General features: G+C 43.5%; 2 protein-coding genes across 2 annotated transcripts; both read right to left on the bottom strand.

Annotated features, from left to right (window-relative positions):
* Positions 1-31,309: 31,309 nt before the first annotated feature.
* Positions 31,310-51,816, bottom strand: LOC120030683 (protein MB21D2-like). Its single transcript, XM_038976126.1, has 6 exons — positions 51,701-51,816; positions 50,698-50,912; positions 36,734-36,918; positions 36,325-36,519; positions 35,776-36,159; positions 31,310-35,098 (listed from the first exon to the last, which is right to left on the bottom strand). The coding sequence occupies exons 2-6, from the start codon at positions 50,897-50,899 to the stop codon at positions 34,493-34,495; spliced, it is 1,572 nt and encodes a 523-aa protein (XP_038832054.1). The 5' UTR covers positions 50,900-50,912; positions 51,701-51,816; the 3' UTR covers positions 31,310-34,492.
* Positions 51,817-59,444: 7,628 nt separating this feature from the next.
* On the bottom strand, positions 59,445-62,967 carry LOC120030424 (transmembrane protein 256-like). The gene is made up of 4 exons (XM_038975823.1): positions 62,820-62,967; positions 62,380-62,417; positions 61,591-61,671; positions 59,445-59,936 (listed from the first exon to the last, which is right to left on the bottom strand). Exons 1-4 carry the CDS (start codon positions 62,899-62,901, stop codon positions 59,793-59,795), a joined length of 345 nt encoding a protein of 114 aa, XP_038831751.1. The 5' UTR covers positions 62,902-62,967; the 3' UTR covers positions 59,445-59,792.
* Positions 62,968-72,089: the final 9,122 nt, after the last annotated feature.

The raw sequence follows: 72,089 nt of genomic DNA on the forward strand, positions 1-72,089 counted from the left end.
ATTGTGGGATTTAGAGTCCAGAGAGACCAACCTGGCCTCAGAGCATTGAGTATTATTCTGTACATCAATCCGACACACTCCATTTAGTATGATTTGTGTGACAAGTGTATGACAAGTGTTTTGTATGTATGTATTCATTTGTGAATGTCCATCACCTATTTCGTATATGTTACAAATTACAATTCATATTATACATTACGAATTAGCAAAATGAACTATATTCTCCAATTTTAAAAATATATGATATGTTACGAATTCTAGCTAGGTAGCTAGCATTAGCTAGCTGGCTAACTTTAGCTAGGCTAGGGGTTAAGGTTAAGTTTAGTAGTTAGGTTAAAGGGTTAAGGTTAGGGGAAGGGTTAGCTAAAAGGGTTAAGTTTAGTAGTTAGGTTAAAGGGTTAAGGTTAGGGTTAAGGGAAGGGTTAGCTAACATGCTAAGTAGTTGAAAAGTTACTTAAATGCTAAAGTTGTCCGTGATGAGATTCAAACTCGCAACCGTTGGGTTGCTTGACAGTTGCGTTTATATACACGCACGCACGCACGCGCACAGACACACAGACACACACACAGGATCATCTTCTCTCAGACAAAACATCCTTTGATAGTTACGTGTAAGTGTGCCTTTGGTTCAGAGTAGGTCAAATAGTTAAATCTAGTTTCCTACTTGTACTTGAAAAGCAGGGAAGTGGACTACTGTTGATGTTTGACATAAACTGTTAATCTCAGAACCCTTCCAATGTGATATGGGTCCCCTCCCATCTCTCCCCTCTTCCTCATCATCCTCCTCAACCCCATAGAATTAGAACACTAAAATGGACATGAACCTTCTTAAGACTGTCTGAAGGTCAGACATTTTGGTCAGGAAGTTGGTTTGCCAGTGCTGTGATAAGATATTGTAAATGCAACAATTAGGCCAATCGATAGTATCTCATATAATACTGCCCTACCAATCAAAAAGGCAGTAACTGTTCATTGTGTGGAACTGAGAAAAAATGCTTTTATTTACCTTGGTTTCACGGTAACTTTATGCAGTTACTGCTAACATGACCCCCATTTTCTCCAAAACACAATACAATAGAGGCAGGATCCTTGTCCACATGATTAAGCATGTATTTAATGTAGCAAAAATAACATTAACTCATTGTCAACCAAATGAGCAGTTACTGCCTTTTTTCTTGGGAGGGCAGAATAGCACTTACAGCTTTCCAAGAAAACAAAATAGGAGACATTAATGGTCTGTTTACATATATTTTAGAAGCTATTTATACAGAAAATGTGTATAAACTCCATAGTAACTGGATTTATAATTGACAGTATTGTAGATTGAGAATAATTATTTTACACAATTTCTGATAAAATGACGTTACTTTTTTTTCCATTTATTTGCCATTCATTCCAATTTGACTGGTTTAGATTTCTCCCTGACCAATATGGCTGCCATTTTTGCCCCATTCAGGAACTGAGGGTATGACATAACCCCTCTAGTAATTTAATACGATCTCTATGCTCCACCCTTTGTCCCCACACAACCCCATCATTTTCCTGAGCCCTCCCGATTCTAATCTTTTCTTGGAGCGGAATGGGATGGAGAAGAGGCAAAGAGGATGGGGAAGGAGGGGAAAGATTAGCATAGCATTTAATCTGTACAGATCTTAAGGAACAAGTGGCCAAAACCTTCTCAGCCCTGAGAGAGAGAGAGAGAGAGAGAGATACAGAGAGAGAGAGAGATACAGAGAGAGAAAGAGATACAGAGAGAGAGATGAGAGGGATATACAAATAGAGAGATGAGAGGGATATACAAATAGAGAGATGAGAGGGATATACAAATAGAGAGATGAGAGGGATATACAAATAGAGAGATGAGAGAGATACAAATAGGGAGAGAGAGATACAAATAGGGAGAGAGAGATACAAATAGGGAGAGAGAGATACAAATAGGGAGAGAGAGATACAAATAGGGAGAGAGAGCGACAAAGAGAGAGAGATGAGAGAGAGCGAGCGAGAGAGAGAGAGACAGCATGGGAGAAACACAGAGAGAGGCTGAAGGCTACCACAACATATTTTATAAATGGAGAGAGGAAGGAGAGGAGAAGACAGAGGGGTGTAGAGGGAGGGAAAGGGGGAAGGGAAGATTGAGTAGGGATCACAGAGAATGGCTAGAGGGGAAAGGGAAGGAAGGAAAGAGGGAGAGAGTAGAGATGAAAGTGTGCCTGTAAAATGCCAGCTTCCACTATAATCCTTAGGAAACAGTGTCAAGCCAACATACTGCAGTAACACGTGAAGACAATGGTTGCATCCCAAATAGCACCCTATTCCCTATATAATGCATTGCTTTTGACCAGGGCCAATTCAAACTACTGCACTATAGTAAACAGTGTGCCATTTGGAACGCAAATATGGTTCCGTATAGTGAAACCCACACATTCACATACTGTAGATGTAGAATAGCATTACACAGCTTTAGTTTATCATCCAAACACATTGGCACACATGTATATAAAGTAGTCCCTTATGGAGACTGCTACTTATGAATGTGCTACTGTGTATAGACTACAATTATTTTCCTTTTATAATGTATTCTACACCGTGTCGAGAGTCACATATAAATATAACCAATAAAAATAAAATATACACAATCCCTGGGCAATGAAAACACAAATGCAGAAATGTGATAAAAGCTAGATGCTAGATGGGAGTATATGCCTATAGTGTGTGTGTGAGTGCCTGCGTTTGTGTGTCTGTGTATGTGAGTGCCTGCTTCCGTGTGTCTGTGTGTGTGAGTGCCTGCGTTTGTGTGTCTGTCTGTGTGTGTGTGTGTGTGCGTGCGTATTTTTATGTGTGTGTGTGTGTGTGTGAGTGTTTGCTCATGCATGGTTGTGTGTGCGGTGCTGCCGTGGCTAGAGATATCGGGAAAGGAAAGGGCCCTACTACTACTATAAATCCACAGATACACCCTTTGATAAGGCCTGGGTATATTCCAACCCTTTGCTAGAGTCAAACAACACTATAATACAGGAGCGCCTGTACCAGTCAGTGCATTTTAGCCTGCTGTCACTCCGAGATGAATAACCCCAAACAAGGATTGATATTGAAAAGCGCCCTACAGGGAATGTTTAATAATCATGTAATTCAGCAGACGAAGCGCTCTCTCTCTAAGACATCAGCTGAACCCGTGTGTCTCGTGCGCTTCTGTTTGTCACTATGTAAAAGATCGTCCATCTTTTCGGCTTATCGGTGAAAGCAAACAGATATCAATCGCTCTGCCGGTGCCAGATTTAGATAACTTGGCCTTCATTGATATTTTATTGTACTTACGCCTATTTATGATTAGTGTGCAACCTCATAGGCCTATTATTTTATATCGTAGACTAAGAAAATGTATTATAGTTTTTTCTCACGTTTATTGATTGGCTACAAACAAACATGTTGCTGTTGCTATTGTTGCTATTGTCTAACCTTGAATCTCACAGTGTGGAGGATGCATTGAGGGCCCGATGTCTCTTAGATGTGGAGAACTTTGAGTGTTTTTCCCATGCTGCGTTTTGGGAGACGCCATACCTTTGCCCTTCTATAGAGCTGGAGAATTCTACACTTTTTTCCCATTCGACATGGGAGAAACCGCACGATTGCATTTACATGTTGTAAGGCTCGACGCTGGAGACGAGAAGCAAGTACAGGGAGTGAACATTTACTGGAAAACGGACATCAAACCAAAACCAGAACAGCGTCTAGACAGGGGGAACAAAACGACATAACGACAATAATGCTGACACAGGGAACCAACTGAGGAACAGACAGATATAGAAGGCCAATCAACAAAGTAATGGAGTCCAGGTGAGTCCAATATTGTGCAGCTGCGCGTAATGATGGTGACAGGCGTGTGTAATGAAGGGCAGACTGGCGCACTCAAGTGCCAGAGAGGGGGAGCAGGAGCAGGCGTGACACATGTCTGGATTGTTCTTTCGGTACTTAACCATGTCTATGGACTGTACGCACCTTTTGAAATGCGTTGTGTTAAAGACTGGTTCCTCTGGACTATGGTTCTAGTAGTGTCTGTGAATCCAAATGCTGTAAAATCTGATCTCTGTAAAATCTTGCCATTATTCTTGCTGCTTTTACTTATCAGGAAATGTGCAATCTAACCAGGTCCTGACTTTTCTACCCCATCTGAATTATAAAGTCAAAACGGTCTGTAAGTTTCTGCACATACATTTAAGAAGTCTTCTTCTGAAACTGAAATATTTTGATATAAAACACAGACACAGATGTATTTATGCTTTCTGAAACCTTACTCGAAAAAATGGTGGTGGTGTTGCTATACATAAAAGACAAGTTCTCGGTCGACTTCTGTTACCAAGTATAAGCAATTTGAATATCTGTCTCTGAACATAAATATCTGCGCATCCTTGAATCTGGTTGTCTCCTGTTGTTATAGACCACAATCTGCTATTACTGGCTCTCTCGATTGTGTTTTTTGGAATTATTATCACATAATGTCAAATCTGAATTTGTGTTTATGGGTGACCTGAACCTAGACTTGTTGACATCCAACTCTGACCAACTCAAGAATCTATGTAACACCTATAATCTTACTCAGATTATCAACAGTGTAACAAGGTTGAATGCAAAGTGTCCTCTAAAATCCTTCTTGATTGATCTTATTTTAACCAACACTCCTCATCGTTTTAATTCTTCTGGTGTTTTCGCAAATGATATAAGGGATCTCTGGGCTGTTGCCTGTGTAAGAGATGGTACAATTCCTAATTCACCTCCACGCATCATCATGAAAAGAAACAGGAAGCAGTTTGATATTTTTTACATGATGTTTTTAATGGAGTTGAAATCATCCCTGATGTTGAATTAGCCTTTTCTTACTTCCACAAAGCACCCCAGGATGTATGCAACAAGCATGCCCCTTTCAACCAATACAGAATTAAGGTCAGAGACAACCAACCCATGGTTCTCAGATGAACAAGCTGAAATCATAAGGAAACGGAATGATGTGTGGGCTAAAGCAAGAAGTTCTGATTCGGGTGATGATTGGATGGCTCAGAATCAGGGTGTGGCTATGACCCGAGAGTTGAAAGCAGACCACTACTTCCAAATTGTGAAAGGTTTAGAGTGCAAGAAAAGATGAACAGCTTCCTAAACAACTGCTGGTTGACTCCCAGGTGATGTAAAAAACATGAGCTGGCGCACACCCAGAGAAAATTATTTTATGTAGAGGTGCTGACTAACGGCGAATAAACTATAAGCTATAAAAATAAAGAGAGTCTTACACTCCATATATAAACTCCCAGTAATATATTGGGTAAAATCACCAACGTTTCTGCATCACTGTGCCTTCTTCAGGGTGATAACTGAGAAAACCTCTATTCTGAACTCTTTTAATCAGCATTTTCTTGACGCAGGCAGGTTAAAGGTCAGAATGAGCCCCACTGTGAAATGATCTGATACACCCATCCACTCCTTCTCCAGGTTCTCTTTCTCGCCCTTCTCTGCCTCAGTGGTGCGTAGAGCCATGAAAACAATTTATGTAAAAACAAATCCCTGTGCCCTGATGATCTAGACCCCCGCCTATTTAACCTCACCATAGAAGGTAATGAAATTCACATGTTCACATGTTGTGGAAATCAGCATTTTCCCTACCTCTTATGAAAGGAGGTGATCCCACTCTACTGAATAACTATTAGGCCCATATCTAAATCCCTAGAGAATAAGCAGCTAAAGGTGTACCTCCAGGAAAACAATATTTGGAGTGGTATGCAATCAGGTTTCGGGTCAAACCACAGCAACATTGAAGGTTTTGGATGATATTCACTGTGCTCTGGATAAGAAGTTGCATTGTATATCTGTGTTCATAGATTTGTCAAAGGTATTTGACACTGTGGACCATACTGTATTGGTGCAGAGACTGAAGTGTATTGGGATTACTGGTCATGCTCTAGAGTGGTATGTGAACTGTCAAATATAACCCAGTGTGTTAAGGCAGATGGTTAAGGCAGGTGTGCCTCAAGGATCAATTTTAGGTCCACTGTTTCTTATTATCTATATAAACAACATTGGGAGACATATTGAGACGGCTGATGTGCTGCTTTTATGCGGATTATACTGTTCTCTATTCTTGTTCTGAATTCGTCTCAAACAAAATGAATGGTATTTTCCAATATTAAACACTATGAAAGCCATGTCATTACTACCTTGAAGGAAATTCCATAGAGCAAGTCAAGATGTACAAATATCAGGAAGTTTGGGTAGATGAGAAGGTGATCTTCACTAATCATGATGAAAACGTGGTGAAGAAGATCAAGCTGAGAAGAGGTTTTTATTACTGACATAAGGCTTGTTTTTCTTTGGAGGCCAGAAAAGAGCTGGTACGGTGTACATTCCTGTCTGTCTTGAACTACAGGGATGTAATTTATATGCAGACCTCAAGCACTAGCCTGAAGGCCACTTGATTTTGTGTATCATGCAGCTCTTAGGTTTATTACCAACCAAAAGCATCTGATACACCACTGTGATCTCTATAGTACTGTTGGCTGGTCTTGGTTGACTCTGCGTAGGCTTTAACATTAGATTATTATGATCTGTAAGGCCATTTTGGGAAAACTGACACATTATCTCTGTTCTCCTTTGATAAGGTCCAAAATAAATACCAGTATAGGTCTAACTCCTAATTACTTTTAACAGTTCCTAACATCATAAGGGACCACGGCAAAACGTGTTCTAGCTACTCAGCTCCGTGGTCTTGGAATCCTCTCCAGACCAGCTTGAAACCCCAGGATCTTGTTTCCTTGGAGGAGTTTAAAAGTTTGGTTGACTCACATTTTACTGAGGAATGTGATTGTCATTAGGACTTGTATTTACAATGCTTGAATGTTTCTGTAATTGAAATGTATGTGTCAAAACATATATATTCAAAACATCTATATTTTTTAATGGTGTGTCTGTCTGTGAGTTGTTGCAGTATGTCTGATATTTGTCTCAAACATTGTTCCCCCCCTGCTGTTGTCTTGGTTGGATCACGTCTCTCTTGAAATATAGATTTTATCTCACTGAAACTAACCTGGATAAATAAAGGTTAAATAAAAAGTCTCTCCCTTCCTCTTTCTCTCTTAAACTCTCTCTATCTTCCCAGAATCAAACGCATAAACCTCAGGCGATAGAGCCACTGCTCTGAGACAAGTCTTTGTTAGACTGTCTTTACCCAGGGTGCTTTGGGTACAGATAGTTTGTCCTCAAAATCATAAACATTCCATAAAATAACTTTTGACTATTCCAAACAGTGTTTGAGCTCCTGTCTCCCTACCTGAGTGTTCTGGTATGGTAATGTATTATATCGGTGGTGGTCCAGCTAGTAGCTGTCTGACTGTGTGTCTGGAGCTGAGTAGATGTATGATAGAGTGAGTCTCCAGCGCCCAGCGGTGGCCTGTGTTCCCTGGCTCCTATTCAGCTGTGATACATGTGGCCATCAGCTTGCAGTTACCTCATATCCTGCCAGCGGGGTACTGATGAAACACACACACATTATACCGGACTCTATACACACACATCTTATACCAGGACTCTCCAAACCTGTTCCTGGAGAACTACCTTTCTGTAGGTTTTCACTCCAACTCCAGTTGTAACCAACCTGATTTTGCTTATCCGCCAGCTAATTATTAGAATCAGGTGAGGCAGGATTAGGGTTGGAGCGAAAACCTACAAGACAGTAGCCCTCCAATAACAGGGGAGCTACTGTTCATACACTGATGTTCGTACACACGAGCACACTGTACAGCGTGCAATACACGTAAGAGGTTGTATCTGTACTCTGTGGATATTTAGTAGCTGTGTACTAAAGTATGTGTACTCACTTCAGGGAAGTTGACAGTTTACGTACACTACATCCTGTGAGGCGGGGTAAAGGAAGCACCCACACACACACACACACACACACACACACACACACACACACACACACACACACACACACACACACACAAAAGCACAGACAAACGCCCTGTATTACTTGCATTACAAGAGAGTGTTGATGTTGAAGTATGTGTCCACACAAAGACACTTGACACTTGCAACATGTTTTTCTCCAACACAGTCATCATCTGTGGACCGTAAACCCTGTTGTCTCTGCTCCATCATCTCACAATACACACAACCCAGACCCAATCTACAGAGCAGTACATGAATGATTCAATAGAACTAAAACATATTCTATCTAACAACAACACCCAGAGAGCTGGGTCTGCTACTGTAGTCTGGAACCAGGACGACTGGGGTGAAACGTGTCCAAATGCTGACAGAATATAGTTTAAGGGAGGAGAGGAAGAGGAGGAACAGGGGTGGGAGGAGGAGCAGGAGGAGGTAGGGAAGAGGAGCAGGAGGAGGTAGGGAGGAGGAGCAGGAGGAGGTAGGGAGGAGGAGGGGGAACGAACTACCCACTGAGCTTCAGCTGAGTGTTGTGCAGAGACAGATAGGAGACACCACAAACAGTCCAACTACAGCCGTGAACAGATCTGTGTGTGGTGTAAGCCTCTCTAGAGATCTATATATGGAGTCAGTCCAACCACTCTCCAATACTCTCCCTCTGTCAAACAAACCAGTCAACAACTAGGCATGGGGGAATCCTCAACAGAGCCACCCTGCCATTCTCAGTACATCAGGGGTGTGTCCAAAATAGCCCCCTATTCCCTATGTACCAGGGATCTGGTGAAAAGTAATGCACTACATAGGGAATAGGGTACCATTTCATATGCAATCCAGACACCCAATAGACACACAGCCAGACATGTAACACTAATCAAATCAAAGTTTATTTGTCACGTGCGCCGAATACATCAGGTGTAGACTGTCCCTAGAGCTGAGGGACAGCGATATCACATAGCCACCAGGTCCCTTCACAGTACAGACAGACAGTGTAAAGGCTAGAGAGAGTGTGCTACTGCCTCAGTATGTCTCTGAAGGGTTTGAGTGCTGTTGGGATTTAGTGACGCATGTCCAGAATTCTCCAAACGCCAGCCAGGCAAGCCAACCAAAGACAATAGGCAGCTTAGCCTCCCTCCAACCCATCTAGCCTCCCTCCAACCCATCTAGCCTCCCTCCAACCCATCTAGCCTCTCTGCAACCCATCTAGCCTCCCTACAATCCATCTAGCTCCCCTGCAACCCGTCTAGCTCCCCTGCAACCCGTCTAGCTCCCCTGCAACCCGTCTAGCTCCCCTGCAACCCATCTAGCTCCCCTGCAACCCATCTAGCTCCCCGGCAACCCATCTAGCTCCCCTGCAACCCATCTAGCTCCCCGGCAACCCATCTAGCTCCCCTGCGACCCATCACCACTTCTCTACCCTCTTCAGACAACTAGAGAAGAGTACTTGTGTAAGAGAGGTTCTCTGGCAACACTGGAACAATGCACCTATCAAGGAGTAGCCCTCTCTTCTCTTCGCTGTGTGTCTAAGTGTGGCGGACAAAAGAGAGGAAATGAAATGAGAGGAAAGGAAAGGAAAGGAAATGAGAGGAAAGGAAAGGAAATGAGAGGAAAGGAAAGGAAATGAGAGGAAAGAGGAACAGACAGGAGAGAGGAAAGAGGAAAGGAAAGGGGAAATAGGAAAGGACAGGAGAGAGGAAAGAGGAAAGGAAAGGAAAGAGGAAAAGACAGCAGAGAGGAAAAAGAAAAGGAAAGAGGAAAGGACAGGAGTGAGCCGGGAAGTGGATCAGATTTGAAAAGGTAGGAAATAATGACTAGATGAAGGAAAAAGAGAGGAGAGAAAAGTGAGAAGAGAGCAGAAAAGAGGAAGACAACTGAATGTGAATATGAAGACGGGTAGAAATTAGAAATATGATGATAGAGAGGAAAGGAGAGAAGGAGAGGAGGAGAGGAAGCGGGCGAGTCGACTAGGGACACATTAGCCCCACTGAAAACAGACTGAGGAGAAGAGGATGAGCGGAGGAGGAGAGAAGTGAATAGGCTGGCTGGCGGCTTTAAATACTTAAAGAGCCATGGCAGAGAGAGAGAGAAAGAGAGAGAGGGAGAGAGTTCACTTTTTATTGTTTATTTCACTTTTGTTTAACCATTTCACTTGCTTTGACAATGCAAACATATGTTTCCCATGCCAATAAAGCCCGTTGAATTGAATTGAGAGAGCGAGAGAAAGAGAGAGAGAGAGAGACAGAGAGAGAGAGAGAGAGAGAGAGAGAGATGGAAAAGAGGAGAGGGTGAGAGAGATGCAGTGCCATTGTCTTTAAAATACAATCCACTATCCACCGTGCACACTCTCTCATCTCAGTGGAAGTGTCAAAGTGTTTGTGTGCGTAAGCGCGCGTGGGCACAGTTCTCGAGAGTGTACTGCTTTGTTTGTCTTGTTTGTTTGTGTGTTGTTTTTCTATCCGAGTGGTGAAATATATAGAGTGCATAGTTTGATGTAGTTTGGATAGGAGTGTCTGTCTGCTGCTAGAGAGACAGGAAACGTGACTAACCTGAGATAAAATAATTGTGAATCTATAATATAAATAGAAACTCCCTCTTCTCCTCTCTCTCTCTCTCTCGCCATCTTTCGATTCTCTCCATCTCCCCCCTCTCCATCTCTCTGTATCACCCTCTTTCCCTCTATATCCCGCACCTCTCTTTATTCAGCCTGTCATCCTGTGCTATCTTGTCATTTGCCTTTTTCAAAAGCCGCTGACGCTAGTGCCTATCCGCTAAGTAGGAATCATTTTGAAATGAGCTTTGTTTCATTATGTTGAATTAAAGCATTCTGAAGGGGTGTTATATAAAAAGGTATTATGACACTTCTATGGGGTTTAATGTGACAGGGTTTTTTTGGGTGGAGATTAAATGGTTGATGCTAAGTACAGCGAGGATATCACAGTAGGAATGGGGGTGTTGGTATAATCAGACAGCTGGGGAGAGATACCTGACACTGATTATTCAATTAAATGTCATTCATGCACAATGAGGACAATACCCAGGTCAAAGGGCAACTTAGTATTGAAGTGGCGTAAAGACCAAAAACAAATGTGTTGTTCTTGTCTCTTTATAGTGATTAACGAAGGATACAGCCGTTTGACTGAGTTCACTTTAACCAGCACTTACAAGTCTGAATAGCGGGAAAAAGAAAGTGGGAGAGATTGAAACGAGTAGTAGGGATAGAGGTTGTATGGGCACTGGGCAGAGCTGTGGATGGATGGATTGGGTAGATGGGGCCATGGAAACCCCCTAAAGCAATTATGTGGCACCAGGCCTGCAGCGGCACCGAGTTGTGTGTGTATCTTTGTCGGTGTGCGTGGTTATGTGTGTATGTGCGGGGCTGGCACTACACTGGGCACGGTTGCCCAATAGACTGGTTGGTATTACAACGACAATAGAGCTGTTGTGATGTCACACCGGAACAGATTGTGTTTAGCCCTCTATCCATCCATGTGGGAAAAAGGGAGAGGGAGACGGAGGGAGGGGAGAAGATAAATAGAGAGAGTTGGAGGCTCAATCCAGGAGGGGGAAAGAAAGAGGAGGACCAATAGAAATAGCTGGAGGGTAGGGCTTTGATAGTTTGGGGGAGTTTCTCCCTTAGTGAGGATGGATGGATAATGTGAATCCTGAGAGAGGAGAGGAGAGAGACGAGGCTCTCACTCATTTTCTCTTTCTACTCTCCCACTCTCTTTCTCACACTCTCCCAGTCTCTCTTGCCTCTTACCTATTTGAACTTTACCTCTGTTTTATTTTCCCTCTCTTCCCTTGTGCGCCTCAGGCTAACCGCTATACTACCTGAACATGGGGATCTACCTCACCGTAGCTGCTTAGAAATACATCATTATGAATCATCATAGGTGCCTTCCTCTATTTCCCTTATGTCATCCGTCAAGTATATTATTCTCCTGGTGTGAAACCGCTCACCTCTCACCTCTCTTCCTTCCTTCTCTTTTTCCATTGAATGTCAGATCGGCTGGCTCCTGGTGGGGAAAGAGAAACTGGCATTTGATGGTATTAGCCACAGGGTGCTAGCATCTAGCGTGCCACTGCCTCCACATCATATGATACAGTACAGTGTGTGATTGAGAGCAGTGATACGGGTGATATGAATAATTTGAATGATACTGATACACAAACAGGCTTTAATTGGATCAGATGGACCAGCCACTCAGACTGGGGATAATGAGGACTATGTGACTGGTAGCCACAGGACTAAAGCTGTGTTGGAAAACCTTAGTAGAGCATGGTTGATGTATCGTGTGGCTGACAACTGATTGGTTGATTAGCTGATTACTCATAAATGCGTGGGAGGGGCCTTGAGCCCAACAGCTGGTGGTAAAAGTACTCTAATGATTGACAGCTGATTGGCGAATTAACCTCATAACCAGCACGCGATTGGCGTTCCCATGATAACACTGTACAACAGAGTCATTGTACCAGAAGAGTGTCCGTACCCGTTTAATGACTCTCAGTCTGAAAGAAGAGAACGAGGGAGTAAATAAATAAAGGCAGGAGATGAAAGAAGTGACGGGAATGAATAAAGGGATGAGCAGAAAGAAGAGAAGGGAACCAGGGAGTGAATAAAGGGATAATAAACCCTGTCAATCTGTTGGATGTTAAATATGGATGATTAGCGAGAAGGTCACGGGAGGTCCTCAGTCAAAACTAACTGACTGAACACTGGCACATTAACACCGTTGTAACATTGAAAGGGATACTTGAAATTGTGTGTGTGTGTGTGTGTGTGTGTGTGTGTGTGTGTGTGTGTGTGTGTGTGTGTGTGTGTGTGTGTGTGTGTGTGTGTGTGTGTGTGTGTGTGTGCGTGCGTGCGTGCGTGCGTGCGTGCGTGCGTGCGTGCGTGCGTGCGTGCGTGCGTGCGTGCGTGTCCTCTGGAGTCAAGCATAGTAAAACAGGGGCAGACATGGGCATGTTACAGAAGAGATAGAGAGAGGAGAGTCTGACCTGTCTTAAATAATTCAGCTCATGGCTGTCATCGCAGCCAGGTCATCAGTGATATAAGTCAGTATTCGACAGCATCCATATCTGAGGACGTCGGGAGATTATGTGGAAACCGGCCACTAGCGGCAAGTAGGTTTTGCTAGTGTTTTGTGGATGGGCGCAAGTATCTGTCTCTGATTCCAAAGGTTGCAAGTTTGAATCCAGTGATAGGAAGTTTTTTTAATGTTTTTGTTTTAAGCCTATCCCAAACCTTAACCATTCAGAGTTAGTGCCTAAGCTTAAGATTTCGGAGTTATTGCCTCAACCCTAACCTTAAAAATGTGATGTTTGCAACAACTTGACGTGAGACTGTGAGAGCTAGTTGGTTATCGTCATTGTTGCTGTTTGTGTATGTGTGTCTTTCACCCAGTGAATTGCATGCGTGTGCATACACACACACACACACACACGCCTAAACACACACCTCCTCTTTGGGCCCTTCCATCCAAACAAGACTGGGGTGTTCACAGACTAAAATAAGATCGATTTCACCTCACAATCAGGTCAACGTGTTAAAGATGCAGTAAACCATGTCAGAAGCTAGCAGATTCATTACTTACCAACAACAGCTGCAAATTCCAATACAACTACATCATGAAGTTCACTTTTCTTGCTTTGTCTAACAACACTATCATGAATCTAGCAAATTATGTTTTGTAGGTTAGAGTGCAGTATTTATTTCGTTTCATAGCACAAACGTTTGTTAGCACATTTCTCACACTGGCTTTAGCCACGGATAGAGCAGGCCTGCCCAGACAAGTGAAGGGGGGTTACCTAGCAACACGTACCTTGAGGGAGATGTCTTCGTAACGTGACAAATTCCCATGATTTGTGAATCTGTTCGTAAGAACAGCGAGCGCAACAGCTAAAATGGCTTTGAACAAATAAGATTTCAGCTAACAGGGAGAAGTATAACAAAATAACCACATCATGGCATTCACTAATCATGAACTATTAACACATAATAGACATTTCAGCACATTTGTGGATAAAATTCTTATTTACTCAACCTAGTCTTATCTAGTCATATTAGCCTAGTGATTATCATTGGATGGTGACTGGATAAGAGCAGTAAGACACCAGTCCTTTCTCCCTGAAAGTTCACATACCTGTAAAAGTCCTTCTGATCCAAATGAAAGGTGGCTGTCTGAGCTGGCATTGATGGATGTTGCTTCACTTCAATACTGAGTAACTCCTTGAAGCTGAGAAAATGTATCCTGTTATCAGACAACAGAGAACAAAGAACAATTCAGACACAGGAGTATTTATCAGCGTTCACAAAACAGGTTTTATTGTAAGAAAGTGAGGCAAAGACAAGGAAGAGATCAAATGTGAGGGTCTTGAAATGAAATGTTAATTGGGTTTTCACTGGTGTTTCCCAGTATTGGATGTCTTCCCAGGGAAGGGGATGTCTTCCCAGGGAAGAAAATGTTGTGGTTCCCCCTTTCAATTAGCTCCTGGATGCCCTTCACACTGTAGAGGAAGATACCCCTCAGGGAGAGATAGCGGTATAAATATTCATATGATCCCATGATTTACAGAATTTAAATTAGTCAAAGGACGTAAAATTACCAGCATCTGGTCACTATGGGACTTCTGTGAGTGACTAAGTGAAATCACTTGGACCATCCTCCTCAGGGAATTTTATAAAAATAATTCCCGAAATTTAAACTTGTGCATTTTACTATTACAACTTTCAAGAGTAAGTTTAAAGTCGGACCTAGTATCTTAAAATATATATATACAGTACCAGCAAAAGTTTGGACACATCTACTCATTCAAGGGATTTTCTTTATTTTTACTCTTCTCTATTGTAGAATAATAGTGAAGACATCAAAACTATGAAATAAAACATATGGAATCATGTAGTAACCAAAAAATATATTTTTGATTTTAGATTATTCAAAGTAGCAACCCTTTGCCTTGATGACAGGTTTCCACACTCTTGGCATTCTCTCAACCAGCTTAACCTGGAATGCTTTTCCAACAGTCTTGAAGGAGTTCCCACATATGCTGAGCACTTGGCTGCTTTTCCTTCACTTTGCAGTCCAACTTATCCTAAACCATCTAAATTGGATTGAGGTCGGGTGACTGTGGAGGCCAGCTCATCTGCTGCAGCACTCCATCACTCTCCTTCTTGGTAAAATGGCCCTTACACAGCCTGGAGGTGTGTTGGGTCATTGTCCTGTTGAAAAACAAATGATGGCTCCGCTTAGCGCGAACCAGATGGCATTGCGTATTTCTGCAGAATGCTGCGGTAGCCATGCTGGTTAAGTGTGCCTTGAATTCAAAATAAATTACTGACAGTGTCACCAGCAAAGCACCTCCACATCATCACATCTCCTCCTCCATGCTTCACGGTGGGAACCACATGCGGCGATCATCCGTTCACCAACTCAGCGTCTCACAAAGACATGGCGGTTGGAACCAAAAATCAAAAATTTTGACTCATCAGACCAAAGGACAGATTTCCGCCGGTCTAATGTCCATTGCTAGTGTTTCCTGGCCCAAGCAAGTCTCTTCTTATTATTGGTGCCCTTTAGTAGGGGTTTCTTTTCAGCAATTTGACCTTGAAGGCCTGATTCACGAGTCTCCTCTGAACAGTTGATGTTGAGATGTGTCTGTTACTTGAACTCTGTGAAGCATTTATTTGAGCTGCAATCTGAGATGCAGTTAACACTAATAAACGTATCCTCTACAGCAGAGGCAATTCTGGGTCTTCCTTTCCTATGGCGATCCTCATGAGAGAAAGTTTCATCATAGCGCTTGATGGTTTTTGCGATTGCACTTGAAGAAACTTTAAAAGTTCTTGAAATGTTCCGCATTGGATGACCTTCATGTCTAATAGTAACGATGGACTGTCATTTGTCTTTGCTTATTTGAGCTGTTCTTGCCATAATACGGACTTGGTCTTTTACCAAATAGGGTTATCTTCTGTATACCACCCCTACCTTGTCAAAACACAACTGATTGGCTCAAACGCATTAAGAAGGAAAGAAATTCCACAAATTAACTTTGAACAATTCACACCTGTTAATTGAAATGCATTCCAGGTGACTACATCATGAAGCTGGTTGAGAGAATGCCAAGAGTGTGCAAAGCTGTCATCAAGGCTAAGGGTGCATACTTTGAAGGTGCATACTTGCAAGGCTCCTTTTTCCTCCAAACATAACGATGGTCATTATGGCCAAACTATTTTTGTTTCATCAGACCAGAGGACATTTCTCCAAAAAGTATGATCTTTGTCCCCATGTGCAGTTGCAAACCGTAGTCTGCTTTCTAATGGCGGTTTTGGGGCAGTGGCTTCTTCCTTACTGAGCGGCCTTTCAGGTTATGTCGATATAGGACTTGTTTTACTGTGGATATAGTTACTTTCGTACCTGTTTCCTCCAGCATCTTCACAAGGTCCTTTGCTGTTGTTCGGGGATTGATTTGCTGGGATTGTTCTGGGATTGACTTTTCGCACCAAAGTACGTTCATCTGTAGGAGACAAAACGCGTCTCCTTCCTGAGCGGTATGACGTCTACGTAGTCCCATGGTGTTTATACTTGCGTACTATTGTTTGTACAGATGAACGTGGTACCTTCAGGCATTTGGAAATTGCTCCCAAGGACGAACCACAATTTTTTTCTGATGTTTTGGCTGATTTCTTTTGTTTTTCCCATGATGTCAAGCAAAGAGGCACTGAGTTTGAAGGTAGGCCTTGAAATACATCCACAGGTACACCTCCAATTGACTCAGATGATGTCAATTAGCCTATCAGAAGCTTCTAAAGCCATGACATAATTTTCTGGAATTTTCCAAGCTGTTTAAAGGCACAGTCAACTTAGTGTATGTAAACTTCTGACCCACTGGAATTGTGATACAGTGAATTAAGTGAAATAATCTGTCTGTAAACAAATGTTGGCAAAATGACTTGTGTCATGCACAAAGTAGATGTCCTAACCGACTTGCCAAAACTATAGTTTGTTCACAAGAAATTTGTGGCGTGGTTGAAAAACGAGTTTAACTCCAACCTAAGTGTATGTAAACTTCTGACTTCAAATGTATGTGCCTTCAGTGTTACCCGGTGCTTTAGGGAACATAGGGTTAATCTCTGTAGAGGTCACTGTGTATCAGCAGCCATCAACACAGACCTCTGGCTGACTGACTCCCTAGGAGGCTTCCAGACATTTCCATTGACCTTACACACACGCACATTTTCGCACACACTCAAGCATTCACAGACGCATATACATACACAAACACATATGATTCACATGCACACAGACATGCACACGCACTGACACACACAGAAATGTTTGGGCATACACAATCTTCCATGGACTCCCCCCTCTTCCTCTCGTGAAAGTACTCATGAGATGAATCTGCACATTACCAAAACTGACACCCCCTGCCTCACACTCACACACACACACATCCCAAGGACGGTGTGTTACCCCTGTGATGTAATTCTTACCCAATCATACTAATCTAGCCCTGACACTGCCTTTGGGAGTGTGGCTCTATGACAAACATACAAATAAATAATGCTTCCAATACCCATCCACACACACACACACTCCTGTACACACACACACACACACACACACACACACACACACACACACACACACACACACACACACACACACACACACACACACACACACACACACACACACACGACAGCCATCCCCAAGGTCTCCCTGGCTGTATGATAGAAGATAACTTCATAAGTTGTGAGTGTGATATCTGCCACCCCAGTGTGAGCATCCATTACACCAGTGAGCAGCGCTCAGGAAACACACACACACAGAGACACAGAGACACACACACACAGAGACACACACACACAGAAACAGAGAGATACACACACAGAGACAGAGAGATACACACACAGAGACAGAGAGATACACACACAGAGACAGAGAGATACACACACAGAGACAGAGAGACACACACACAGAGACAGAGAGACACACACACAGAGACAGAGAGATACACACACAGAGACAGAGAGATACACACACAGAGACAGAGAGATACACACACAGAGACAGAGAGATACACACACAGAGACAGAGAGATACACACACAGAGACAGAGAGATACACACACAGAGACAGAGAGACACACACACACAGAGACAGACAGACACACACACAGAGACAGAGAGATACACACACAGAGACAGAGAGACACACACACAGAGACAGACAGACACACACACAGAGACAGAGAGATACACACACAGAGACAGAGAGATACACACACAGAGACAGAGAGATACACACACAGACAGAGAGATACACACACAGAGACAGACAGACACACACACAGAGACAGAGAGATACACACACAGAGACAGAGAGACACACACACAGAGACAGACAGACACACACACAGAGACAGAGAGATACACACACAGAGACAGACAGACACACACACAGAGACAGAGAGATACACACACAGAGACAGACAGACACACACACAGAGACAGACAGACACACACACAGAGACAGAGAGATACACACACAGAGACAGACAGACACACACACAGAGACAGACAGACACACACACAGAGACAGAGAGATACACACACAGAGACAGAGAGACACACACACAGAGACAGACAGACACACACACAGAGACAGAGAGATACACACACAGAGACAGACAGACACACACACAGAGACAGAGAGATACACACACAGAGACAGACAGACACACACACAGAGACAGAGAGATACACACACAGAGACAGACAGACACACACACACACAGACAGACAGACAGACACACACACACACACACACACACACACAGAGACACACACAGAGACAGAAATACACAGACAGAAACACACAAATGTACATAGACACACACAGAGGGACACACAAACACACTCTTAGAAGCAAACACACAGAAATGTGCACACACGTACACACACACCTGGGTTAAGCTCCTAAATCTTCATCAGTACTGTCAGCCTGTCTGCGGATCTGGAACAGAAAAACAAACTGATAAATTGCTAAATTATGTCTGTGTCTTTGTGTGTGGGTTCTCTCTCTCTGTGTATTCGTGTGTGGGCTCATCTCTCTCTGTGTCTTTGTGTGTTGGTTCTCTCTCTCTGTGTCTTTGTGTGTGGGTTCTCTCTCACAATGTCTTTGTGTGTTGGTTCTCCCTGTGTCTTTGTGTGTGGGTTCTCTCTCTCTGTGTCTTTGTGTGTGGGTTCTCTCTCTCTGTGTCTTTGTGTGTGGGTTCTCTCTCTCTGTGTCTTTGTGTGTGGGTTCTCTCTCTCTGTGTCTTTGTGTGTTGGTTCTCTCCCACAATGTCTTTGTGTGTTGGTTCTCTCGCTCTCTCTCTCTATGTGTATTCGTGTGTGGGCTCATCTCTGTGTTTTTGTGTGTGGGTTCTCTCTCTCTCTGTGTGTGTGTGTGTGTGTGTGTGTGTGTGTGTGTGTGTGTGTGTGTGTGTGTGTGTGTGTGTGTGTGTGTGTGTGTGTGTGCGTGCGTGTTCTCACTGCGTGTCTTTGTGTATAGGTTCTCTCTCTGTCTGGCTTCAATACACCAAAGCTACCAATACTCAACCCAGCTCAATACTACACTACCCTGATTGCTGTTCTATTACACTGATCTGATCTATTGTTTCATTTTGTCTCTCACAACAGATGCTGTTATTGATATTGGTATTTTTGTATTTATGTCACTAATCACTAATTTAACAATTCGGTTTTTTTCTCCACAAAATGTGTTATTTAATGCAGAAGTCCCTTGTGTCACTAAAGAGCTGAAGAGCTTTGCACTGTCACAAAAGACTCTGGGATTGATGGATGGATTGATAGAGGAACGTATTCATCCATTGACCTCTGTCGTAAAAGGGTGTCATACCAAATAAAAGACCAAATCCTGTCTTGAGACATGGAACTCCGACTCTGTAGTGAATGGAGGTTATTGGTGATTTGACCTTTTATTTGGTCAGTCTATAGGACATGTGACATTCTGGCCATACTCAAACTGTTTGAACAAGTATTCCCTCCTAACTTCTTTTAACCCTTTACTATTTCACCAGAGAAGTTGACTGAGGACACGTTCTCATTTACAGTAACAGGATCTAACACAGTAGTGTGTAAAGAGTGCACTAGCAGAGTGTTTCAAGTCATCTTCAAGGACTAGTTCCTCAGTACGCTCTTCAATACACTACAGTATTCTCCATCAGTTTGGGATCTGAAAGTAGAAAGCCAAGTCCCTGGGGTATAGTGGAACAGTGTATCTGAGGACTGGCCTTCTGTGTGTGGAGAGGGACAGGGGAGAGGGGGAGATGTATGTCTGAGGGAATAGGGAGTGACAGGTACCATCCTTGTCCTGCCCTCCCGCTGGCTCTGACAGTCTTCCAGCTTCGCCTCCACTGTCACATGGAGTATAGGGAGGGAGGGATGGTGGGATGGAGGAAAGAGAGAGATGCTGTAGTACAGACTGATTTCATAGACCTCTGTCGTGTATTCTCTCTCACACCGTCATACACATGTATAGGCATGCACACAATGTCCTGTACCACTGCTGTAGTTCTCTCTCTCTCTCTCTCTCTCTCTCTCTCTCTCTCTCTCTCTCTCTCTCTCTCTCTCCTTTCCCATCTCTTTCGCTCTCTCCAGGTGTTTCCACCCCTCTGTGTTTCATTCTCAGTGCAGTGCTGAGTGAGATGACTCATCCTACTGTGTGAAAGACAAGAAACACCAGCCAACCGCTCTGCCCGGCGCCCCTCCATCCCTCCCACCCAACCTCCCGCTCTGTCCGACAGCCCTCCCTCCCAACCTCCCGCTCTGCCCGACACCCCTCCCTCCCTCCCAACCTCCCGCTCTGCCCTCCATCCCTCCCTCCATCTTTTCCAAGACATACCAGCCAGCAGCTCCACCCAGCACCGTTCCCTCCCTCCCCGTGTTCTTCCCCAGTCATCACTCCAGCCCTCTCCATCTATGCACCTATCCACACATCCACTTTTCTAATAGACACCGATGGACTCTCACATCCACATTCACCTATATGTAGCCATGAATACGATACAGTATGTGACCAATATGCATGGTTCCTGGTAAGGGGTACGTGTGTTGTATGTTTGACCGTTAGAAGGAAACCTATAGCGTGATGAAGGTGTTATACCCTTGGCTGTGGTCCTGTGGAGAGATCATGTGGTTGTGCATGCATGAGTGTGTGTTGTGCGTGTTCTACAAATATGTGGAACCCTTATGGGAACATGGTTCTGCACTTAAGCCACCCCTGTGTCAATGCATGTCTGGTCTTCTCTCTGATGTAATGTGCAAGGGCTGTATGTTTGCGAGGGTGTATTTATCTACTGTAGTCTCACTATAAGCATGACATCAGAAGACCTGCAAGATGCATGAAGACACACACACACCTGACTGGGTTGGTGTTGTAATGACACATTCACACCAGTGCCCTGACACAAAAGCAATATTAGGAACGTACACATCTCTACACCTCTCCTCCGCTCATCGGTTTCCACTATTATTTATCTCACGACTGTTCTATATTTCCTACAATCCCAGACAATTTGTTTTCTTCTTCTGTTTTTTAATTACAGTAGCTTTCTTTGCAATTTATTGTCCAAAAGCAGCCAGGGTAATAGATTATAGTGTCGGAGGAGTGCATCTTGTGTGTCTAGCACGTGTGTGTGTGTTAAACCTTTATTTTACTCACAGCTTTACCATCCTCCCAGTATAATGTGGGGCCATTGGGAACTACTCTCCTCTCCAGTGTGCAGTTCAGATATCTAGGAGGAAAACTAAATGAACAATGTACAATCAGTAAACAATGACGGACGGAGGTCAGACTGGAGTAAAGGACAGGAGTAAATGTCCTTACAATATGATTCCTAATTCATTAGCCCAGTAAAGGGAATAATCCATTTGAAAAAGGGGGTGGGAGGGTGTGGGGATTGGGGAGGCAGATCCCTCAAGATTGACTTTGAAATTGGACGTCTTGAGGACGTCGTAAGAATGCCTTCCAAACTGGCCACTAGGGGGCAACCGTGAGCGCTATTACCACCAAGTAGGCTTGGGTTTTACGTTGTGGACCGGGGTGGCGGATGAGTGGCAGGTAGACTAGCGGTTAAGAGCGTTGGGCACCAGTAACTGAATAGGTCGCTGGATTGAATCCCGAGCCGGCAAGGTGGCAAAATCTTCTGTTCTGCCCTTGAGCAAGGCAGTTTATCCCCAACAACAACTGCTCCCGGGCTACCGATGACATCGATTAAGACTAGCCCCCCCCCACCCACCTCTCTGATTCAGAGGGGTTGGGTTAAATGCAGAAGACACATTTCAGTTGAATGCATTCAGTTGTACAACTGACTAGGTCTCCCCCTTTCCCTTCCCTTCCATGACTCTGAAACAAAAGGTTACGTGTTCAAGCCAAGTGGTAGACACTCCATTTATTCTTTATTGAATTTTTGTTTTCTATCCCAAACCTTAACTCAAGTTAAACATTTGACGGAACGATGCTGTGCAGGAGGAGTCAACCCAGGGTGTCAAAAACACTTCCAAATTTGACATTTGGAGAAACGTGGATATATTGACATCCGAATCTGAAGTCAAATTGGTGAAGCCGTGAGATCTTGTTGGGATTGGAGGTGTGTGAGTGAGTGGGGGGTGAGGGTAGTACAATTACGCAGCTGTCACTTTACCCTGTTTGTCTGTCTGGAGTGTAGACAGGAGTACAGGAGACAATACTTAACACACAAACACACACCCCCGTCCGCCCTCCACCGTCCTCAATGTCAATAGATAGACGCACACAGTCTGTGCCAGCGACACACTGACTGTACAGGCTGAATGGGCGTCCCATTAGGAAATCCATTTCCCATTAACACATGCCTCATTTTAATTTCACTCAGCAGTGTGTGCGTGTGTGTGTATGTTCCTGCACGTGTGTGTGCCTGCGTATGTATGTGCTCACGCGTGTGTATGCTTACGTAGGCAAGTCGCCGTGTGGATTTTTATTCCTCTCAATGAGTTGCCATTCTTAGAATCAATTCTTCTAGTTAGTAGACTGGGATAGTACTGTTGGGGGGGGGGGGGGGGGGGGGGGATGGATGGATGGAGGGGATAAGTGATATCCCATCATCTCCCAACTGTGGCCGACTGGCGACACACACACACTCTCCTCACTCCCTTTAAAAAGCTGGTCCCATTAAACTAAGTGCAATAATAAACACAGGACTGCTCCCAAATTATTCATGAACAGCATTACCAAGACTGGACCTACTCATCATGAGGAAGAGAGGGACAAGCGAGCGAGCGAGAGAGAGAGAAATAAAGTACATCAAGTACAGTACAAAGGGAGATAGAAAGAATAGAAAAAGAGAGGTGAGAGACAGGGAGGGGAGGTAGACAGATGAAGGGTGGATACTCTGTCCATCAAACTGCTAAGCATGCATCATCTGCATCAAGAGGATGTATGTGCTTATGTGGCACATAGGGATGAGTGAAACGTACTACTCAGAATTATTATCTATGCAGTCTTAACTCTTCTTGAACTGCACTGTTGGTTAAGGACTTGCAGCATTTCACGGTAAGGTCTAGACTTGTTGTATTCGGCGCATGTGACAAATAAAGTTTGATTTGATAAGTGTTGCTACTTGCACCGCTAAATTGCTAGCCTTTCACGTTGCGCAGACTGGTAAGACGCTTCAGGAGAGCAGTCACGTGTGTTAGCAAGGCAGAGGTCCTGGGTTTGAGCCTCGGTGTGAACCGAATCAGGAGGAAGTGGTACTCGCTAAGCAAGCAGCGTGATGTCCTTTACACGTGCATTTGTCTGTGTCCCTACATAAAAAAATATATATTTGTGTCTGTGTTTACATGCATGTGGAGAGTTCAAGTTCAAAGCCCATTGGGTCAACTCTTGCAGTATAATCGATGTGAGCGCCTGCTGTAATCACCATGGTAATAACTGGTAAATAAACACAGAGGTGATAACAGGTCGTAGGGTAATTACTGCCCTCTAAGAGGTTAATATCCGAGGATGAATAATAACCCATAAATGATGCTGTGTTATATTTCCCCACAGCTGGCCCATTCATACTGTACTGATGTCTATTCCTGTCAGAACTGGGTTCAACACTATGTTATATATTTCATTTACTCTAGCCTGCCTTGAGTGCCACATGGGCAGGATTTGCAGTTTGGGGGCTGTTCCGTTAGCCAAACATTGTAGAACATTGCAGATAGAAATGCCATGAATAGAGCCGACGCAATTGCTGTCAGAGAGGCATGTTAATCTACATAGCACATTTCTATTTGAACGTTGCAAAAGAATATCCTGCTGAACGCACCCCTTCTGTGAGAGCCGAGGGGATGCCTGGCGACATCAAACTGAGATGGAGGGAGCAGCGAGACCGAAAGGTCTTCTCCAAGGAGAACAAAGGATACACAAACAGAAGGAGAGACAGAGAGCTTGAGAATAAGGAAGACCTCTGAACAAAGCGTGTGTCGTCGCTTCCAGAACAATTTTTCATAATTTCCTTATCTTCAGTTTATTTCAGGACTCATCTTACTTTTCAAAACTTTTCATTTATTAAATGCACAAATGATAGTTTCATTGTGCATTTTTAATTAAATTTGATTGAATTAAATGTATTACTGGTGGAGTTTCTGAGCCTGTGTGTTAAGTGGAGGTTGTCACCACTCTGTGTTGCAGGCTATAGGTCTGGAGTCGTCCAGGGACACCAGCGGTGCCATAAATCTCTCTGTGGTTGTTCATTATTTATTTGTTGATGTTTTTGTTTATTTCAACTGTTTCTTCACCTGAGGGTCAACGCTCCTTTCATTTCTCCATCTCCTTTTTCTAATTCTATCCATTCTTCATCCTTGTCCCTATTTCCCCTCCAAATCCACTCGCTCTCTCTGAGAACCTGTTCCTTTGCCAGTCTGCATTAATCTCCATTATAGATTCCTGTGTATTAAGAGTTTCTGGGGTGAGACAGACAGAGAATAACGAGAGAGAGGAGATTGCTACTACTGGTGCTGCTGTGACATTCCACAGACACATTTTACACCAGGGCTGGCCTGGGTTAGCCTGGTCCCAGATCTGTTTGTGTGGTCTTGACATAGCAATGCTGGCAAGGAGTTGGCAAGACAACACAAACAGATATGCCACCAGACTAGGCCTGGGTGTCTTCCCACCTTTACTCCTATTTACTCCCCCCACTGGTTCCTCTAGTCTAACCTCACAATACTGGAGGTGATTTCAGAGTTGTATTCATTAATGCACACCGTAGAAAAACGTTCTGCAACGGGAACCGAAAACATATAGTCCCATCCTGTTTATCCGTTTGGTGCCTAGTGAATACTACCCAAGTAGTGACTCTCCCTGGGCAAACTCAAGGTCACTTGAATGAACCCAAAGCCAATTCACATCTTCTCTACCGTATAACTTTATAGGTCAATATAGACCATGGTGCTCAGCCACTGGTGGACTGTCCCACCTGGTATTGGAAACACCTGCCACCCGTGTTTCTCTGTCCGCTTCCCTAACCACTGAACACCCCGTCCATCCCCCCCCTTCACTACTCCGTTCCTCAGGGGTGAATTATTCCTCTATTTCGTTGTTCTCTGGAGGGGGGCTGTGCTGACGCAGCGTGGAGAAGTTGTCTTCTGCCGTTCCCCTCCTTTCCACTGCCCGGGAGAGAGGAAGAGCGAGAGAGAAGAGAGAAAGTTAGCCCATGAGAGAGAAAGAGATTGAGTATACAGTTGTAGAAACTAACATCTGTTTGAGATCACAAAGATAACTTCCTCTCTATCCCTCCCTCCTACAGCACCTATGAATACAGTGATAGTTCAAAGATTTCATCCCTCCTTCCCTACTCTCCTCATCCCCCCCCCCCCCCCCCCCACTCGTCCCATATTAATTAAATCGGCCAGTAATTACAGTCATACTGAAGGGAATTGGAGAGTCGAGCAAGAAATTGGTCATGCCTCAAAATCTTTTGAAGTGAAATTGCTCTGTCCAAGTTGACTTCGTCAAATAGAGCTACTACTGTACAGTACAAGCAAACAGTGGGTGGTAGTAGTATACATTGACTGTATTTAATGATTAGGGATATCTATGCCAGAGGTACTTCCACATCCTCTCGCCTTGCTTTAAGTAGTGTTTTACCGTAGGCCTATACTGTATCCCTATACTGTACATGCTTTAAATAGGGGAAACAGAGACCATTTACCATTATATCCAATTTGATCTGTAGAGACCGTTACTTCACACAATAGGACAGTGACCAGGAAGTGCCTGTTGAGTGAGATACGTTGTGTCCGTGTCCAGGCCTACTTTAGCGGTCTGTCTGCAGTTAGTGAATGAGGCCAGGTGGTAACCATATCTAAGGGTGAGGTTACACTGGCCCACTACATGTACAAAACAGGGGAGACTGGACTGGTGACAGCATTTAAAGACGAACATGCAAATATATATTAACAATCAAACAACTAAAAACAGAAGGGTCTACATCAAATAATGTAACAGACAAGTTAATGCTGTTGTATACTACACCGTTAAACACTGTACGGTCTCGACACATGTACAAGTAGACACATCTGGTCCTATTCAGTTGTGTTGTGATAATGACTAGTGTATAGGCAAGTATACCTAGTGCAGTGAATATCCTGAGCGTTCAGTCACTAGTGTGTCTCAGTCACAGCAGCCCAGCATACTGGCAGATGTTAGGGAGAGAACAGAACAGAGCTCCCTCCCTCCTTCCTCTTCTCGCTCTGCCATCTTCTCCTCTCTGCCATCTTCTCCTCCCCCGCTCTCTTTCTGCAGGACTGTCTGTTTAGGTAGGGCACCAAAGTGTTCTTAAACATTCCTTAATACAACATCCAAGGGATCTAGGATTGTCTGCATCCCTCATCGCCACTGCTCTTCAGTGACCCAGAAGGGCAGAGTCATACATAACCCCTGTCCTCTGCCGTCTCATCCCCAGCCTCAGTCAGGCCAGAGTGGCTGAGCCAGGCCAGTGACTGATATAGAGCCAGGGTGATGTAACTGGCAGTGAGGTCAGTCCGGAGTTCACTGGCAGGATGTTCTGTGCCAGACGTGTCACACATACCTGGAAGTTCTTGGCCTAGTAATCTTCTGAATACACCAGCAGATTGCTGCAGTGTTAGTCAGGGAGTGTGTGTGTATATATATGGGCCAGAAACACATGCTCTCTCTCCTCGGTAACCTCTCCTGATGTTCTTATCCCACAGTGTGACTATCTGAGACGAGCAGAGCAGCGCTGGACAGATTACATGGTGCTGGAGGCAGAAGTGCTGTCTCCTGGCGCCCTCTGTTGGAACTGCACTGAATCCCAGACAGAAAAGAGAGCTCCACTCCAAACAGGACTTTTACACATCGTAACATGTTTTATCCAAAAGCTACTTAATAAATCAAATCAAGTAATTTTTATTTATTTATATAGCCCTTCGTACATCAGCTAATATCTCGAAGTGCTGTACAGAAACCCAGCCTAAAACCCCAAACAGCAAGCAATGCAGGTGTAGAAGCACGGCGGGTAGGAAAAACTCCCTAGAAAGGCCAAAACCTAGGAAGAAACCTAGAGAGGAACCAGGCTATGAGGGGTGGCCAGTCCTCTTCTGGCTGTTTGCTGGTGTCCTGGAAAAACCTTTTCAGGATTTTTTATTTTCAAATCCACCGCCATGTATTAATGGAAGTTCACAAGGTGTTTTGAATGACGTATCACTCCTAGAGTCAAACTCAACATTCAGGGGGAGGACTACTTTCAATTTGTGACTTTTCCAGGACAGCGACAAAATGTATCCCATGTATAGATCAAAACTACAAACATTAGTAACATTCTTCTAACACGGTCCCAGATCTGTTAATGCCAACCTAACATGCTGACCAACCTGCCCCCATCGCGTGTGCTGCAAAATAAATTTACACATACATGTTATTCAATCATTTGCACCCACACTGCTCGTGTGCATCAACGGACATCTGCGTAGCCAGGCGCTAAAATAGAACTTGGTTCTATTTGTGACGCTTGATGCATTACAAAAGTCCTTCTCTCATCTCCTCATTGGGTTTCAGGAGCATATACCCACGTAGGTGATTGAAAAATTAACTGAGGTCCACACACCAGTTGGTGGTGGTAATGCACCTTAAAGTTGGTTGCCAACCACCATATAAAGTCCAAAGAAGTCTGAAGTAGGAGAGATTACTAGAAACAAACGCGGTTTACCCTTTAATCTGTGCATTAATTGTCGGAGTAGAGGACATTGTGCATTTTAGGTAAAATAACAACCCAATGTTTATATCCCAGGACAAATTAGCTAGCTAGCTAAATTGACAAATGTTTAATGCTTTCGACCTGTCCCCAAGTTAATATATTTGGTTCAGAGTTCGTTTAGATTTTTCAACCTGCGTGTCCTGATTGCGCCTGGTGTGGGGGGACAAAATCAACATGCGTGCGGTCTGGTCAGCATGTTAGGAGTTGGCTATACAGCACAGACAGACAGTCTACAAGGAAGTTGCATACAGAGTCAAAAGGAAGTTGTACAGACACAAAGTGATCAAGATGTAGATTTATTTCATGCTACAGCAGTACCATCAATGATCATCATTCAATACAACCCAGAGAAAATAAATACAGCAAAACATTCATGATAAAGTTAATTTGCACTTTATGAAGGAAGAGGAAGTAGAAAGTAGTCAAGTTTTAAATTGCAAATATTTCCAGATATGGGGTGGAGTCATTGACGATATTGCAGCTCTTTTATATGGTAATTCAGTCAGGATTTGCATGGATATATTTTTCTTCAACTATATTTGAATTGATTGAGTGATGAGTCAAGGAGGTAAAATTGGTTACATTCATTATTTGTTCATTTTCAATCAAAAACAATTATCAGTATTTAAGCACAAAATATAACATTTAGTAGTTTTATCAGTACAATTACCTCATATTACTGACAACAGCTCTTTCTGCAGCAGATAGTCCATTAGAAGTTAGATTGGGTACACGATTGCATAGCACTGCTGCTGTTATCCTTTGATTTTGACATTCTGCACCAGTATCAAATTGTGTACGTTTCCATTTTTCAAAAATAGGCTAAAGCATCATACTAATGTATATGCCTACTAACTAGGCAGTACACAGTGAGATACACCTGACATTGCATATTTCAAACGCTGGCACTGAATTTAAAACTTCAGGGGAGCATTCAGGAAGTCTGTCAATGTTCTAACAACTTTACTACAACGTTGAACGGTGGCGCGTTTAAAACTTAGGGAAGCATTCAGGAAGGAAAAACATTACAAAAGGAAGTCTCAACCATCCTGACAACTTTCAGAAATGCTCAAGGCAACGTTCATGAACACTATTACAACGTCAGGCTGTGGTGTGTCGAAAACCGCCACCTTGAAAGTGCTGGAACCACCCACCCACACACAAATACTTCTATATTATACTTCTCATATTGATATCTCTTCGTTTCTTTTTTAATAAATGTTTTGGATTGTGCTTATTTTGTTATATTGCTAGGTATTACTGCACTGTCGGAGCTAGAAACACAAGCATTTCGCTACACCTGCAAATCTGTGTACACGACCAATACACTTAATTTGATTACTTTGCAGTTTACATACCCGCACTCAACTCTATCCTCTGGGTGTTCATCCTTCTGTATTGTCAGCAACACTAGATTCTTTGGTTCGTCAAGGTGTCCTTTTGATTCATACGCTCACCTGTACCAAGGCTATAAAGAACAGAAGTACCCACACAATTCACCAGTAGTTCCTAATTCACTCCACTAACAGAAGCTATTCAAAAACAGTATCAATACTGATATAGTAGTACTGTACCCAATATATGCAGTACCAATAAAGTAGTGATTCTATCACATTCCAGAGAATATAAAATCACTAAGAAAAGTTTTCAAAGACCTGTAGCATTCACAAGAACGTAGGGCCAGACGGATTACCAGGACGTGCTCTCCGAGCATACGCTGACCAACTGGCAAGTGTCTTCACTAACATTTTCAACCTGTCCCCCACTGAGTCTGTAATACCAACATGTTTTAAGCAGACCACCATAGTCCCTGTGCCCAAGAACACGAAGGTAACCTGCCTAAATGACTACCAACCCGTAGCCATGAAGTGCTTTGAAAGGCTGGTCATGCATCACATCAACAGCATCCTCCCGGAGACCGCCCAAACAGATCCACAGATGACGCAATCGCTGTTGCACTCCACACTGCCCTTTCCCACCAGGACAAAAGGAACACCTACATGAGAATGATATTCATTGACTACAGCTCAGCGTTCAACACCATAGTGCCCTCAAAGCTCATCACTAAGCTAAGGACTCTGGGACTAAACACCTCCCTTTGCAACTGGATCCTGGACTTCCTGACGGGCCACCCCCCAGGTGGTAAGGGTAGGCAACAACACATCTGCCACGCTGATCCTCAACACGGGGGCCACTCAGGGGTGCGTGCTCAGTCCCCTCCTGTACTCCCTGCTCACCCATGACTGCATGGCCAGACACGACTCCAACACCATCATTAAGTTTGCCGACGACAACAGTGGTAGGCCTGATCACCGACGAGACAGCCTATAGGGAGGTCAGAGACCTGGCCATGTGGTGCCAGGATAACAACCTCTCCCTCAACGTGATCAAGACAAAGGAGATGATTTTGAACTACAGGAAAAGGAGGACAGAGCACGCCCCCATTCTCATCAACAGGGCTGTAGTGGATCAGGTTGAGAGCTTCAAGTTCCTTGGTGTCCACCAACAAACTATCATGGTCCAAACACACCAAGACAGCCGTGAAGAGGGCACGATAAAGACTATTCCCCCTCATGAGACTGAAAAGATTTGGCATGGGTCGTCAAAAAGTTCTACAGCTGCACCAGAGAGCATCCTGACTGGTTGCATCACTGCCTGGTATGGCAACTGCTCGGCCTCCGATCGCAAGGCACTAGAGGGTAGTGCCTACGGCCCAGTACATCACTGGGGCCAAGCTTCCTGCCATCCAGGACCTCTATACCAGGCGGTGTGCCAAAGGCCCTAAAAATGTTCAAAGACTCCAGCCACCCTAGTCATTGACTGTTCTCTCTGCTACCGCACGGCAAGCGGTACCTGGGAGCCAAGTCTAGGTCCAAAAGACTTAACAGCTTCTACCCCCTGAACAACTAATCAAATGGCTACCCAGACTATTTGCATTGTCCCTCCACCCCGTTTTACACTGCTGCTACTCTCTGATTATTATCTATGTATAGTCATTAACTCTACCTACATACATATTACCTCGACTAACCGGTGCCCCCGCACATTGAGTCTGTACCGGTACCCCCTGTATATAGCCCTGTATATAGCCTCGCTACTGTTATTTTACTGCTGCTCTTTAATTATTTGTTCATTTTATTTCTTACCTAAGACTTATTTTTCTTAAAACTGCTTTGTTGTAAGGTTACACCTGTTGAACTCGGCGCATGTGACAACTAAAATGTTATTTGATTTAGTGTTCCGATGATGCTTGAGTGATGTCCACCATGACGTTCCACTAATGATATTCAACAAGCACCTCTGATACTCTGTGCTTCTTAAATGGCACCCTATTCCCTATGCAGTGCACTACTTTTGACCGGAGACCATGGGGCAGAAGTGCACTATATAGGGAATCGGGTGCCATTTTGGACACACCCTCGGTCTAAGCCAATGCCGATTAGAGCCAATCTGATGATAGAAAGGTGTTGATACTGTTTGTATTCAGGAGATGTGACTTCCACTCATTGGATGGGAGGCTATAGAAGTGAGAAGAGACAGACGCAGCTATATAATGAGAAGGTGAGACAGATATATAACGAGAGAGAGACAAGCAGCTGTCCCAGTTCCCAGCAGCCCCATCCTTTACCACTAATCTGTACAAAGGGCCAGAGGCTGGCCCGTCTCCCCATCCAACACATCTGGGTGGACAAGATAAGGCCCCCCAAGACTCTCACACAGAGAGAGAGGAGGGCACAAGGGGATGTAGAAAGGAGGCTAACACATTGGGTGTTTGTGTCCTGCTGTGCATTAGCTCCTGTTCCATCTCTTTGGATCTCTAACTCGCTCTACATCAGCACATTTAAAGAGCTTGATCAGTGGTCCGATCACACACAGCTTATTAAAACAGGCAAACCAAGCAGAAGAGCGAGAGAGGGACCATTACAAAACCAGTCAAGTTTCCTCCAATTAAAATCTGAGACAAGACAAAAAGCTTTTCCTCTGAGTTTCAACCACAAACCATGAAAACCTCCCCATCTTCATACACACACACAAAAGTGGAACAAAGAAAATAGCCCTTACACAAGCCTCATACAGATGACATGATGTAGCCTTGCCAAGCAATGGCAGTGCTTTCATTTCGTAACATGGAGATTAGAATACAATCGAGCAGTGTGCCAACCGTTTCAGCAGCTAACCCTACCGTACCTCTCCTCCTTTCCGCACCAACCTGTCTCCATATAGGTAGTTTGTTAATATCATACAACATTTAATGACCACATCCCACCATTAGAGCCCCAATGTAAACTGTACCATGGTACACATTTTCAAAGGGACTGTAAGAAAATAACTGAATTAAAGTTTATAGCCCCTATGATATTACCCTTATTTGATGATAAACTGCTGCTTCGAGCTTTCATGGGATAAAGGGAAAGGGGGATACCTAGTCAGGTGTACAACTGAACGCCTTCAACTGAAAATGGGTCTTCCGCATTTAACCCAACCCCTCTGAATCGAGGCAAATTGATGAGGTGACCGCTGATCGGCATGTTGGTCAGGAAGGTAAAGGTGGGGAATATGAGCGTTAAAGACAAAATCCGCCCAAAACCACTAATTTGTATAATTTACAGTGTTAAATAACACTGTGTGAGATCAATATTTCTGGTGAACAAATGTTTCATTTTGTCATTATAATAAGGTTGGTAGCAACATGTGGAAATCTGTTGCAGCTCAGATCGACTACCAAACCCACAATGCAATGCTCCCTCTATGGGCTGGCTGGCTAACTTGGTCGGTAGCTAGCTAGCAAGTGTAGCTAGACACAACAACACCAAATACAATATCAGCATGTGAAGTAGCGAGTTGGCTGTAAAAATCACCTAAACTGCACTATGAATTTAGGAGTCTACAATCTCACCACGTTCAACCTGCAGATCGATGTACCTCGCAGAGAGGAGTCTGACATTCGCAATAGCCATGCAACGGCACCATACAATGCACTCTGGACTGAAGAAGCAGACAAATAGGAGAAATGTGGTGGACCCTCATAAGAAATTTCGAGGTAGGAATATTGCAAAAAATATGATCATTGGCTAATTTGAGAGAAAATAACCAAGCCAGTATTGAAATCTGACCTGTATGATAGACTTTTTCGCGATCTAAAAGTCGTATTTAAATTAACTTCCAGAGTAGTGAGAGCGGCTTTATTTCGGCGTGCTTGAACTGCAATAGCTCAGATAAACATGAAATTACCCCGGGAATAGATATAACGTCGCTCAGAGATTAACAAAAATAATATAGCATTCAAAATGGGTGAATCTTTCCTTTAAGAGTACAGACTGACTCTGGGTCAGTGAGTACAGATAACTTTCTTATGGGGTGGTAGATTGAAGAAGCAAAGGCTCCTCGAAACACCCATCCAGTGGATCTTTGGTGCGTTACGTCACATAGTAAGTGTTGAAATGGAAGGACAACCCTGGGTTATACCATTCAAGATAGATGGAGGGGAACCATAACCCTCCAAGAGGAAGTCTGAGTCACATAGAAAAACAATAAACAACGTTAAAAATACCTGAGAGAGAAGGGGAAAGAGAGAGAAAGGAAGTATGAGAACGAGAGGGGCAGAGAGCAAACAGAAAAAAAGGGATAAAAAGTATAGAAAGAAAATACTATTTGTTCAAAGACATTGCCCCACACCAAATTACATTCAGTTCCATCATAGTTGAGTATAAAATGGAGAATCCTGGTACTATCACCCACTTTGATTGGGCATTGGGAAAAAAGGGGCAAATACAGTATTTCTCATTAGTGTGGAGAGAGGAGAAACCCTTTGGGTACGCCATGCCATTGAATGGGAGCAGCAGAAGACTTTCTTCACTCTAAAGCGGTTCTTTATTTTTTTTTGTTTTTAACATCTCGTTACGGCAAGCTCATAAAAGAGCAGCGGTCTCCGTGGTAACTCAACGAGCCTTTTTCCTGTGGTGAGGTCTCTTTATGACATCACTCACTACTAAATGGATAGAAGAGTGTTGGTTTCTGTAGCCTGGGGCTCTCTAGGGTCAGCCTCCTGCTCCTGGGAGTGTGCAAAGGTGTTTTTGGTAGTGTCATAGTTCAGCAGCGTTGTTAGCGTTAGCATCATTGTCGTTAGCCTCCAGGAGGGGGCGGGATAGGAGAGCAGTGAGGCTCTGTAGTGTTTTGACTCTCGAGCCATCCTAGATGACTCGCCGTTTACATGTGTTTTGAAGAGAGTGTGTGTCGTTAGCACACCATTACTCTCAGGTCAGTAGAACTTGTCATCGATGCGGAAGTGCGGCCTTGTGACATCATCGGGGTTGAGAAAAACAGAAATCGACTTCCCGGGGTTCTCTGTCACCAGCTGCTGCAGCCTGGCAGCCAGTTTGTCGTCCGAGGGCGAGATGATGCCGCTGGCCGGGTAACCTTGCCTGGGCGACCCTCCGTGCCCGTTGGTAGCGCTCGCCGCTTCCCTCTTCAGCTGGCTCGCCTGTCTGGCCTGGTCCAGGGCCGCCCGTAGGTGCTCGGTCGGGTCAGACCGGACATGGGCCAGCTTCCGGGCCACCAGCAGGGCTTGGCTGTCCGACAGGTGCTCCAGCATGTTGCACTGGGGCAGAAAGTAGTTGGGACAGTTCTTACCCAGGATGCAGTGGGCCAGATCATCCAGGAGGCCCAGCAGGAGGCGGGCGGGGGTTTCTGGGTCAGGCGAGGAGAGGTAGGCGGGCGGTAGGCGGTCACAGGCCCAGAAGAGGAGGGTGCGGAGGTGGTAGGGGCTGAGGCCAGTGCGGGGGCGAGCCAGGAGGCGGGAGAGGACAGCCTTGGCAGCCTGGAAGGCCTGGGCCATGGGGTACGGGATGCACTTCTTCAGCTGCACCTGGAGACAGACATGACAGGGGACAATGATATGGCCGCCAGGTCAGACTGAATTGAATCAAATATACTTTATTAATCCCACGAGGGCTTATCAGATTTGTCACCAGAAAGACGCAAACAGCATTAACAGACAATACACATGCATGCCCCAGAGACACAGACACAGCCTGGATGGATGTTATACAGAGTCATTTTCAACGGTACTTGAAGACCGTTAAGAACCTTACTACCTTCATATTTAAAAGTTGAAAATGTTCCACCTGTAAGTGTCACGTTTCAAAGGTAAGTGAAATAAAACTCTGTTTTATTTAACGGTAAAGTCAGTGGTGCACAAAGTAAACACCAGAATAGGACGGACTTCAGCAACAACTAAGAGTATGACACAGAAGGCTAAAACTTGTATGCTGTTTTGGTCCCGCAGATATCATGTTGTAGCAGCATGAAGCTCACCCAGCACACGCACAGATAATCTGGGTGAGCGCAGCGAGTTCATCTGCAATTCATTTGGCTGCTTGTGGCAATTACATATCGCTGAGTTTCAGTTGAACAAATTAGACTAGCCAGCCATTGTTGTCCAGCAGAAATCCCATGCCCAATCTAACTAACTATACAGCTATTCAAAAGAAGAAGCTACCCGATGGTTAACTAGCCAACTACAACGTGCAGCTAGCTACCCACCTCGCTGCGTGAGAAGGCCAGCCTCCACTCCCGGTCGGGCCTCCCCCCCAGCGGAGCCGGGCAGGGCAGCAGGTAGAACCCAGAGATGGCCTCCTCCTCCGTGATCTTCCCGTCCCAGAAGTGGTTGGCCGTCAGCCAGCCCTGGGCCACGGCGGGCCAGCCCCGGAAGGACACCACTGGCAGCAGGTCATAGAGCACCCGGCTAGAGCCCGCCTGGAGGATGAGGGTGGTCAGGGGCCCGTTGCGTTCCAGCCTCTCCGGGACGGGGATGCCTCTCTTGGGGGAACGCCTCAGCTCGTCCACCGCCTCACCCACCACTCCCCAGAACCAGTCAGCCACCAGCGCCGGGGACATGTAGCAGCCATCCAGAGACTGGTGGGGCGACTAGAATCAAATACAAATTGAACTTCATTAAAACCAATGCAACACACCTTACAGTAAAATACAATAACACAGTAAAATACAATAACACAGTAAAATACAATAACACAGTAAAATACAATAACTAAAAGCACTAAAAGAGAAAAAGAACATTAGAAAACGCATTACGTAGAGGGAGGGGGGGACTGCACCAGAGGCTTTGTGACCCATTTCCCTTTTCTCTTCTTCATCATCATCGTCAGGGGGTAAGTCTGTCTCCTCCTGGCAGCAGATCCTCCATCTTGCCTGGGTGTTGGGGTCGCAGAGCCGCAGGGAGAGCCAGGAGTGGCAGGGGGCCGACTGGCGCATGTCCAGGGTGACCGGCTGGTTGACATTAGAAGAAACAATACTTCATTATACTTTTTCCTGAGAAAATACTAGTATTTGTTTTGCATCAAACGTCATATGACACAACATTGATACAAGTTTTAAAAGGGCACAGTAAAACGTCACATACATCGTCACAAAACAACTTAATATCAATAAGATACATACAAAACAAATTCAACGTTTCCCATTCCATCCGTATTGCACCAACCTGGTTGCGATCATGAAGCTTGAGGGCAGGCACCAGGAGGGTGAAGTCCAGGTCGAAGTCGGCCCCCTTGGCGTAGTCCCCCAGCTCCTCTGGGTTGAGGTCCAGAACCCCCTCCCTGGCACCCCCAGACAGGAGAAGGTACTCATTGGCCACCGGGAGACGCTGGTCCACCTTCTGTACTAGGCCTGAAGGAATAAAAAAAACACAATGAGCACAATATGAAATTCTAAAAGCAGACACTTGAGCAGTTCCTCTTGGTCAGAAGCGAATGCAATGCATACATTCATGAAGTATTCATGAAAAAGCGCAGTAGTGATACTGACAAAAGTATGTGTGAACCATTTCAGGAAGCTACGCATATGTTGCACGTCACAGGAGAGCCATTTGAACGTGCATTTTTCTTTATTATCCAAATGCCTTTTTTGTTGTGAAGAAATGCCTTCTGGAACGTGTAAACTTTCATGTGCTTAAATAACAACGCTGAGCCGTTGTTGCTCCTAAATGTTTCCACTTCACAATAACAGCTCTTAAAGTTGACCAGGGCAGAAATTTGAGGAACTAGCTTGTTGGAATGGTGGCATCCTATGACGGTGCCACAGAGCTCTTCAGTAAGACCATTCTACTGCCAATGTTTCTCTATGGAGACTGCATGGCTGTCTCAATTTTATACACCTGCCAGCAATGGGTGTGGCTGAAACAGCCAAATACACTAATTTGAAGGGGTGTCCACATACAGTATATGTACAAGTTTGAACATGAGTGGGGTAAACACCTCCACAATGAAACAAGTACATGACTCATTTCAGGAAACTAGGCGTCTGTCGCACGTCACTACTTCACAGGAGAGGCATTAGAACGTAAACATGTATTTTTTTTATCAAAATGCGTTTTTGGGCAGAAATGCCTTCTGAAACATAAAAACTTTCATGTGCCTTAAACGTGTAAGCCACCTGTGAATACAATTGTTAAATTACAAGCCCAGCTGATTTAGCCACGGAAAAAGGAAGGAACCTTCCCGCTAGCCATGATTGGCTGAGATAATGGATGGGCTGGACATGCCGAGAGATCAGTTTGGATTGGTCTGTCATGTAGCATTCTTCTGTCTATAAGATGAGCTGTTCAATATGTGTAGATAATCCTTGCTACCGCAGATTTTTGGAAAGGTATGGACAACTGCAAAAGTGTTGCTACTGCTCTTAACAACATTGCTGCCCTGAATTTACCAAGCGCTATCGACAAAGATCAGTGGGAAAAAGTTGTGATGGACTACTTTCTGGAGGACGATGGTGCCACGCTCCCCGACTCTGAAAATGAATCAGACGATAAGGAAATCCCTGATTTAGGTAACAACATTTTTCATTGAACCAGACATTGTGGAGTCTTCTGATGACAGTGATGGAGAATAAACGGTTATGGTTCATTGTTTAGCTAGCTAGGTAACATTTGCATGGCTAATTATAGCTAGCTAGCTAACATTGAACCTAGTTGGTTAGCTTTAGCTACCTGCAGAGTCATACTACAGCATTTCATGAATGGTGGCTAGCTATGACAATCAGTTTGTATTGTTAGTAATGTATGAGCTGAGATTATTGTTTCGCTAGCTAGCATGTCTAAACAAAAACTAAAAAAAATCCACTTTGCCAGATGATTACATGACCCATCAAGTTAGCCAGGGGGTGATTACAATTGTCATAGCTAGTCATATCAAAATATAAACTTGTAGCCATTCCACTGTACCTTTCACACAGTCTATCCTGTGCATGTGACAATAAAAGTTAGACTTGACCAGAGACAGTAATGTGAAGAACATGACCTGCACCAACGTCGGATTACGATATAGGCCAAGGTAGTGGATTTTTATTACTACTCGCCACTTTTAGTCTTGAAATCTTTGGTTGTTTACTGCACTACCTTACTCTGTTTAGCACATGGCCTCACATGTGAATCCTTAAAGAGACGGGAGGGGCTAAAGCTTACTAGGGTGTGAATCCGGCTGAATGGGTGTGAACAAAGAGGCGTAAAAACTGAACCAAAACTTTTTCAAGGGCCATTTCTCAAAAGTGGGGTTACAAGTTCATCAACTTTCAAAGCAGAATTACTTTCCCTTTGTTCCTCAACAGCAGTGTATGATATACCATTTTGTAGCCGAGTCTGTACTTTTATCCAACGTAAAATTAAAATAAATGGAATGTTGCTACATAAGACTGAAAATAGTTGCTGGGTCATATGAGGTCCAAACAGCTCCCTTCGTGACTGCGGCTGGTAGCCTAGTGGTTAGAGTGTTGGGCCAGTAACCGAAAGGTTGCTGGATAGAATCCCCGAGCTGTCTTCCTGCCTCTGAACAAGGCAGTTAACCCGCTGTTCCCCGGTAGTACGTCATTGTAAATACGAATTTATTCTTAACGGACTTGCCTAGTTAAATAAAAAAATAAAAAACCATTTTATGTTAGTCTCCACATTAAGTGGTCGTCCTCAACCAACCCTGGCTTTCCACTCCTAGAGGGAGTCTTTACTGAATACAGCCAGACCGACTGTGCAAACTGCTTAGACAGAGGTGGAAAGGAGTGGGAGAATAGGAAAGAAGAAAATGTACAGCTTAATTTATCAAATGACAACAGAAGTGCCATGCTATCATTTGGCAAGCAGCCACACAACTAAATAAGATAACAATGAAAAAGCACGTTTTTAGGGGCCAAAAAACAATGAATGCATGGCCATCCTATTTGTCATGGAATATATGTAGCCAGCTACATTTCCTAATGTTTTTCCTTGAAGTTAATCTTGCATTTTACAGGACAAATTCTGCTACACTGAGAAAAGTACCGGAGAAAAGTAGTGGATGGGTCCATGTCATCCCAGGCACACCCATGGCTCGCCCCGGCCCAGTCATGTGAAATCCATAGATTAGGGCCTAATGAATTTATTTTAATTGATTTCCTTATATGAACTGTAACTCCGTAAAATTGATGCATTTATGTTTTGGTTCAGTATAAGTCCGACATAAATGGTACAATATTTAAAGCCACACTACTTGCATTCTATCACCTAGCTTCTGGGAAACAATTTCCCCACCCATCACAACCAAAAACTCTAGAGTTTATGACGAATACTGCAGCCAACCAAGTACTTAGCTGTGTTCTCAACTATGGAAGCTCTAAGTCCAGGCTGTTTTTTTCTACAGTGTGTATTACTGACAGAAGAGGACATAATGAGTGCAGAGAAAGAGAGAGGGGAAGAAAGAGAGTACAGAGCACCAAGCAATAATCAGATAGAGAAATCAAATCTGTCAGTCCCCCCCCCCATTTTTTTTTTTTGAGAAGCCAAGTACAGCTGAGGTCGAGAAAATATCTTACAGACAGGCAAAGGGCAGAGTTGGCAAGCAGGAACTTCCTCTGATTTGTTTTCTCTACAGTTGATCAATTGGGTCAAATGGGGAGCAGAGATCTTTGTCTCATCTCTCCAGTAGCTAGTGTGGTGCTCAGAGAGGAGAGGGAAAAAGAGAGCGATGGGGAAGGAACGAAAGAGAGAAAGAGAGAAAGAGAACGATGGGGAAGGAGACAGAAGAGAGGGAGACAGAGATTCTCTCTCTCCACTAATGAGGCCCTGGATGTTAGTCTGTTTGACCCAGAGGAGATGTGAGGCTGTTTCAGAGAACACAATCTGCATTCTAATCCCATGGGCCACTTACTGTCTCCTTTGCGCATACAGAAATACAGGCAAACCATGACGTACATGGAAACAAGTCTACACAAAGGTTGTGACCAACAGTTCAGTTTACATCATTTAGGTGAGGTCCAAAAAAGCTTTGGAGCTTGGATGAGAAACTCTACATTAAGGACGCACACTAGCCTACTTTTCAAAACTAAAAAGCCCCTCTGTGTTTGAGGAGTACTAAAATTAATTAATCCATTTGTCATTTAAAACAGCCCCAGTGTGATGCACCCAGCTAACTGGGAGGTCACACACACACACACACACACACACACACACACACACACACACACACACACACACAGAGAGAGCAGGTAACTGGGAGGTCAATCATAGCGGATCTCATTTCCATAGAGCCACTCTGGGAACTGTGACGATTAGCACTGGAGAGCTGCCCAAGATTGCTGTCTCACACACAAAATGTCACACTGACAAACTCCCCATAACGGACAGTGCAGAGAGTGATGAATGCCTTTGAATCACCATTCAAAGTGTGTTGCCATGTTCAGATTCACAGTAGCGTAGCCTATATGGGGCTACAGTATAAACATAGTCATGTAAATCCGGGGGAAATGGGATTCCTCCATATACGTTGAGAGGATGGATGGAAAAGAGAGCTATAAAAAGGTTAAAAGGATAGAGCAATTCCAGTACTACACAAAGAGAAACAGGGCCAAAAAACGACCAATAAATGAAAAGGTTAGAGGAGAGGGGGATGTAGAGTAAAAGAGAGGAGGGGGGGATGTAGAGTAAAAGAGGAGAGGGGGGGATGTAGAGTAAAAGAGGAGAGGGGGGGATGTAGAGTAAAAGAGGAGAGGGGGGGATGTAGAGTAAAAGAGGAGAGGGGGGGATGTAGAGTAAAAGAGGAGAGGGGGGGATGTAGAGTAAAAGAGGAGAGGGGGGGATGTAGAGTAAAAGAGGAGAGGGGGGGATGTAGAGTAAAAGAGGAGAGGGGGGGATGTAGAGTAAAAGAGGAGAGGGGGGGATGTAGAGTAAAAGAGGAGAGGGGGATGTAGAGTAAAAGAGAGGGGGATGTAGAGTAAAAGAGAGGGGGATGTAGAGTAAAAGAGAGGAGAGGAGGATGTAGAGTAAAAGAGAGGAGAGGAGGATGTAGAGTAAAAGAGGAGAGAGGGGGATGTAGAGTAAAAGAGGAGAGAGGGGGATGTAGAGTAAAAGAGGAGAGGAGGATGTAGAGTAAAAGAGAGGAGGATGTAGAGTAAAAGAGAGGAGGATGTAGAGTAAGAGAGAGGAGGATGTAGAGTAAGAGAGAGGAGAGGAGGATGTAGAGTAAGAGAGAGGAGAGGAGGATGTAGAGTAAGAGAGAGGAGAGGAGGATGTAGAGTAAGAGAGAGAGGAGAGGAGGATGTAGAGTAAGAGAGAGAGGAGAGGAGGATGTAGAGTAAGAGAGAGGAGAGGAGGATGTAGAGTAAGAGAGAGGAGAGGAGGATGTAGAGTAAGAGAGAGGAGAGGAGGATGTAGAGTAAGAGAGAGGAGAGGAGGATGTAGAGTAAGAGAGAGGAGAGGAGGATGTAGAGTAAGAGAGAGGAGAGGAGGATGTAGAGTAAGAGAGAGAGGAGAGGAGGATGTAGAGTAAGAGAGAGAGGAGAGGAGGATGTAGAGTAAGAGAGAGAGGAGAGGAGGATGTAGAGTAAGAGAGAGAGGAGAGGAGGATGTAGAGTAAAAGAGGAGAGGAGGATGTAGAGTAAGAGAGAGAGGAGAGGAGGATGTAGAGTAAGAGAGAGGAGAGGAGGATGTAGAGTAAGAGAGAGGAGAGAGGGATGTAGAGTAAAAGACAAAGGGTAAGAGTAGCTGTGTAAATACATCGACACCCAATGGAAAGTTGGCATGCCAGACAGTAGGTCTTAGCTATAAAACAAGACAGGCCAAACCATCCAATAAACCGTGAAACACACATCCTTCCAACAGAGAGCGTTTCACCAATTCAATTACCATGGAGCGCTTTCTCTCTGCTTTACACTCGTTTGCTCTTTTCAAACGATTAGCCCCAGAAAGGCATTATCAGCCATCTAAAGAGAATGTGCTTTCAGACAGAGATGGATTAACACACACATGTAGTTGTGTCGGTCATAGGTGGGTTCTGCTGTGTGTGTGTGTTGCTCCCTGCCGACTCCCGTGTTTATGAATTCTCATCAAGCTTTTAAAATAGGCCGCACTCATTCTTTAAATAAAACAGAGGGAGAATTTGTTCCCATTTTATCCGATTGGGTGTAATGTCTGGGATTGTTAGAGCGACGAGAAACCCTCTTTGAAGCTGAAGAGGGTCAGAGGCTATCTAACACTGGGCAGCATAACCAAGGTTATTGAAAGGTGTGTGTGTGTGATCCATAGAGTGATGTAGTGCAGAGTTTAATAGAGTGATGGTAGTGTCCAGGGACCAATCTGTGACGTCAGATTGGGCAATTAAATATCTGAACACAATATGTCCCTTTGGGTTTTCACATGTGGCAAATGTCAAATTGCTTTTCATGTAATGTACATTAAAAGTGATTCACTAAATGGAGGGAGAGAGAGACCAGAGAAAGAGAGAGACCAGAGAAAGAGACCAGAGAGAGAGAGTAATGTACATTTGGCTGTAGCAGTTCAACAGTACGACGGCACTCACATGGTTCATTATCAGTTCGTCTTCAGTTAATGAGCTGTAACCTCCCTGCTGCCCATACGACCCTACACCAGAGGGGCGGGGTCATATGGATAGGGACGCTACACACACACACACAGAGCAGTTCGTAGAAGTGAGACTTGGCATGCGTTAGCGAACGTAGGAGATGCAGTCAGAACAACGATGGTGCTAGCGGAGCTGCTATGACAGTGAGTGACTAAGGCTAGTTTAAAATCAATTCCATTCGGTCCCGACTCCCCCCAGACCCAACTCATCAGAACGCCCCCACCCCATGATCCAACTAGCAATTTAGACCAGTCTCATGTTCATTACTCACAACAGAAAAACAGAAAAGCCCATAGATGGATGCGCTCATGGGTAAATAAATTAAACAAGCTCTAGTTAAAAAAAGTTTGTAAACATTTTTGGGGTGTGGATTGTACTGTAGTATATTGTATTATATGGAGTGGAATTACACACCACTGTTCAACCATGAAGCTGGGAGAGAACGTGCAACGGTGATAGTTCATTGATTTGTGCAGGACATGCAGCCTACAAAGTTACAATTACAGGCTAGTCAAAATCAACTGATATTAAATTATAATAGGGCCTATTTAAATAATTAATAGGTTGACTCTCTCTTGCTCTCATAACATAGGACTAGAATAAGATCAAAAGAGTTCTCTTCACGAGAGCTTAATGTTTATGGGTCTGAATAAATAACTGTCTGCGTCGCTCACTCTCGCTTTCTAACTGCACAAGTATTTTACATTCAGAAAGAGCAAGCTTGCGTCGCTCTTCTAACACTATATTAGTAAATAAAAACATTTAAAAGTCTTTAAAATGTCCAAGCTATTATAGTCCAGCTTTTCCTGGGACTGCACTAGAGGAGAAGCAGCGGTGTATATTCTTAACACGTCAGAGAACAGTAAGATAGACTAGATGAGTTAGACGCTTATGCATAGTAACCCATCATACATTAGCTAAATACAAGGTTAATACGGCATTGAATGTATTACCTGCGCAATGCATAGTTCCATACCTTTTTAAAACAGAGCATATACATACAGGCAAAATTTACATATCACAGTCACAGAGCACGCAGTTTGAAAATCTCCTCAAAAAGACAACGCAATGAAGAATGGTATTGTCGCTTTCGAGTGAGTACAACACTAGTCTATAGTGTAAACTACAGTGAATATGTCTTCTAAATAAACGCTCAAAAGATGTGCGTTTTGAATGCATGTTTCATTCAAAGTGCATCTAGCCTAGGCCTGATTAGGCAACCATTTGGATCAGTGATGTACTCTTGACAGTTAACGAGGCCCAGAAATGCTATTTGAATGGAGTGAGCACCGGTTTAATTAAAGCAATGATATTACTGTGTAGCCTGCCTAGAGGCTATGCAAGGAGCAAATGTATTGGTCACAAAAAAAAGTCCCCAGCTGATAAGATGATACATGAATAGTGAACTGCACTCCATACCGAGATGCACCGTGTCCCCACGTGAGACCAACAATATTCTTTGGGAACACTCCCACACTCTGTACTGATTTGCTCATGTCAAACGAGGCCTAACCAACCATCAGATTCTCTGGGAGAAGTTCAACCAATAGCCTGCGACACATGCTCCGAATCTTCATTCCCATATAAGCAACGGTACTGAACTCTTTCAAGGCGACTTCATCTAAATTCACCTTAAGGGCTCCAGCGGGAGCTGCTGTGTGTCTGCCGGGTGCCACAGCTACAGTGGACCGTAGGTATTTACAGCGACATTCGTCAAAAAGTCTGCGAGTGGGAGCGACGCCCTGAGAACAGAAGTTATAAAATACAGCCCAGCTGGGAGCAGTCAACACAACCATTATACAACCGATCATTACCTGAACACAGGCGGAATGAGAGTAGCTGCTACAGCCTAGCCCGTAGCCATGAAAACAATGAATCAACATCCAGATCACATTCTGACTGAGGGATTGGCTTGGCATTACTGACAGAAAAACATGATAGAAATCTTTAACGAATCTGGCTCGCTTGATTTTAGTGAAAAGTTACATTATCAAATATTATTCAATATGAAATAGATTATGACATTGAAAACCAGTGTCAGAGGGGCGAGCCGACACGCAGACAACAAAAAACAAGCTCTGCGGGAAGAAACAAAACAGCTTGTTTGGGTGTTTTGGTTTTGTTTAGTCTTCAACTCTGTGGGTCTGGACTTCTTAAGAGACAACGTCTGACTTGCGTCCGTTCTTAGTTCTTGTGTCGGCTGAACGTGAAATGGAGCTCCCCTCCTGTTTTCACCCCTCTGGCCTTCTTTGTGTTTGAATTAAACCGACTTTAAAGTCGTATAAAAAGGGGTTCCCGAGTGACGCAGTGGTCTAAGACACTGCATCTCAGTGCAAGAGGAGTCACTGCAGTACCTGGTTCGAATCCAGGCTGCATCACATCCGGCCGTGATCGGGAGTCCAATAGGGTGGTGCAAAATTGGCCCAGCGTCGTCCGGATTTGACTGGGGTAGGCCATCATTGTAAATAAGAATTTGTTAACTGACTTGCCTAGTTAAATAAAGGTTAAATGTAAAAATAAAATGAGCTCTGTGGAGAAGGCGAGGGGGAGGTCAGCCGTAGTCAGACACACATGGAAAAAGAGAATGTGCAAATCTAAAGCCAAATGGCCCCCTAATCTAGTGCACTACTTTTGATCAGGGCCAAAAGGGCACTAAACTGGGAGTAGGGAGCCATTTGGGACAACATAAGACATGATGGGGTTAAAGATGTGGAGGGAACCTGTGGTGATTTTACATGGAAACTCAGTGAAGGAAGCGCTACTAGAGGGCAAATCCGCTCTAACAGGATTACGCTGAGACTCACATTTCTCACTTTAAAATGTATGCCAAACAAAATCCCTTGATTTAAAAGTTTAACAAACTCTATGCACAAGGACCACATGCTGGAAGAACAGTGTAGAGGGAAAGTTTGGTACTGACGAATTACAGCACAAACCATCATTCTGTTACCAAACTTTGCATCTGCACTGTTCAAGTAAATCTGTTGTCAAATGTTTGTTTTTGTTTTTTTTAATCTATGGATTTTGATTGACATACATTTTAAAGTTTAGAATCTGTAGAATTTGTCCTGTTGGTGAACCTTCGCCCCAATCTGAGGTCCTGAGCAGGTTTTCATCAAGGATCTCTGTACTTTTCTCCATTCATCTTTCCCTCAATCCTGACTAGTCTCATAGTCCATGCCGCTGAAAAACATCCCCACAGCATGATATTGCCACCACCATGCTTCACTGTAGGGATGGTGACAGGTTTCCTCCAGACGTGACGCTTGGCATTCAAGCCCAAGTGTTCAATCTTGGTTTCATCAGACTAGAGAATCTTGTTTCTCATGGTCTGAGAGTCTTTAGGTGCCTTTTGGCAAACTACAAGCAGACTGTCATGAGCCTTTTACTGAGGAGTGGCTTCTGTCTGGCCACTCTACCATAAAGGAGTGATTAGTGGAGTGCTGCAGAGATGGTTGTCCTTCTGGAAGTTTCTCCTATCCCCACAGAGGAACTCTAGAGCTGTCAGAGGGACCATAGGCTTCTTGGTCACCTCCCTTCTACCCCGATTGCTCAGTTTGGCCAAGCGGGCCAGCTCTAGGAAGAGTCTTGGTGATTCCAAACTTCTTCCATATAAGAATGATGGAGGCCACTGTGTTCTTGAGGACCTTCAATGCTGCAGAAATTGTTTTGTACCCTTCCCTAGATCTGTGCCTTGACACAATCCTGTCTCGGAGCTCTAGGGACAATTCCTTCGACCTCGTGGCTTGGTTTTTGCTCTGACATGCACTGTCAGCTGTGGGACCTTTTATAGACAGGTGTGTGCCTTTCCAAATCATGTCCAATCAATTGAATTTACCACAGGTAGACTCCAATCAAGTTGTAGAAACATCTCAAGGATGATCAATGGAAACAGAATGCACCTGAGATCAATTTCGAAAAGGGTCTGAATACGTATGTAATTAACATCTGTTTTCATTTTTTCATAGGTTTCCCCCAAAAAAATTAAGAACGGTTTTCGCTTTGTAATTTTGGGGTATTGGGTGTAGATTGATGAGGAAAAACACAAATTTAAATCAATTTTAGAATAAGACAAAAAAAAAAAAAAGTCAAGGGGTCTAAATACTTTCAGAATGCACTGCATCTCTACCTTAAAAAATCCCCTTAATCTGTCAGTTTAATATATAGTAATTACATTTCACATCAACCTGAGGGGGTTTAAGCTACACCCCTACAATAGTCAGATATATTATCTAACAGTAAATAAGATCAATCACTTGTGGTGTACAGACATGTCGTTAGACCAAGTATAAACCAGCCTTTGGTCATTATTCTACATTCCCACGACCCATATAGTCCTGTGGGAATTCTAGATCCATGTTTCCACAGGAATGCTATAGGCTAGCCTAACACTGTTTACTGAAGAGCTACCGGGTAAATAAGTGGCTTTTCCTTCCTTGGATCTGTCAAACTGTGGATCTGTTTCACTGTGTGGTGCAATGCATCGCCTCCTCTCTTCTCCCTCTCTGTCAGCACTGAATTCCCGGTGGGGAGCCTCCTGCTTCTCAAACTAGGCTAGAGAGAACTTTTACAAAGACCTAACTAGAAAAGAAAGTCAAACACACACACGGGCTAACATGCACACAGATACAGACACGTAGGCTACGTTTACACAGGCAGCCTAATTCTGATCTTTTCACTAATTGGTATTTAGCCCAATCAGATCAGCTCAGAAAAATATGTGATTTATATATTATTTTTTTACCAGTGGGAAAAAAAGAGCTGAATTGGGCTGCCTGTGTAAACAGCCATAGAGATGCACACACACAGACACCACTGCAAATGTTCCATATAAAGAGCTCTATTAGTTGGGGAGATATTTCCTTTCAACTGCCTGGGCTCCCTCTTCAAGGTTCTTCAAAACACAGTGTCACAGTGCTACTCGCTAATGCACACACCGTGCATTTACAAATAATCTTAAATCCTACACTCACACCATCTCTTTTCCCTGTCAAGGTGCAAATGGATATTATTTTTAATGGCAAACGGTTGGAAATGAAAGAGCAGTCAGTCTGACTGTCAATGGAGACAGCGACAGAAAGTGGATAAGTTAATTAATACAAAAAAATAGGGGAGAGGTAGGAAAAGGGGGGGGGGTGCACCGTGAGGTCAGGGGGAGTCATTCAATTGGGATAGAGGGTTAAGTGAGTGAGAGTGCAAAATGGTCGAGAGAGAGCGAGAGACCTATCTCACAGATGAGGGAGGACGGGAAGCCATGAGGCTTGTTTTTTATTCAACAGTATTTAAAAAGTGTTAATGACAAACATTGTATTAACATTCCTTACAAATGCTTCTCAGTCACCCGGCTTAATAGGATGATAATAGGCACAGATGACTGTTTTGGGGGGGTTTCTCAGGCATGTACAATTTGAGAGAGTGAAGAGAGAAAGAGGGAGGAGAGAGAGAGTGTGGAGAGAGGAGAAAGAGATGAGGAGAGCAAAGAGGAAGAGAAGAGAGAGAGTGGCGAGAGAAAGAGAGAGAGCGGAAAAGAGGACGCTAGGCTAGCTAGTGCAGAGGCTGAGAGGCAGAGAGATACAGGAGGGTTGGCAGTAAACAAATCCAATATTTGACCGGATTAGAAGAAGGGGCTGTTATGATATTTTAGGGCAAACAATACTCACTGCCAATCGTGGCTCCTATTCACAGCTATAGTTACAGGGGGGTGGACAGGGGAGTGGACTTAGTGCTAGTTAGCTTGTTTGTATTGTGCTTCCCACTCAAACTGCACATGATCAACAAACAGGCACAATAAGGGGGGGGGGGTAAGCAAAACAGAAAGAGAGATGGATGGAGTAGTAAAACAGAAAGAGAGATGGATGGAGTAGTAAAACAGAAAGAGAGATGGATGGAGTAGTAAAACAGAAAGAGAGATGGATGGAATAGTAAAACAGAAAGAGAGATGGATGGAGTAGTAAAACAGAAAGAGAGATGGATGGAGTAGTAAAACAGAAAGAGATGGATGGAATAGTAAAACAGAAAGAGAGATGGGTGGAAGAGTAAAACAGAAAGAGAGATGGATGGAGTAGCAAAACAGAAAGAGAGATGGATGGAATAGTAAAACAGAAAGAGAGATGGATGGAAGAGTAAAACAGAAAGAGAGATGGATGGAGTAGCAAAACAGAAAGAGAGATGGATGGAGTAGTAAAACAGAAAGAGAGATGGATGGAGTAGTAAAACAGAAAGAGATGGATGGAGTAGTAAAACAGAAAGAGAGATGGATGGAGTAGTAAAACAGAAAGAGAGATGGATGGAGTAGTAAAACAGAAAGAGAGATGGATGGAATAGTAAAACAGAAAGAGAGATGGATGGAGTAGCAAAACAGAAAGAGAGATGGATGGAATAGTAAAACAGAAAGAGAGATGGATGGAGTAGTAAAACAGAAAGAGAGATGGATGGAGTAGTAAAACAGAAAGAGAGATGGATGGAGTAGCAAAACAGAAAGAGAGATGGATGGAGTAGCAAAACAGAAAGAGAGATGGATGGAGTAGCAAAACAGAAAGAGAGATGGATGGAGTAGCAAAACAGAAAGAGAGATGGATGGAGTAGCAAAACAGAAAGAGAGGTGGATGGAGTAGTAAAACAGAAAGAGATGGATGGAGTAGTAAAACAGAAAGAGATGGATGGAGTAGTAAAACAGAAAGAGAGATGGATGGAGTAGCAAAACAGAAAGAGAGGTAGATGGAGTAGCAAAACAGAAAGAGAGGTGGATGGAGTAGTAAAACAGAAAGAGAGATGGATGGAAGAGTAAAACAGAAAGAGAGATGGATGGAGTAGTAAAACAGAAAGAGAGATGGATGGAAGAGTAAAACAGAAGAAAGTGAAATAGAGAAGAGGATATGCGGCTCAAGAGAGGGAGGGATCCCGGCCAAAAGGGGCTTTGGTTCCAGTTGCACTGGGACAAGCAGGGAGAGGAGAGGAGAGGAGAGGAGAGGAGAGGAGAGGAGAGGAGAGAGCATAGGAGCAGGCAGGGGCAGAGCTTGAGGAACAGAGGGAGAGGGAATAGTGCCACCTATTGGACAAAGAAACTCACTTCTCTGGTGATAAGCATATTAGGACCTTGATCCATGACACAGAAAATAAACACAGCTGAGCCACCACCTTTTCTCTATCTGTACTTATCTACAACCACATTACTCACAATACGTTTTTATCAAGCACACAATAGGCCTCGGTCAAAGAAACATATACTGTATATGGCATTAATGGACCAGGTATAAGGAATGTTAAGCACGACGCAAAGCGGAGTGCCTGGATACAGCCTTTAGACGTGGTATACTGGCCATATAACACAAACCCCTGAGGTGCCTTATTGCTATTATAAACTGGTTACCAACATAATTAGAGCAGTAAAAATAAATGTTGTGTCATACCCGTGGTATATGGTCTGCTATACCACAGCTGTCCGCCAATCAGCATTCAGGGTTCGAACCACCCAGCTTATAATGCTGTCTATATCAGTAGTGAATCAAACATGTATTAACCCAAATGTAATAGCATATATAATATCCTGCCTGTGGGTGAGTCTTACCCAGCATGTTGAAGATGAAGTCTTTGGCCGTGTGGACCTCGAGGGCCAGCTGGTCCCCGAAGTCTCCCTGTTCCAGGGTGACCAGCTCAGACACCTGGGCCGACAGCTGCTCCAGTGTGGCCCCCGACCGGAAGTCCACCTCAGAGGCCTTCTTCAACAGGGCCGGGGTCCGGGGGCCCACCGCACTCATCAGAGACTCCATGGTGAGTCACACCCTATGGAGGCGATGAGGGGGCAAACGGGTGTCAGGAATGTTTATCATGGAGGGGAGAGGACAGTTGTTTGCATATTGGGTGTGAGGGGCAAACAAAGTGAATTGTAAACTTTATTATTACACTCTCAGTCCTAGCACTGACTACTGGCTAACTGAATTCATTGGAATTCTGAGGGTGTGACACCAGGAACTTGGAGGGTTGTGAATCATTGTTATGAATCACACACACATTGATTAGCTAATCATATCAACTATTTTACCTAGCTAGCTAACAAGTTAGACTAAGTGTCATTGTTTTGATCTGTTAATCCACAGTAAACGCAGACCTCAAATGAACATCAAAATTAATATGAATCTGATACACCACTTATACAGTAGTCAAGCAGTGACAGCATGGGCGCTGTCCTCAAAACTAGGTCAATTAGCTAGCTAGTTAGCTAACTGGCTAGCATGCTAATTAGCTGGCTAATTTATGAGTCTAACGTTAGCCAGTTATTTAGCTAGCTAGAAAGCAAGTAAGCTGCAAACTAGATTAACACAACAGCCATATATGGATAACAGTTTAGACTTCCTAACTAGTTCAGATTATTCGGAGAGCACATCGGAGTCGATTTTCGATAATAAATTAGCTAGCTAGCCAGCTGGCGTGTTACCCACACAGGTGGGGATATGTGTAACAACACAGCTGAGCTAGCAGCAAGCGAGACAGCGATTCTTTCACACACCGCAGCGTTGCATTATTTGACTACATAAATACACATTTGAACAAGCCCGCGCGCACACACACACCCTTAACACGCAGGTCTGGTGAAGTTTCTTTGCTATCTTCCAGGCTTACTGTTTTGGACTTTATATTGAAATCCGACTTCTTCTACCGTCATTTCCAACAGGTCCTCTGCGCCACCTTCCCCCTAGCAACACAGAACCCGGAAATCACGGCCCTCCACTGAGAATCTTGGGATTAGTAGTGTTTGTAATATCGCCCCAAAACTACAAAGCTGATTTGTAGCCTATGGTTACATTTGTGTCACTCTGTAGCCTACTGCAGGGTTTCCCGATGCTCGGTCCTGAGGCCCCCCCAGGGTGCACGTTTGTTTTTGTTTTTTACACTAGCACTACACAGCTGATTAAAATAATCAAAGCTTGATGGATGAATTGGTTATTTGAAACAGCTGTGTAGTGCTGGGGGATTGGGAAACCCTGGACTACTGTAAAGTGGATCACTTGAGATAAGGACAGTGCAGCACAGCCCTGGTCAGATATGTAATATGATTATCAAATCTGTTGGAGTCTAATGTGATTAAAAATAAATCTAATACAATTAAAAATCAAGATTATTATTTCCCAATAGAACATGGTGGTTAACATGATTATGAAGCATTTGCATGCAATTAATAGGACTATAATTTATAATTTACATGATAATTCCAATGTCAATACAGCAAATCCTCTGGCAAACCAACGACCAGCAAAAGAAGCACAACAGAAACCTGAAAACACCATCCAACTTGGAACTGAGTGAGTAATGTTTACTCTGAAGCTACTTTTAAAGCCAAGCAGAAAAATACATTAAAATTATATATTTTACTTTATAAGGACTGAATGCTAAGTTAAGGCTACCAAGCTTGATAGGATAGAACAGATCTGACTGCAACTTCAATTATCACTGAGGTGTGAAGTGAGAGGTGTCAAAGCCCTTGAGCCCAACAATGGCAGGAGAGTCTCACAGCCTACCCTTCCCAAATGCCGAGGCCTTTGAAGCCCCCTCCCGCTGTTCAGAGGTCATTACAATACAGTACCCCCTGGATTCATCTATATTTTGAACTGATATGTAGCCAGGACACTTCAGTTGTAAATTACCTCAATAAGAAACAATATTGTTGCTTTGATCACATCAGAAGATATCCTCCTCGCAATCTCAAAAATACAACAAACTTTGTTTGGATGTCGTAAAGGACCATTCACCGAAACTGAAGAGATATAGCCAGCTAACTACCTACTTTTCCACATGGGAAAAAAACAGTGGACTGAGACTTGCCAGCTACGTTAGCTAGCTAGCTGGGATTTTCTACAAGGAATCTGCATCCCGAAAAAAAGCTTCTCCCAAGTGGGTGTGACACCTACTTCCATTGCCTGCTGCACTGCAGCTTGGATTTCACCTGGCGATCTGTTCACCGTCTGCCCTGGCCTGTCTCCCCCTGTCTGGTACAGGTACCCCCACCACACTCCCCCCTCTCTCCCGAGCTTTCGCTCGCCTCCAGCACACAAGCACTGTTGGGGTCGAGTGACTCTTTGAACTTACAATGGCTAGCCCCAAGTCGTTATATTTTTTATTGAGCTTTATGCGATTCGCCTCATGACTCCTGCGTGCTTTGTTGACTATGAACTTGCTTGTTTACTCGACCGTAGAACAGACTGTTTGTTCCCAAACTCGGGACTCTCTATTGGTTACACGGACTCTTGGCCTCCCATCCTATTCTAACCACATCTCACCGGCTTGGTATTCATGTTACCTGATGAAATTGCTGTACAATATGATCTTGTTGCTATCTGATGCACATTCAAATGTCATAAAAAATCAACACTGCAGAGGTCTCTGTGTCCTCTGCCGTGCCCTGATTGTATTACTGCTGATGATATTCTGACTTGTGCTCAATTCTTACTTGTGCTCTGATATCTGCTTAATTGATTTCTACTCTCGTAAAAGCCTGGGTTTTCTGCACGTTAACACTAGAAGCTAATTACCTAAAATGTATCAATTGAAAGTGTGGGCTGACAGCTCCAATTCAGATGTGTTGGTCATTACTGAGACATGGTTAAGAAAGAGTGTTTTGAACACTGGTTATAACTTTTTCAGCAAGACAGATCTTCCAAAGGTGGTGGAGTAGCAATCTTTACCAAGGAACACCTTCAGTGCTCGGTTGTCTCCACCAAGTCTGTCCCCAAACAATTTGATTTGCTGGTTTTAAGCATTAAACTTTCATATTGCTCTTTGTTGACTGTTGCTGGATGTTATTGTCTACCATCAGTACTGGCCTGTACCCTACCTGCCCTAAGCTCTCTCCTGGCCCCTTACACTAAGTCTGAATTTGTCCTGCTGGGTGACCTAAACTGGGACATGCTTAAATCACATGACCAAGTCCTAAAGCAATGGGACTCCCTAAATCTTTTTCAGATTATTACCAATCCCACAAGGTATAACTCCAAACACCCAGAAATAGCTACTCTCCTTGATGTTATCCTCACAAATAAACCTGACATGTATCAGTCTGGTGTTTCCTGTAATGACCTTAGTGATCACTGTTTTACAGCCTGTGTTTGTAATGACTGCTCAGTGAAACGACCTATCCTGATCTGTCATAGACTCTTGCTAAAACACTTTAATGAGCAAGCCTTCCTTCATGACCTGGCCTCTGTAAATTGGTATAGAATTAGCTCGGTTGAAGATGCTTGGACTTTCTTTTTTTTTTTGATTTTCAGTGGTATTGTTAACAAACACGCCCCCATAAAGAAAATGAGAATTAAAAACCGGTTCAGCGCCTGGTTCGACTGTGATCTGAGTTAATCCACCTCAAGAATTCCATTTGGTGATAGCCTGAGTATGCGTGTGCCGAGCCTGACTGGCTCTCGTTCAGGCAAATGAGAAATAAGTGCACTCAGGCTATCCGGAAGGCCAAAGTTAGTTACTTTAAGGAACCGTTCTCTTTCTGTGGGTCTAACCCTAAGAAGTTCTGGAAAAAGGTTAAAGAATAAGTCTTCCTCCTCACAGCTGCCTATGTCCCTTAATATTGATGATGTGGTTGTTACTGACAAGGAGCACATGGCTGAGCTCTTTAATCACCACTTCATTATGTCAGGAGTCCTACTTGACTCAGCCATGCCTCCTTGCCCGTCCAACATTTCCTCATCTCCCACCCTTCTTATGCGACTAGCCCTGATGCTTCTCCCTCTTTTTCCTCTGCCCAGCTACAAACTTTCTCCCTGCAGGCAGTCACTGAGTCTGAGGTGCAAAAGGAGCTCCTTAATTAAACTTGACCCCAAGAAACCATCTGGATCGGATGGTTTTGACCCTTTCTTCTTTAAGGTTGCAGCCCCTATCCATGCCAAACCGATCTCTGACCTTTTTAGCCTGTCTATCCTCTCTGGGGTGGTTCCCATTGCTTGGAAGGCAGCCCCAGGTAGTTTCTTTATTTAAAGGGGGAGATCAAGGTGGCCACTTTCTATTTTGCCCTGTTTATCAAAAATGTTGGAAAAACTTTTCAATAATCAACTGACTGGCTTTCCTGATGTCTATAGTATTCTCTCTGGTATGCAATCTGGTTTCACTCATGTTATGGATGTGTCACTGCAACTTTAAAGGTCCTCAATGATGTCACCATTGCCTTTGATTCTAAGCAATGTTGTGCTGATATTTTTATTGACTTGGCCAAAGCTTTTGATACGGTAGACCAATCCATTCTTGTGGGCCGGTTAAGGAGTATTAGTGTCTCTGAGGGGTCTCTGGCCCGGTTTGCTAACTACCTCTCTCAAAGAGTTTAGTGTATAAAGTCAGAACATCTGCTGTCTCAGCCACTGCCTGTTACCAAGGAAGTACCCCAAGGCTTAACCCTAGGCCCCACTTTCTTCTCAATTTACATCAACAACATAGCTCAGGCAGTTGGATGATAGTCTTATACTCAGCTGGCCCCTTCCTGGATTTTGTGTTAAACACTCTACAACAAAGCTTTCTTAGTGTCCAACAAGCTTTCTCTGTCCTTAACCTTGTTCTGAACACCTCCAAAACAAAGGTCATGTGGTTTGGTAAGAAGAATGCCCCTCTCCCCACTGGTGTGATTACTAACTCTGAGGGTTTAGAGCTTGTGGTAGTAACCCCATACAAGTACTTGGGAATATGGCTAGATGGTACACTGTCCTACTCTCAGCACATATCAAAGCTGCAGGCTAAGGTTAAATCTAGACTTGGTTTCCTCTATCGTAATCGCTCCTCTTTCACCCCAGCTGCCAAACTAACCCTGATTCAGATGACCATCCTACCCATGCTAGATTACAGAGACATAATTTATAGATCAGCAGGTAAGGGTGCTCTCGAGCGGCTAGTTGTTCTTTACCATTCGGCCAACAGATTTGCCACCAATGCTCCTTATAGGACACATCACTGCACTCTATACTCCTCTGTAAACAGGTCATCTCTGTAAACTTGTCGCAAGACCCACTGGTTGATGATTATTTATAAAACCTTCTTAGGCCTCACTGCCCCCTATCGGAGATACCTACTGCAGCTCTCATCCTCCACATACAACACCCATTCTGCCAGTCACATTCTGTTAAAGGTCCCCAAAGCACACACATCCCTGGGTCGCTCCTCTTTTCAGTTCGCTGCAGCTAGTGACTGGAACAAGCTGCAAAAAAACACTCAAACTAGAGTTTTTTTTCTCTCCATTCAAAGACCCAATCACTCTTGTTGACAGTTGTGGCTGCTACACATGATGTATTGTTGTCTCTACCTTCTGCTGTGTTCTTAGGTCTCTCTTTAGGTTGTGTTGTGGTGTCTCTCTTGTCATTGTGTGTTTTGTCCTATATTTTTATTCCCCCGTCCCCACAGGAAGGCTTTTGGTAGGCCATAATTGTAAACAAGAATGTGTTCTTAACTGACTTGCCTAGTTAAATAAAAAATAAATATGCAAAATAAAGCTTCCACACAGCTGACGTGAAGTGACACCTCTACTTGTATGCAGAACAAGGGGGCGAGATGGCGACTGAACTAGTCCTCTGCTTTGAAAAGACAAAGGGACACCACAGGCTCCCCTTGCAGAACGAGATGCTCTGCCTCTGACAGCTTCTGAACTCTTTCCTCTCCTCCTTTGCTCTTTTTCTTTAGGAGGGGAGAGATTTGCAAAGTGATCAACATTTCTTCAAACCATTGCCAGTTTCCCCTCCATCACCCCATCTTTGCTGGTGTCACCTTGAAATACCTCCCCCTTTGAAGCCATACCAGAGAGAATGATAGTGCAGATAATTGGCCCAGTAGAGGTAATGGAGGAGACCGAAGAGGAGAGGACCTAGAGCCAACCAGGAACTGGAATCTGTTGAACCACTTCTCAAATTCTTCTATCCATCAGCAAATTCATCAAAGACAAAGTGAGGAAAGTGGTGGAGAGACAGAGAGAGAGAGGGGCGAGGGGGCAGCACTTATAGCTACAGTTTATGTCTATGACATACGATTTCTGTGTGAATGCTGTCTATTTATTTGTCAACATTACTCTGCAGCCTCAGTCATTCCCGCAAAGGTAGCAATCATTGGGTGGTTGCTGGGGGAATTTTTATATGCATTTTCATACATACTCCTCTTAGCCACACATGCATAGTGTCTAACCTGTATAGAAGCCTCAATTGTAGTAATGCAATGGGATAGAGAGAAAGAGGCAGTAGCTGAGTCCCAATGGCACCCTATGGGTCCTGGTCAAAAGTAGTTCACTATGTAGGTCATTTGGGACTTGGCCAGTGTTTAATGCGAAGGCTCGGTGCCCATTGAAGTGAGGGGATGATGATCTACCTGAAAGTGTGATGGTGCTGACCATTTAAGGGTCTGTAAAGGTCAGGAGGGAGCAGTGGTGTGAGAGCTTTGAACAGCCATTACATATTATTCCGCTTCAATGTGTGGGCTGCTGTGTACTGTGAATTGATGCTTCAGAGAGAGGATTAGTTGCTGCTGTGCTCTCTCAATAGTATAGTGTGTGTGTGTGTTCAATGTATTAGAGAGAGAGAGGCTTTGGGTAATCGTGTCAGGTGGTATAGGCATAGTTTCATTTCACACTTTTATTCAGAGGAAAATATCCTGAGAAGCACATCTTCCCACCTAGTCGTCAGTCTCTCTCTCCTCTCAGTCCCACCAGCATTCAGACAGACTGTATGAGTGATAGTCTTACACCAGCCAAGCTTCACGCTCATTCTGACCACAACCAAGAAATCAATTGGCCATAGAGCTCTCCCGAAAGAAGCTTGGTTTGCATGCCAAATGGCACCTTATTCCCTTCAGAGTGCCCTACTTTTGACTAGAGCACTAAGGGCCATGGTCAAAATTAGTGCACAATGCAGGGAATAAGATGCCATTTGGGACACAGCCCAGTTCTGAGGTAATTACCTAACCGAGTTTGGTGGTGTGAGAGAGAAACAAATAAAAAAAATACTTTCAACTAATTAATACATTCTACAGTGTAACAAAAGTAGAGAGTTGTGAAGCAAAACTCCCTTGAGATACAATTAACAATATCTCCCTTCTCTCTCCCACCCACCCGCCCACTACACCAGAGAGGTCCAGTTATACACTATTCCTAACCCCTTAGCCAAAGGGCTAATTGCATTGCAACCTGCTTTACAGTCTGTGCCCAGCCTCACAACTTTAGGATAATAAAAGCAGAGTGAGGACACAGAATGAACGGCAGAGGTTATTGCTGAGGCAATAACCTCACAGGGTGAATCCTCATTGGCCAGTGACTTCTTTGGCCTGCAAAAACAAAGACAGGGATAGTGAACAGAGACCAAAAGAGAAAGTGTGAAGCACAGGCCCTTAGAGAGAGCCCAAGAGCGAGGGACACAGCCTGAGAGAGAGGGAGAAAAAGAGAGACCAGAGAAAGAGAAACCAAAAAAAAGGGAGTTTTAACACAGCGTATTGGAGCAGAACGTTGTGATCAGGGATATCAATTCTAACGAGGGGATACTGTGCTGCTTCAGTAATGAGTGACTGTTTGGGAGTGTGTGTGTGTGTGTGTAGTCCCAACGCTGCACACCCAACATGTCAGCAACCAGGAGGTGGAGGGAAACACAATGTGATGTGGCTGGGTGAGTGTGAATGGATTCTGAACACATTATGATGGTGCAGATCTCTCTCCTCTGTCCGTGGCACCATCTCACATATTCAACTTAAAATGTGCAGACAGATGCCTCCAGCATCCCTCCCACACAAACAGTCCATACATTTTCCTGTTTCCTCTCCTTGTCTCAGGAGCCCAAATTAACTAACTTGTGTATCAAGTGTTTCCATTCCAGAGATAACAATCGCAGTTTGATAGCCTGACCCCGTTTTCCCCAAAGCCCACTAATCGGTCTTCTAATGAGCATTTTATGAGTCGTGATCAAAGTTCATTGGGATGTGCTTTAGTCAATAGGATTTCTACTTTCAATGGACTCTGAGTCAGTCGGCTGGCTTATGAGCGTCGAGCCACCCCCTGCAAATTGACATGGAGATTTATAAAGCAATTTTCAAAAGATCCCTGCGCAGACGGCCTTCACACACACAGCCTACAATCAGGAAACGGGAGGATGGAATGAAGGAAGGAATTAGCGCTTCAATGAATCTCACTTCCAATTTGAATACAGATAGGTTTGAAGGAACGTAGCCCCGGCTAAAGTGAGGCCAGTGGTTAATGAACTCTGTTCTCTGTACACCGGTACTTAGAAGATCAAATACTGAGGGGCCATAGAGACATTCACTATGAGAAGGCTTCCTCAGAAGGAATAAGGGGTTACAGAGAAGTGATCATCAACTCTTTTCAAGAGGTTTATTTATGATAAAGGATTAATATACGTTAGTCTTTCGGATCCATTCAAACTGAAACATGTGTGCGTTAACACCCACACACAAAAACAGAGACATTTAAGTCACGGGTACGTTGCAGCCTGTGATGACGGAAAAATGTCAAAAGTGATCCCTCACAACCTTATCTTCTCTTTACACCCATGACAGAACAACAGCAGGGTTTAGATAAGTGACATTTTACCAACTCATTTTTCTTCTCTGAACATAAGTCAGTTTGTGTCCTGTAGAGAGGTCATTCACCACCAGTAGGGTCCAAGTAGGGGTCAGTGGTTAAAATGTCAGAGTTCAGATGGCTATGGCCAGCCAGCCAGCGATCAGGAACATGCCCCCGTAAGGAGCCAGTTTCCTCAGGACAGGGTCCTCCGTCAGGGCCTGGTGATACAAGGAGCCACAGAACGCCCCCATGCCTGCTACCAGGAGGGCGCCCGCCTGCAGAGAGAAGAGGGCAAAGTGACTGTGTGCTTCCCTGCTGACCATTTCAGACGTACACACAGCCGTCTCAGAATGTGGCATACAGTATCTGAAAATAGATGTACTTGGACATCAAATCACTAATGCAAACAAACATGGAGAATACATGCAGGCGGAGGATTATAATAAACCATAGAGATACATATTTACAGTGCCTTCAGAAAGTATTCACACTACTTGACTTTGTCCACTTTGTTGTTACAACATTTCTATTTTGTGTCACTGGCCTACACACAATACCCCATAATGTCAAATTATGTTAAGACATTTTTACTGATTAATTAAAAATGAAAAGCTGAAATGTCTTGAGTCAATACGTGTTCAACCCCTTCGTTATGGCAAGCCTGAATAAGTTCAGATGCATGGACTCACTCTGTGTGCAATAATAGTGTTTAACATGATTTTTGAATGACTACCTCATCTCTGTACCCCACACATACAATTATCTGTCCCTCAGTCGAGCAGTGAATTTCAAACACAGATTCAACCAAAGAGGTTTTCCAATGCCTCGCAAAGATGGACACCTATTGGTAGACGGGTGAAAATAACTTTGGATGGTGTATCAATACACCCAGTCACTACAAAGGTTACAGACGTCCTTCCTAACTCAGTTGCCAGAGAGGAAGAAAACCACTTAGGGATTTCACCATGAGGCCAATGGTGGCTTTAAAACAGAGTTTAATGACTGTGAAAGAAAAAACTGAGGATGGATCAACATTGTAGTTCATCTACAATATTAACCTAACTGACAGAGCGAAAAGAAGGAAGCCTTTACAGAGTACAGAATACAAATATTCCAAAACAAGTATCCTGGTTGCAATAAGGCACAAAAGTAAACAGCAAAAAAATGTGGTAAAGAAATTAACTTTATGTCCTGAATACAATGCGTTATGTTTGGGGCAAATCCAACACAACACATCACCGAGTACCACTTCATATTTTCAAGCATGGGGGTGGCTATATCATGTTATGGGTATGATCGTCATCAGCAAGGAGTTTTTTTAGCATAAAAATAAAATGGAATATAGCTAAGCACAGGCAAAATCCTAGAGCAAAACCTGGTTCATTCTGCATTCCTTACAGACACACAGCAAGACAATCTAAAACACAAGGCCAAACATACACTGGAGTTACTTGCCAAGACAACATTGAATGTTCCTTGAGTGGCCTAGTTATCGATTTGACTTAAATTGGCTTCAAAATCGATGGCAAGACTTGAAAATGGATGTCTAACAATGATCAATAACCAACTTGACAGAGCTTGAAGAATTTAAAGAATAATGTGCAAATATTGTACAATCCAAGTGTGCAAAGCTCTTACATAGCCAGAAAGACTCATAGCTGTAATCACTGCCAAAGGTGATTCTAACATGTGTGAATACTTATGTAAATATTTCTGCATTTAATTTCAACAAATATGTTTCCACTTTGTCGTTATTGGGTATTGTGTGTAGATGGGTTAATCCATTTTGATTTCAGGCTGTAACACAATGTGGAATAAGTCCAGGGGTATGAATACTTTCTGAAGGCACCGTATGTTCTATTACAACACTAGTGTTCAATAGTTAATTCTGTAATTATAAATGATGGGAGCAAGGTACACACTACATACCACAGCAGGTTTCCTACAGCGAGAGGCCCCCAGCAGAGCTATGCTGTGGTAGAAGTGGTACTTGTTGGCCGTCTCATACAGCTGAGGAGAGGTAGATACATTAGAGACCAGAACTGTCTGGAAAATAAGTTGACAGGGTGGTATAACTTTGCAATATATTAATATTGGTTATTTTAAAGCAATAAGCCCAGGAGTGTGGTATATTGGCCATATTGCACAAACCCCTGAGATGCCTTATTGCTTTAATAAACTGGTTACCAACATACATAGAACAGCTAACAAGTATTTTTGCATCATACCTGTGGTATATCGTCTGACATAAACACAGCTGGAATGCTGTTTTAGCCAATCAGCATCAAGTACCCATACTATCATGTTTGTAATTGTGTGTGTGTGTATATACACAATACCAGTCAAAAGTTGACACACCTACTCATTCAAATGTTTTTTTTTCACCCTTGAATGAGTAGATGTGTCCAAACTTTTGAGTGGCACTGTGTGTATGTACAGTTGTTGTCGGAAGTTTACATAAGGTGTAGATACATTTCTTACTTCAACTGTATGACAGGTATGTCAAAACATATATTTTTACTGCTCTAATTACATTGGTAAACAGTTTATAATAGCAAATGCTATTTAAGCAATAACGCACGGGGGGGGGTGATATATGGCCAATATACCACAGCCTGTTGAGTTGTGCAAGAGAACAGCCCTTAGTCGTGGTATATTGGCCATATATCACACCCTCTTGTGCCTTATTGCTTAAATAGCATATGAAACAACACTTACCACTATCGAGTAATCGTCTGGATCTTTGTTTTTGAAACCTGAATAAACATATAGGAGATATTGTAAAGGACCAGGGCCGCTGCAGTAATAGCAGCGCCACATAAAACCGGTGGTCATGTCATGTGATATCAAGAACAGTGAAGCCTATTTGTGTAACTTTATGTTTAGCCATCAGGAGCCTGCAATACACACCTTTTCATTCGGTTAATGTGCGTCATTTACAGTAGCTTGAAAACTGCAGCCGGAAAGCACACAGTAGGCTACATATAGCTAAATACATTGTTATTATTTAGCTCTAGTAACATGGCCAAATGAGTGACATAAGCCTGTCCTGCAGCGCATACACAACAACATGCCTAACTTTTAAAGTTCACTAACGTTACACAATAATTTAATCTGGTTGTTATGCCCCGCACAATTACGAAGACGTGAATTCCTACCGTGAGCTCCGTATGCCCCAGCCGTGACAGCAAGCGACCCGGACACTCCTGCTAACCTCTGCACAACCAAAGACGCGGTCATTGCTAAATTTTACAAGCCGATAAATGACTGTGAAAGATAGAGGAAACTGCATGCCGTATGGCCCTCTTCTGGGAGAGCACATCCGCCGGTAGAATTGTTTACTGAACCAAAATGGCACCTGTCGTGTTACAGTTTCCAATGTCCGGTATACATTTTATATAACTTTTATATAACTGTGGCTCATTATGGCAAAGGAAAATGTCCTTGTATAGCCTAATAATATTTTAGGTTCATTGTCAGATCTCTTCCGACAAAGCCATATGGAATGGCACCACAAACACAACACTGATTTGCACATAAAACAGTACTTTTCTGTTATCTTCAGACATTGTTATAAAGTTATGCTATTTATCACAGGTGAAATTGCCTCATGGGATGGGGGGAAATGTCGCCCCCAATGTGCAGAACAGGCAGATTTCCCCCCCATTATAGAAATGGCACTTCCGTGACAAATATCTTATTCATATTTCTTTTTTAAGCATTAAATGACCTGGTATGATGGTGCATTGATAAGATATATAGTTTAAAGCTGTTATTTTTGCGTTTTTGCCCAAAGTTAAGGAAATTGTCCAGTGTTTCCAGATTTCTATAAAATATGGCCTATAGTTAATTACAATATGAGTGAAAAAGTTTTCCTTCCAAAAAATGGTAATTAAGTACATTAAAAAAGCCAATTTTCTGTGTTGGAATGGTGTGGGCACACCCCAACAACAGAATGATGTGGGCGTATACCAGTCATTAAAAAATAAACATACAAGTCGACCTCTAATTGCCCAGCTCATCCCCCTCAGAAGGATGACATCATCCTCTATGAGGAAATAGCAAGCATTTTTTAAATGGTCTGTTTGAGATAAGAGTTTACGGTGGGGTTTTTGAAGTGTTTTTTTCTCCAGTTTATGCTTAAGTCACGAATACGAGTATAGGGTGAGTCAACATCATTATTTGGGTATGATTTAACAGAATATTAACTTTTAAAAGTGAGATTTTCTATGGGGGAGGGAAATGCAAATAGTCTGGGTAGCCATTTGATTAGATGTTCAGGAGTCTTATGGCTTGGGGGTAGAAGCTGTTTAGGAGCCTCTTGGACCTAGACTTGGCGCTCTGGTACCGCTTGCCGTGTGGTAGCAGAGAGAACAGTCTATGACTAGGGTGGCTGGAGTCTTTGACAATTTTTAGGGCCTTCCTCTGACACCGCCTGGTATAGAGGTCCTGGATGGCAGGAAGCTTGGCCCCGGTAATGTACTGGGCCGTACGCACTACCCTCTGTAGTGCCTTGCGGTCGGAGACCGAGCAGTTGCCATACCAGGCAGTGATGCAACCCATCAGGATGCTCTCAATGGTGCAGCTGTAAAACCTTTTGAGGATCTGAGGACCCATGCCAAATCTTTTCAGTGTCCTGAGGGGGAATAGGTTTTGTCATGCCCTCTTCACGACTGTCTTGGTGTGCTTGGACCATGTTAGTTTGTTGGTGATGTGGACGCCAAATAACTTGAAGCTCTCAACCTGCTCCACTACAGCCCTGTTGATGAGAGTGGGGGTGTGCTCTGTTCTCCTTTTCCTGTAGTCCACAATTATCTCCTTTGTCTTGCTCATGTTCAGAGGTTGTTGTCCATGCACCACACGGTCAGGTCTCTGACCTCCTCCTTATAGGCTGTCTCATCGTTGTCGGTGATCAGGCCTACCACTGTTGTGTCATCAGCAAACTTAATGATGGTGTTGGAATCGTGCCTGGCTGTGCAGTCATGAGTGAACAGGGAGTACAGGAGGGGACTGAGCATGCACCTATGAGGGGCCCCTGTGTCAAGGATCAGTGTGGTTGATGTGTTGTTACCTACCCTTACCACCTGGGGGCTGCCCGTCAGGAAGTCCATGATCCAGTTGCAGAGGCAGGTGTTTAGTCCCAGGGTCCTTAGCTTAGTGATGAGCTTTGAGGGCACTATGGTGTTGAACGCTGAGCTGTAGTCAATGAATAGCATTCTCACGTAGGTGTTCCTTTTGTCCAGGTGTGAAAGGGCAGTGTGGAGTGCAACAGAGATTGCATAATCTGTGTATCTGTTTGGGCGGTATGCAAACTGGAGTGGGTCTAGGGTTTCTGGGATAATGGTGTTGGTGTGATCCATGACCAGCCTTTCAAAGCTCTTCATGGCTACAGACGTGAATGCTACGGGTCGGTAGACGTTTAGGCAGGTTACCTTAGTGTTCTTGGGCACAGGGACTATGGTGGTCTGCTTAAACATGTTGGTATTACAGACTCGGACAGGGAGAGGTTGAAAATGTCAGTGAAAACACTTGCCAGTTGGTCAGTGCATGCTCGGAGTACACATCCTGGTAATCCGTCTGGCCCTGCGGCCTTATGAATGTTGACCTGTTTAAAGGTCTTACTCACATCGGCTGCGGAGAGTGTGAGCACACAGTCCGGAACAGCTGATGCTCTCATGCATGTTTCAGTGTTATTAGCGCCACCTCTGGATGAGCATTTTCCTGTTTTCTTATGGCAGTATGCAGCTCATTGAGTGCAGTTTCAGTGCCAGTATCAGTCTGTGGTGGTATGTAGACAGCTACAAAAAAATACAGATAAACTCTCTAGGTTGATAGTGTGGTCTACAGCTTATCATGAGATACTCTACCTCAGGAGAGCAAAACCTCGAGACTTCCTTAGATATCGTGCACCAGCTGTTGTTTACATAAATGCATAGGCCCCCGCCCCGTGTCTTACCAGAGGCTGCTGTTCTGTCTTGCCGATAGAGTGTATAACCCGTGAGCTGTATGTTCTTATTGTCGTCGTTCAGCCACGACTCGGTGAAACATAAGATATTACAGTTTTTAATGTCCCGTTGGTAGGATAAACATGCTTTCAGTTCGTCCCATTTATTTTCCAGCGATTGAATGTTAGCTAGCACTACGGAAGGCATGGGCAGATTAGCCACTCGTTGCCTGATCCTCACCAGGCAGCCCGATCTCTTTCCGCGAATCTATGTTTCCTTCTCCAGCGAATAACAGGGATCTGGTCGGGTGTCTGTATTATATCCCTCCCATCCGACTCACTGAAGAAGAACTCTTCGTCCAGTTTGAGGTGAGCAATCGCAGTTCTGATGTTCAGAAGCTCTTTTCAGTCAAAAGAGACAGTAGCAGTAACATTATGTACAAAACAAGTTACAAACAACGTGAAAAAACATACAAAATGGCATGGCTGGTTAAGATCCAATGAGACGGCAGCCTTCCCCTCCGGCGCCATCATGCTTCCTTTTTTTGCCTTCAAGTTTACTATTTTTCAAAAACAGTGAATCTATGGCATTATTTAGGATACTTAATACATAAGCTTATAGTTGACTAAATAAAACAATTATTGGAACAACAATGCGCAGAAAGTGTGGTTTCACATCACACTATTTTCTAAAAAGTGTGCCTTCTCCAGGATTCAACCCCATACCCTGGCGTCCCTGAATGTTCCATAGTTCCCAACTCTACCTGCTAAGCGACTGGTCAGGTTAACTTTCTGTAAAAAATCCTAACTACATTTGTAAGTACGTTGTCCAGTCGAGTTCTGTGTTTGAAAGCAGCTAGGAATCTAAGAAAGAACCGTAAAAATCAGTGGGATCTTGCATTTTGCAGCACAGTGAGAATTTCAATTGCATACTGCTCAAATCCTCTGTTCTTGTCCCTCACCTCCTCAAAACCCATTGGATGAGAAAGTCAAAGGTCCCTCCCCTCTTAACTTCTCCTCCAATGGGTTTGTCATGGTTCCACCTGTCACCAGAGGGCGGCAAAGACCGTCCTAGAGACATTAACAACACTCAGGTGTGTCCAATTTACTCATTATGATTTCCCTGTCAAAAGAAGCGTGTTTTCTGTTGTCCTTTGCATAAACTTGAATTGTTTTCTGTGTGTGTTCGTTTCCTGAGTGAGATTTTGAGACTTAGTGTTTGTTGTTTTCAAGTGTACTGTGATCCTGCGGCTACCGTTTCTAAGTATTATGTTTATCCTTCGCCACTGATTCCTCATCAGGTCTCTTCTCTGCACCTGGGTCCAACCTCACAACATCACAGGGTTTTGAGAACGAGGCGAGGAGAGCGAAGAGAGGAAGCGAGGAGTATTCAATTGAGATTCTCCCACGGTTTGAAAAAGCACATGATCAAATTAAGATTTGGACGTTATTGATGACGTGCTTCTAAAAAAGTGATACAGCAATCAGCACACTGCTTTGAAGGAAATTGCTTTGCAATTTCGATGCATGTCCCGGAGCTCCGGTATCAAACAGAACATCACTAGAAATTGCTAGTCACATAACATAACAATCATAACAATCTATTTTACAAGAAAGACATGGCCAAAATAGAAGCACACAAAGTTTCAGACACACTAACCAGGTTTCCATTTAACTTTTTTTATGCGAGTAAAGTATGTAAAAACATTTTCTTTTAAATGTCATGACAAGCCTGATGGAAAAGGCATGTAAAATTAATAATTCGAGAAATGGTGGTGGAAATGCGTTTATGTGCAAATATTGATATAATAACTATCATATATCGAAGTAAACCTGGAGTCAAGCGATGATATGTTGTGTGGTCCTCCCACTAATATTCGGGAAAGCATGCAGTTTATTAAAGGTTGACTCAGTGAAATGACGTTGCCACGAGCAGCAACGCAGATATTGAGATGAGCAAGATGCAAGACTTTGCTGTCACACAGTCACACACAGTATCTGTGCATGTGGCAGGGTTCGCTTCACGCTGTTCACAGCATGGTATCCAGGCACCAAAACAGAGGAGAAGTTGAGACTCAAGCTTCAACGCTCTTAGTTGTTGCAGGAATTGATCCACTATGCTGTTTACTTTCTGCATCTACGTCCTATCGCTCAGTCTACCTTTAAGTACATATGAAATAAGTTGTGATTTCATAATGCAATGAAAACCCATTTAACTTGCATTTTTTATTTGGTACATGGGTTATTTTTATGTGACTATGTCATCACGCACAGCCTTTTATCCACAACAAGTCAATTCGATGGAAACGCACCTTTTTTTCTATGGAGACTTCGGAATATCCAATTGAAAATCTGTCACTAATTGGATGGAAACCTAGCTACATGCAGCATAAAACATAAAGCACTGCAGTTTAAAAACATACATTTACATATGGAGCAGAAAGATGGTTTTGAGGAAGTGTGGGGGTCTAGGGGGGCCAACTAGTGGTCAAAACATTGACAGCCCCCCCACTTAATTTTTCATCATAGTGTTTACTCTAGCTTTAAACTAATTTAAAGGGACGAGCCCCTGTAATTTCAGGACATTTTGAAGCTCGTTTCAAGCGGAAGCGGCAGAGACCTTGAACACTTTTTTTCCTAGCTCTGAATGGGCCTTATGCACAGTCAACAAAACACAGTCATGTAAGCGTAGGCAATAGTTGTAATTTGTCTGCTGGACAATGTACTGTAGGTACACAGGTAAAATGGGACCTGTCTCAGCATGGCCTTAAAAATGTTAACCTTGGTAGGTGGAGAGTGGCTACATAAAAGCTCTCACACTCTTGTCTATGACCCACCTAACCTCAAATTCACAGCTAAAATAAAATATAAAACAAGCTTTTTTACCTTGACTGTTTTAAGAGCTACATTTGAAATCCATAATTCATAGGACTGCTTGAATTACAGCAATGCGGTTCACATAAATTATTTATAGCACTACTCTCCCATTTTCATTTTCACTCTAAAACGTTACCCAGCTTTAGAGAAGGCTTAGTCTGTCCAACCCTCCGTTATTGCCTTACAGACTACACACTAAAACTAGACAAAGTTACAGGGACTCAATGAAGAGAGTTGTGTTAGTGTTCACTTCATGGCTCATGCAATTACAAATCAAAATGCTTATGTTTCACAAGCAGTGAGCTCCTTTTCTTTGTTACAATACATTTTGAATATAGGCCTAGTCTATTTTCACTGTCAACAGGAAATGTTGGAAAGATAATGTTGTTTACTTTTCTACATAATATAAGACATTTGCTTGTATCTTTCCTGGTTGAGAAGTGGAACAATTGTGTTGACCAGCTGGGGGCGCTATTTTACTGTCTCGACCACTGTGCAGATTTGTCCAGAAAGCTTACCCACATAAAAAAAATACTACCATTTACTACAGAATACTACTATACTTTCTATATGATTCTTTAGTCAACTGTAGTATACTGTAGAATACTATACACTAGTATCCCTCGATCATGTGTAGTACTTAGTATAGAATGTTGTAGTATACTGTAGAATACTATAGTATTATCCCCAACAAAATGCTGTTGTAAATACTACAGGAATGTTTTCAAAAACAATACAGTCTGCAAAAACGCATAAAAAGAGCTCTGAAGTCTCCGTTCAAAACCCATACCTACCTACCTACCTACAGGTTATGGAAAATGTAATTTAAAAAAAATTCTCTTGTAGGTTTCATCAAGGAGAAAACCCCCCACTTCTATGTCAAAGATAATAAATACTACAGTAATGGTTCAAAAACACTACAGTAAATACAACATTATACTACTGTCCACTAAAACACTACAGTAATTACAACATTATACTACTGTCCACTAAAACACTACAGTAATTACAACATTATACTACTGTCCACTAAAACACTACAGTAATTACAACATTATACTACTGTCCACTAAAACACTACAGTAATTACAACATTATACTACTGTCCACTAAAACACTACAGTAAATACAACATTATACTACTGTCCACTAAAACACTACAGTAATTACAACATTATACTACTGTCCACTAAAACACTACAGTAATTACTATAGAAAATGCACCAAAAAAATATATACTACAGTATTCATACTATAGTAAACTGTAAATACAACTGTAATAATGTAGGCATACCCACATGGAAAAACATTACAGGGAACACTATAGTATTCCTTCCATAGTGTACATTATAGTATTTTTCCATGTGGGTAGGCCTACATTATTGCCAATTAGCAGTTTGATGTTAATGAGGGTCACAGCACATACATGTAGCTGAGAACCCCCCCCAAAAACAGTCATCCGCATGTATTATCAAATCCTATCAAATCCTGGGTGACAGAGAAGCATGTGTAAGGAATGTTAATACAATGTTTGTCATTAACACTTTTTAATTAGCGTTTAATTAAAAACAAGCCTTGTGGCTTCCCTTCCTCACTCATCTGCGAGATAGGTCTCTCTCTCTGTCTCTGTCTCTGTCTGTCTGTCTGTCTGTCTGTCTGTCTGTCTGTCTGTCTGTCTGTCTGTCTGTCTGTCTGTCTGTCTGTCGTCTGAGGGGTCTGGCAGTGTGTTCATGTGTCATGGTTAGTTTACATTGGTGTGAATGTACCCAGTATGAGGAAAGTTAGAGGTAATTTTGCAAGCCAATTCTAACTGGCATTAGTGCAATGACTTCTGATCATTGCCCCAACACTAGTTACTGATGGTGCTAGTTAGCAACTTCCTTCAAACTGGATGCAGAGACATATAAATGGTATCTACAAGTTTTTCTGACTCTGGGGAAGTAGATAAAGGGCTTCATTGTATCCCTGTAAGTGTGTCATGTGTGCGTTAACGCGTGTGTAGGTGTGTGGGTGCGTACGTGTGTTGGTGTATATGCATACGTTTGAGTTGCCAGTGTCTGCGTGTGTGTAGCCAATATACAGTGGGGCAAAAAAGTATTTAGTCAGCCACCAATTGTGCAAGTTCTCCCACTTAAAAAGATGAGAGAGGCCTGTAATTTTCATCATAGGTACACTTCAACTATGACAGACAAAATGAGAAAGAAAAATCCAGAAAATCACATTGTAGGATTTTTAATGAATTTATTTGCAAATTATGGTGGAAAATAAGTATTTGGTCACCTACAAACAAGCAAGATTTCTGGCTCTCACAGACCTGTAACTTCTTCTTTAAGAGGCTCCTCTGTCCTCCACTCATTACCTGTATTAATGGAACCTGTTTGAACTTGTTATCAGTATAAAAGACACCTGTCCACAACCTCAAACAGTCACACTCCAAACTCCACTATGGCCAAGACCAAAGAGCTGTCAAAGGACACCAGAAACAAAATTGTAGACCTGCACCAGGCTGGGAAGACTGAATCTGCAATAGGTAAGCAGCTTGGTTTGAAGAAATCAACTGTGGGAGCAATTATTAGGAAATGGAAGACATACAAGATCACTGATAATCTCCCTCGATCTGGGGCTCCACGCAAGATCTCACCCCGTGGGGTCAAAATGATCACAAGAACGGTGAGCAAAAATCCCAGAACCACACGGGGGGACCTAGTGAAAGACCTGCAGAGAGCTGGGACCAAAGTAACAAAGCCTACCATCAGTAACACACTACGCCGCCAGGGACTCAAATCCTGCAGTGCCAGACGTGTCCCCCTGCTTAAGCCAGTACATGTCCAGACCCGTCTGAAGTTTGCTAGAGAGCATTTGGATGATCCAGAAGAAGATTGGGAGAATGTCATATGGTCAGATGAAACCAAAATATAACTTTTTGGTAAAAACTCAACTCGTCGTGTTTGGAGGACAAAGAATGCTGAGTTGCATCCAAAGAACACCATACCTACTGTAAAGCATGGGGGTGGAAACATCATGCTTTGGGGCTGTTTTTCTGCAAAGGGACCAGGACGACTGATCCGTGTAAAGGAAAGAATGAATGGGGCCATGTATCGTGAGATTTTGAGTGAAAACCTCCTTCCATCAGCAAGGGCATTGAAGATGAAACGTGGCTGGGTCTTTCAGCATGACAATGATCCCAAACACACCGCCCGGGCAACGAAGGAGTGGCTTCGTAAGAAGCATTTCAAGGTCCTGGAGTGGCCTAGCCAGTCTCCATATCTCAACCCCATAGAAAATCTTTGGAGGGAGTTGAAAGTCCGTGTTGCCCAGCAACAGCCCCAAAACATCACTGCTCTAGAGGAGATCTGCATGGAGGAATGGGCCAAAATACCAGCAACAGTGTGTGAAAACCTTGTGAACCATGACAAACCCAAAACCTTGACCAAATACTTATTTTCCACCATAATTTGCAAATAAATTCATTAAAAATGACTAAATACTTTTTTGCCCCACTCTATGTCCCCTGCTTACACGGTTACACCACGAAACCCTATCTCTTTTCATTACAGTCCACAGGTTCTTTTCAATTTGGCCCGCGCCAGCCAGACACAGATGGAGG

Source organism: Salvelinus namaycush, chromosome 36 (genome assembly GCF_016432855.1).
Source record: "Salvelinus namaycush isolate Seneca chromosome 36, SaNama_1.0, whole genome shotgun sequence".
NCBI classification, from domain to species: domain Eukaryota; kingdom Metazoa; phylum Chordata; class Actinopteri; order Salmoniformes; family Salmonidae; genus Salvelinus; species Salvelinus namaycush.

Coding starts and splice junctions, on each gene's coding strand:
- LOC120030424 (XM_038975823.1), bottom strand. CDS start 62,901: ATGACCGCGTCTTTGGTTGTGCAGAGGTTAGCAGGAGTGTCCGGGTCG. Junction 61,672..62,379: donor CAGACGATTACTCGATAGTG/GTAAGTGTTGTT, acceptor ACCTCTCCTCAG/CTGTATGAGACGGCCAACAA. Junction 59,937..61,590: donor GCTGTAGGAAACCTGCTGTG/GTATGTAGTGTG, acceptor TTCTCTCTGCAG/GCGGGCGCCCTCCTGGTAGC.
- LOC120030683 (XM_038976126.1), bottom strand. CDS start 50,899: ATGGAGTCTCTGATGAGTGCGGTGGGCCCCCGGACCCCGGCCCTGTTG. Junction 36,919..50,697: donor CTTCATCTTCAACATGCTGG/GTAAGACTCACC, acceptor TTATTCCTTCAG/GCCTAGTACAGAAGGTGGAC. Junction 35,099..35,775: donor TGGCCTTCTCACGCAGCGAG/GTGGGTAGCTAG, acceptor GTCTGTCTCCAG/GTGCAGCTGAAGAAGTGCAT.